Genomic DNA, 72,089 nt, shown 5'->3' with positions numbered 1-72,089 from the left:
TAACATAGTGATGAGTAATACGATGAAAACTAACTGCACAAAGGAAACCATGGAAGGCCTCAAGAAACTAAATATCTCCACAGATGAAATAACGAACAGAGAAACATACAGAGAAAAACTCAGGAAACAGAAATTCGAGGAAACATAAAAAGAGAAGAAACCAGGAAAAAAGCAGACAGAAGAGAGGACGAAGAAACACAGTGAATATATGAGAGGTTTTTCGGAAGAGAAAAGAAAGAGACAAAATGAAGTGCCATGAAAATTGATTGTGTTTTAATGCTCTCCTAAATGGGGAATTAACGATAATATACAGGGCTATTTCAAATGATTGAAGCGATTTCATAAATTCACTGTAGCTCCATTCATTGACATATGGTCACAACACACTACAGATACGTAGTTTTGTTCGGCTGAAGCCGCACTGCAGGTTTCTGCCGCCAGAGCGCTCGAAAGCGCAGTGAAATAAAATGGCGACAGGAGCCGAGAAAGTGTGTCGTGCTTGAAATGCACTCACATCAGTCAGTCATAACAGTGCAACGGCACTTCAGGACGAAGTTCAACAAAGATCCACCAACTGCTAAATACATTCGGCGATGGTATGCGCAGTTTAAAGCTTCTGGATGCCTCTGTAAGGGGAAATCAACGGGTCGGCCTGCAGTGAGCGAAGAAACGGTTGAACGCGTGCGGGCAAGTTCCACGCGTAGCCCGCGGAAGTCGACGAATAAAGCAAGCAGGGAGCTAAACGTACCACAGCCGACGGTTTGGAAAATCTTACGGAAAAGGCTAAAGCAGAAGCCTTACCGTTTACAATTGCTACAAGTCCTGACACCCGATGACAAAGTCAACCGCTTTGAGTTTTCGGCGCGGTTGCAACAGCTCATGGAAGAGGATGCGTTCAGTGCGAAACTTGTTTTCAGTGATGAAGCAACATTTTTTCTTAATGGTGAAGTGAACAGACACAATGTGCGAATCTGGGCGGTAGAGAATCCTCACGCATTCGTGCAGCAAATTCGCAATTCACCAAAAGTTAACGTTTTGTGCAATCTCACGGTTTAAAGTTTACGGCCACTTTTTCTTCTGCGAAAAAAACGTTACAGGACACGTGTATCTGGACATGCTGGAAAATTGGCTCATGCCACAACTGGAGACCGACAGCGCCGACTTCATCTTTCAACAGGATGGTGCTCCACCGCACTTCCATCATGATGTTCGGCATTTCTTAAACAGGAGATTGGAAAACCGATGGATCGGTCGTGGTGGAGATCATGATCAGCAATTCATGTCATGGACTTCACGCTTTCCCGACTTCCTATGCGATTTATTTCTGTGGGGTTATGTGAAAGATTCAGTGTTTAAACCTCCTCTACCAAGAAACGTGCCAGAACTGCGAGCTCGCATCGACGATGCTTTCGAACTCATTGATGGGGACATGCTGCGCCGAGTGTGGGAGGAACTTGATTATCGGTTTGATATCTGCTGAATCACTAAAGGGGCACATAACGAACATTTGTGAATGCCTAAAAAAACTTTTTGAGTTTTTGTATGTGTGTGCAAAGCATTGTCAAAATATCTCAAATAATAAAGTTATTGTAGAGCTGTGAAATCAAAAATGGCTCTGAGCACTATGGGACTTAACATCTGTGGTCATCAGTCCCCTAGAACTTAGAACTAATTAAACCTAACTAACCTAAGGACATCACACACACATCCATGCCCGAGGCAGGTTTCGAACCTGCGACCGTAGCAGTCGCGCGGCTCCGGACTGAGCGCCTAGAACCGCTAGACCACCGCGGCCGGCTGCTGTGAAATCGCTTCAATCATTTGTAATAACCCTGTACATATATACTTACCACAGTATGTCGCCAATTGCTTTATTATTCACTTTTGAACAATAAACGAACTAAATAGCAGCGCAATAGTAACGTTGCAACGGCTACTACACTGCTATAGGGCTTACGTACTATTTTTATTATTACTATTATTGTATTATTATTAGTAGCAGTCAGACACGAAGCATTGGCAGCCTGATGTCTTCCAATACCAGCCATTTCGGAAATAAAGGTTCGAACAATCAAGTGATTACAAATAGTACACTTGAGGTGACACACGCCCAGGTGGCGGTAGTAGAGCGTACTCAAGGTATAAAAGAGTAGTACATAGGCGATGCTGTCATTTGTTCTTAGGTGATCCATGTCAAAAGGTTTACGATGTAATTACGGCCGCACAACGAGAATTAACAGACTTTGAACGCAGGCTGGTAGTTCAAGCTAGACATATGGTTCATTTCATTTCGGAGACATAGCGAATTCAGTTTTCCGAAATCCACAATGTCAAGGGATCGCCGAGAATACCAGATTGCAATTACTTCTCACCACGAACAACGCAGTGGACGGCGGCCTTCGCCGAAGCGAGGTGGCGCAGTGGTTAACACTCTGGACTCGCATTCGGGAGGGCGACGCTTCAAATCCGCGTCCGCCCATCCAGATTTGGATTTCCCGTGATTTCCCTGAAACGCTCCAGGAAAATGCCAGGATGGCACGACCGATTTCCTTCCTCAACCCTGACGCAATCAGAGCTTGTGCTCCGTCTTTAATGACCTCGATGTCGAGAGGACGTTAAATCCAATCTTCCTATCTTCACTTAACGACCAAGAGCAGCGGCGTTTGCGTAGAGTTGTCAGTGCCTACAGACAAGCAGAACGACAGGACAAAAGCGCATAAATCAACGTAGGCCGTACGACGAACGTATCCGTTAGGACGACGGTGAGAAATTTGGCGTTAATTGGATATGGCAGCAGGTGAGCGATGCGAGTATCTTTGCTAACAGTACGACATCGCCTGCAGCCCCTCTCCTGGACCATAGATGACTGGAAAACCGCGGCCTGGTCAGATATTCGAAATTTCAATTGGTAAGAGCTGATGATAGGGTTCGAGTGCAGTGAAGATCCCACGAAGCCATGGCCCAGGTTGTGTGGTGGCTCTGTAGCGATGTGGGCTGTGTTTACATGGAATGAATTGGGTCAGTTGAAATATCTGCCTGCTGTCCTTGGAGCAGGTAACTACAATAAATTTGCTAACAGTACGTCTAATTAAGCTCCTTGATTTGGAAATTGTAGAAAAAAATGCGGAAGACATTCTGTGTAATAATATTACACTCTTTAGCGATTTGTGTGATTCGGAAAATTAGAGCTGTTTGTCGATATACACTCCTGGAAATGGAAAAAAGAACACATTGACACCGGTGTGTCAGACCCACCATACTTGCTCCGGACACTGCGAGAGGGCTGTACAAGCAATGATCACACGCACGGCACAGCGGACACACCAGGAACCGCGGTGTTGGCCGTCGAATGGCGCTAGCTGCGCAGCATTTGTGCACCGCCGCCGTCAGTGTCAGCCAGTTTGCCGTGGCATACGGAGCTCCATCGCAGTCTTTAACACTGGTAGCATGCCGCGACAGCGTGGACGTGAACCGTATGTGCAGTTGACGGACTTTGAGCGAGGGCGTATAGTGGGCATGCGGGAGGCCGGGTGGACGTACCGCCGAATTGCTCAACACGTGGGGCGTGAGGTCTCCTCAGTACATCGATGTTGTCGCCAGTGGTCGGCGGAAGGTGCACGTGCCCGTCGACCTGGGACCGGACCGCAGCGACGCACGGATGCACGCCAAGACCGTAGGATCCTACGCAGTGCCGTAGGGGACCGCACCGCCACTTCCCAGCAAATTAGGGACACTGTTGCTCCTGGGGTATCGGCGAGGACCATTCGCAACCGTCTCCATGAAGCTGGGCTACGGTCCCGCACACCGTTAGGCCGTCTTCCGCTCACGCCCCAACATCGTGCAGCCCGCCTCCAGTGGTGTCGCGACAGGCGTGAATGGAGGGACGAATGGAGACGTGTCGTCTTCAGCGATGAGAGTCGCTTCTGCCTTGGTGCCAATGATGGCCGTATGCGTGTTTGGCGCCGTGCAGGTGAGCGCCACAATCAGGACTGCATACGACCGAGGCACACAGGGCCAACACCCGGCATCATGGTGTGGGGAGCGATCTCCTACACTGGCCGTACACCACTGGTGATCGTCGAGGGGACACTGAATAGTGCACGGTACATCCAAACCGTCATCGAACCCATCGTTCTACCATTCCTAGACCGGCAAGGGAACTTGCTGTTCCAACAGGACAATGCACGTCCGCATGTATCCCGTGCCACCCAACGTGCTCTAGAAGGTGTAAGTCAACTACCCTCGCCAGCAAGATCTCCGGATCTGTCCCCCATTGAGCATGTTTGGGACTGGATGAAGCGTCGTCTCACGCGGTCTGCACGTCCAGCACGAACGCTGGTCCAACTGAGGCGCCAGGTGGAAATGGCATGGCAAGCCGTTCCACAGGACTACATCCAGCATCTCTACGATCGTCTCCATGGGAGAATAGCAGCCTGCATTGCTGCGAAAGGTGGATATACACTGTACTAGTGCCGACATTGTGCATGCTCTGTTGCCTGTGTCTATGTGCCTGTGGTTCTGTCAATGTGATCATGTGATGTATCTGACCCCAGGAATGTGTCAATAAAGTTTCCCCTTCCTGGGACAATGAATTCACGGTGTTCTTATTTCAATTTCCAGGAGTGTAATTCTCTCTCTTAAAAACCGATGAGATATAGTACTTGCTGCTCACTGGAACTTCATCTGAACTTTTCTCACGAAGTCACTCGGTGACATTTCTGCAACCTCGTTCAGCAAGGAACGTCAGCTGGTCTTAGAGGCTTCATTACTTTTACGTTCATAGACCGTCCGAACTCGTTTCGAGTGCTAATACGGTACGGTCGATGGAGAGTGAATCATAGTCGTTGCAATGCCGTAAAAAAGAAATTCGTTGAGAAAAGAGTTCAAAATGGAATATTACTGCTTATGCTGGTTCTAACTGCCTATCCATTCTTCATCGATACGCACGGTCTACGAATCACCACTGTATCTGGGGTACATATAGCTCGATCCACAAAATAAGAGTTCGTAATGGTATCATAATTATCATTATCTCTTCAAGCATTAGACTTACTCATTTGGTTTGGATTTTGCAATACTCGTCTGTTCCTTTGTCTTCTTTATTATAAGCAACCGAGATTAGGTCTCTAACAGCAGTAAGCGGATGCACTAGAGTCGGCAGATAGAAAACAGGAAACACTAGAACGACCATCCAGAAACAATGAGTTAACAGACATTATCTTAGCACGTAAGCAGAATTCAGACAACTACAGAAAACCAAGATACCGATGTGTAGTGTGACATATATAATATACTGACAACACGAAGCCGAAGGTGTGAAAGACATAATTAATATGCTACTAACGAAGTAAGGACAATCGTACACCCCACTTATGAGGCGAACACAATCAATTTACCTGCGAGAGAGGTCAGTGCTCTTGTCATTGCTACACTTGCCAAAAAGAAACTGAGACAGACATACTTGTATTTGAAAGTATGCACTGGACGCTTACTTGTAAATCGCGATTCACATCCATAATCAAACGTTGGAACAGTCGTTGTCTCACAAAATTACAATATTTTGTTTTTCCTCGGGTTCTGTTTATCGTTCTACATATATCCCCAAACATTGCTAATTTCTTTTCTATGTATCTGTCATACTCGTTACAGCCTAAATAGTTAAAATGTTTGACTTGTTTTACTGTTGATCTCTTAAGTCATCCAGTCACAAATGGTCCACATATTCTATTTCAATTTCATCCTCTATATTCTATGTGAAGGTTATTGGATTTATGTACGAGTACTTTAGCAACTTCATTGTTCTGTTTTATTTAGCATATACATTGTTTTATAACCGATCTTTTGCCTTCTCTTTAGGAGATATTTTACTTTCAAAGCCACTGACTTTGTCTTTTTTTCTGAAATAGTCAGATGGTATTCTTCACAAACCTTATCTTCATTGTCCGCCAGCAGTATGGCATCGCCAGCATGTAAAAGACAATTCAGGTGGGAATTACTCTTAGTCAGCATTTCCCTTTAATAATCTCCTTCCGTACCCGAACTGCTTCATCTAAGTAAATGTTGAAATGTACAGATGAAATGCTGCGCTCTTTTCTTCTTTCTTTTGGCTATAGGCTATGTTAGAGTACCAATTATATATAAAATTAGAGTTGTGTGTTTGTATAGACTTCATGAAAGGTTAATAGAGTACTGTGGATATCCTCTTCTCCACACAATTCTCCACAGTTTCTATCAACATTGTCCAATGCCTCAATAAAATCAATGAATGCTATATGGTTTTCACTATTATTACCTCTCTACTTTTCGTTTTTTTAATTTTATTATAAATACGGCATCTAACGTCGATCAGCCCCTCTGAAATCACATTTGTTCTTTGCCTAATAAATTTTCAACTATAATCTTTAACCTCTCGTTCACTATTCTTGCATAAACTTTTATGCAGTGTCAAGTAAGCTGATTGCCCTACAGTTTTCGTAGCTAACGCCGTCTCCTTTTTTTTTTTTTTTTTTTTTAATAGTGATATCTCTTTGGTTTCTGATGTTGCTTCTGGAATAGCTCCCTTTCTCCAGCACATATTAAATAAATGCAGTAATCTCTTTTGTAGCAGGAGGCCTCCAGTTCACCGTTTACACCATCCAAACAAGTACCTTTTCTGTTTTTTGTTGAGTTGAGCGCTTCTCTTAAGTCATCCAGTCATAAATGGTCTACATATTCTATTTCAATTTCATCCTCTATATTCTCTGCGAAGCACGTATCTTCAGACTAAAGGAGCTTGTAATGTTCAATCCATTTTTCTTATTGGATTTATTTATTTGAGCAACTTCTTATTTCTGTTTGAATTAGCATATACATTGATTTATAAGCGATCTTTTGCCTTCTGTGAGTATCGTCTTCTATTACACTTATAAACCTATCCCAAGATTCTTGCCAAGCTCTTTTCGCTGCTCGATTTCCTGCATGACTCGCTTGTTTGTACATCTGATGATTCTCCTGTGTCAGTTCGTTGATTATACTTGAGATAAGCGTCTTGGTTTTTCCTTGTAAGTTTATCTACTTCTTGTGTCTAAATTTTTAACCCTTTCTTCCTTCTTATCTTTTTTTATAAGGCTTCTTCAGCAGCTTTCTTAACTGCAGTGTCTATATTTTTCCATTCCTTCTCTATTTCTTCCACTTATTCTTTCTTCTCTAGTTCCTGATTATATCTCTTCTCGTACACATCTCATACGATTCGATTGTTTAGTACACATACTTTGTAATTTTCTTCTTTCGCCTTTCTATCTTCATTTCTATACATATCAGTTTGAGATATTACCTGTACACTTTTCCGTCTATTACTTTTCGATTAATGGTAATGTAGTCAATAAGAGACTTAAACACTCTGACTGACGTGTATATTTAAGGATATCTTTTGTGCGGAAGAATGTATTGCTCTATGTTTAGTTCGTATATGAAATAGACGAAAGGGAAGAAACGGGAAAAGACACATGGTTGATTAGTGACTTCCAGGCGCACAGTGCATTGTGAAAATAGTGAAAACCGAAAATTCGTGCTGTATAGGGATTCGAACCCGGGTTTACCGCTACTCACGAGAGGTTGCCTTAACCGCTTTGGCATCCGGAAACGGTCCCTGACAGACCGAATTTCAAACCTATCGACCACTGTAATTCAGCGCTTTCGTCCATTAACCCCGTACTAGCGAATTATTGATTCACGATGTTAGCGCGTCCGCACTGAAACAGATATCATGGAGCCGTCACGCTATCACAGATATATATGTATTGTTGTTGTTGTTGTGGTTTTCAGTCCTGAGACTGGTTTGATGCAGCTCTCCGTGCTACTCTATCCTGTGTAAGCTTTTTCATCTCACAGTACCTACTGCAACCTACATCCTTCTGAATCTGTTTAGTGTATTCATCTGTTGGTCTCCCTCTACCATTTTTACCCTCCACGTTGCCCTCCAATACTAAATTGGTGATCCCTTGATGCCTCAGAACATGTCCTACCAACCGATCCCTTCTTCTAGTCAAGTTTTGCCACAAACTTCTCTTCTCCCCACTCCTATTCAATGCCTGCTCATTAGTTATAAAATGGTTCAAATGGCTCTGAGCTCTATGGGGCTTAACATCTATGGTCATCAGTCCCCTAGAACTTAGAACTACCTAAACCTAACTAACCTAAGGACATCACACAACACCCAGTCATCACAAGGCAGAGAAAATCCCTGACCCCGCCGGGAATCGAACCCGGGAACCCGGGCGTGGAAAGCGAGAACGCTACCGCACGACCACGAGCTGCGGACATTAGATATATGATCTACCCATCTAATCTTCAGCATTCTTCTGTAGCACCACATTTCGAAAGTTTCTATTCTCTTCTTGTCCAAACTAGTTATCGTCCATTTTTCACTTCCATACATGGCTACACTCCATACAAATAGTTTAAGAAACGACTTCCTGACACTTAAATCAATACTCGATCTCAAAAAATTTCTCTTCTTCAGAAACGCTTTCCTTGCCATTGCCAGTCTACATTTTATATCCTCTCTACTTCGACCATCATCAGTTATTTTGCTCCCTAAATAGCAAAACTCCTTTACTACTTTAAGTGTCTCATTTCCTAATCTAATTCCCTCAGCATCACGCGACTTAATTCGACTACATTCCATTATCCTCGTTTTGCTTTTGTTGATGTTCATCTTATACCCTCCTTTCATGACGCTGTCCATTCCTTTCAACTGCTCTTCCAAGTCCTTTGCTGTCTGTAACAGAATTACAATGTTATCGGCGAACGTCAAAGTGTTTATTTCTTCTCCATGGATTTTAATACCTACTCCGAATTTTTCTTTTGTTTCCTTCACTGCTTGCTTAATATACAGATTGAATAACATCGGGGATAGGCTACAACCACTGCTTCCCTTTCATGCCCCTCGACTCTTATAACTGCCATCTGGTTTCTGTACAAATTGTAAACAGCCTCTCTCTCCCTGTATTTTACCCCTGCCACCTTCAGAATTTGAAAGAGAGTAATCCAGTCAACATTGTCAAAAGCTTTCTCTAAGCCTACAAATGCTAGGAACGTAGGTTTTCTTTCCTTAATATAGCTTCTAAGATATGTCATAGGGTCAGAATTGCCTCACGTGTTCCAACATTTCTGCGGAATCCAAACTGATCTTCCGCGAGGTCCGCTTCTACCAGTTTTTCCATTCGTCTGTAAAGAATTCGCGTTAATATTTTGCATCCGTGACATATTAAACTGATAGTTCGGTAATTTTCACATCTGTCAACACCTGCTTTCCTTGGGATTGGAATTATTATATTCTTCTTGAAGTCTGAGGATATTTCGCCTGTCTCATACATCTTGCTCACCAGATGGTAGAGTTTTGTCAGGACTGGCTCTCCCAAGGCCGTCAGTAGTTCTAATGGAATGTTGTCTACTCCCGGGGCCTTGTTTCGACTCAGGTATATATGTAGCGAACCAGAAAAATGTAGACACTTTTTGATAGTCAATAGTAACGGAACAAAATGACATACTAACATACCGTTACAATTCTTGCACCGGGTGGGGGGAGGGGGGGTGGGGGGAGATCATTTTACGTGTTCAGAGCCACCCCCATTGGCAGCCAAACAACGTACGTGCCGCTGAACTGTTTACCGAACTGCAGCAGTCAGCTGAGCCGGTGTGATAGCCGCACAGAATCTCTCAGTGGTTTCTCTTTGCTCGTTCAGTGTAGCTGATAAACTTCAATTTTCAAGGTCCCCCATACGTAGATGTCAAGATGTGTAAGGTCTGCAGACCATGGTGGGTACTCAACAACTCCTCTACCACCCATCCATAGTTCACATAGATTTTCACCCAGCTGGGTTCTGACATCACTGTGGTAGTGAGGTGGATCACCTATTCGTTGTAGGTAAAATCTTTCATTTGCGGACACCTCTCAGATGGATGTTTGAAGCATATGGAGATACATCTCAACAGTTACGGTACATTAATGTGCCAATCAAAACGCGCTATGACGGGCCACACCACCCATTAACGCCCGGCAGATTAACATTTTTGTGTACGTGAAGATGGGGATTGTCAGGATCCCAGTACACGTATTTGTGGCTGTTACAGAACCGTTCAGTTTGAATTGCGCCTCGCCAGAACAGACTACGCAATCCGTTAATCCTCACATGTCTTCAAACCACTCGCAGTATTCCATCCTTCTGTCCGGGTCATCCTCGTTCATACCGTGCAGCGAGGTGGGAATGTGCACTACCCACTCCACCGCCTTCAGAATTCGTCGTAGAGCTTCTTCGGCTTGCCCCTCTTTCACGTGCATCCAGCTTCACAGATATTTTAGGGGACCTAGTAAAATGTTGCAACATAGCAGCGCTAGAAGCTAGACTTGTTGATATTTTTTGCTCGGCCCGACTTTTCCTTATGCACACTCTGAGCAGATTATGCAGATTTAAATGAGTACGAACGTGATGTTATAGTCGGCGCAGGAGCGATAGGACACAGCAAAAAAATGGCTCTGAGCACTATGGGACTTAACTTCTGAGGTCATCAGTCCCTTAGAACTTTGAACTACATAAACCTAACTAACCTAAGGACATCACACACACCCATGCCCGAGGCAGGATTAGAACCTGCGATCGTAGCGGTCGCGCAGTTCCAGACTGTAGCGCCTAGAACCGCTCGGCCACTCTCTGAGCACTACCGTCGGCTTCCAATTTATCCAGAGTACAATAAGTTGTTGTACCTGTTGGTGGCTGAGTTCCGTACACATTACGCCAATGCCGTTGTACCTCTATCATGTTCCCGTACTTCCAGTATCACAAAAATACGGCTTTGCGCTGTTCAAACGATAATCTTACTCCATTCATTCCGGCACTGTCATGAGCTGGAAAACGGGTGCCAAGATCTCTTGAGAAAACAATGGACTACGATACCGCGCAAAATTGTTCCGCTATGTCATTTTCTTCCAAAGACATTATCAAAGAGTGCCTACATTGTTTCTGAACCCTTGTAACTAGATGTCAAGATGAGAGGAGATCATGACGTTGAAATGAATAATATTCAGCAGTGCTCCACGTTGACAGAAACATACACAACTGGCCATTAAAATTGCTACACCAAGAAGAAATGCAGATGATAAACGGGTAGTCATTGGACAATTATATTAGAACTGACATGTGATTACATTTTCACGAAATTTGGGTGCATAGAACCTGAGAAATCAGTACCCAGAACAACCACCTCTGGCCGTAATAACGGCCTTGATACGCCTGTGGATTGAGTCAAATAGAGATTGGATGGCGTGTACAGGTACAGCTGAGCATGCAACTTCAACACGATACCACAGTTCATCGAGAGTAGTGACTGGCGTATTGTGACGAGCCAGTTGCTCGGCCACCATTGACCAGACGTTTTCAATTGGTGAGACATCTGGAGAATGTGCTGGCCAGGGCAGCAGTGGAACATTTTATGCATCCAGAAAGGCCGGTACAGAACCTGCAACATGCGGATGTCGTGCATTATCCTGCTGAAATGTAGGGTTTCGCAGGGATCGATGAAGGGTAGAGCCACGGGTCGCAACACATCTGAAATGTAACGACCACTGTTCAAAGTGCCGTCAATGCGAACAAGAGGTGACCGAGACGTGTAACCAATGGCACCCCATACCATCATGCCGGGTGATACGCCAGTGTGGCGATGACGAATACACGCTTCCAATGTGCGTTCACAGTAATGTCGCCAAACACGGATGCGACCATCACGAAGCTGTAAACAGAACCTGGATTCATCTGAAAAAATGACGTTTTGCCATTCGTGCACCCAGGTTCGTTGTTGAGTACACCATCGCAGGCGCTACTGTCTGTGATGCAGCGTCAAGGGTAACCACAGCCGTGGTATCCGAGCTGATAATCCATGCTGCTGCAAGCGTCGTCGAACTGTTCGTGCAGATGGTTGTTGTCTTGCAAACGTTCCCATCTGTTGACTCAGGGATCGAGGTGTGACTGCAGGATCCGTTACAGCCATGCGGATAAGATGTCTGTCATCTCGACTGCTAGTGATACGAGGTCGTTGGGATCCAACATGGCGTTCCGTATTACCCTCCTGAACCCACCGATTCCATATTCTGCTAACAGTCATTTTATCTCGACCAACACGAGCAGCAATGTCACGATACGACAAACCACAATCGCGATAGGCTACAATCTAACCTTTATCAAAGTCGGAAACGTGATGGTACGCATTTCTCCACCTTACACTAGGCATACAACAACGTTTCACCAGGCAACGCCGGTCAACTGCTGTTTGTGTATGATAAATCTGTTGGAAACTTTCCTCCTGTCAGCACGTTGTAGGTGTCGCCACCGGCGCCAACCTTGTGTGAATGCTCTGAAAAGCTAATTATTTGCATATCACAGCATCTTCTTCCTGTCGGTTAAATTTCTCAATTTCACGTCTGTAGCACGTCATCTTTGTGGTGTAGCAATTTTAATGGCCAGTAGCGTAGATACCATAATTCCCCTTACCTGTCATCGCAGCAACCAATGCCAATCAATTGGCTTATTAACATGATAACGGCTGTAAAGCTGAACTGTGCTCGAGCCGAAGATGCTACTTTTTCAACATGATTAATTGTCCCAGTGAAGTAGGTCGTTTGGGTGAGAATCTTGCTAGAAAGCGCGTGGGCGAATCTATGCTGGCCTCGGCAGAGTTCGACAGGTTATCAGAAGTTTCTCGCACGAGACTCTCGTTGGCCTATACGACATGAAAAACGACCTCTTTAATATATTCCGCAGTTTGGAGTTTGCTGGTAAAGCTTACCTGACAAAAATATATTGTGGCGAAGAAATTAGGCGAAGTCATGCTTGTGGAACACCTGCAGCTAACACTGGATAACCCACTTACGTGATAAATTTTTCATTCCTGTCTCTTATGAAGTTTTGCAGGTGACCCATTTAGCATCCTGCACGGCGCCACTGAAATATTCACAGTTCACGTAGCACGCTACGAAAGTACAAGTTCTAAATTCCTTCGCCAGTGTTCCGTGAACACGAATGTGATTTGAAGAGTATTTTCTCTGCGGTTCGTTTCACGATTCGCACGTCTCACTTCTCAGGAACCAAAATTGACGTCATAAATCAGGCAGCTATGTATTCATCGCTACTAAGTCGCTGAGTGAATTTGGTCTGTTAATTGCGAAGACACCCGGTTGTTGTAGCTCGGAGAAAGTTTACATTACCCTGTAAGTTGAGCTTCATGAGACATAACATTTGTAATATCATCGTTGTTTTTTTTTTCCTCTGTCTTGTGACTCGTTCCTCCACGAGTTCCTTTCTACATCTACATCTACATGGATACTCTGCAGATCACCTTTAAGTGCCTGGCAGAGAGTTCATCGAACCACTTTCACAACTCTCTATTATTCCAACCTCGTACAGCGCGCGGAAAGGATGAATACCTATATCTTTCCGTACGAGCTCTGATTCCCTTATTTTATCGTGGTGATCGTTCCTCCATATGTAGTTCGGTGTCAACAAAATATTTTCTCATTCGGAGGAGAAAGTTGGTGGTTGGACTTTCGTGAGAAGATTCCGAAGGACGAAAAACGCCTTTCTTTTAATGATTTCCAGCCCAAATCCTGTATCATCTCTGTGACACTCTCTCCCATATTTCGCGATAGTAAAAACGTGCTGCCTTTCTTTGAACTTTTTCGATGTATTCCGTCAATCCTATCTGGTAAGGATCCCACACCGCGCAGCTAGTATTCTAAAAGAGGAGGGACAAGTGTAGTGTAGGCAATCTCCTCAGTAGGTCTGTTAAATTTTCTAAGTGTCCTGCCAATAAAACACAGTCTTCGGTTAGCCGTCCCCACAACATTTTCTATGTGTTCCTTTCCAGTTTAAGTTGTTCGTAATTGTAATACCTAGATATTTAGTTGAATTTACGGCTTTTAGATTAAACTGATTTATAATGTAACCGGAGTTTAACGAGTTCCTTTTAGCACACATGTGGATGACCTCACATTTTTCGTTATTTAGGGTCAACTACCACTTTTCGCACCATTCCGATATTTCTTCTAAATCGTTTTGCAGTTTGTTTTGATCTTCTGATGACTTTATTAGTCGATAAACGACAGCGTCATCGGCAAACAACCGAAGACGGCTGCTCAGATTGTCTCTTTCGCTAATCTTTTCATGTCATATGTCACTATGTAACGCACATCTTTCTCCGGGGGACAAATATTAATTATTATCAGTAGTAGTATATTAAGCTGCAAATTATCTTTTTAAACCTGTGTGGTCTCCCTGGTGTGCCTAGTCGGCCACAAGTCCCCGTCACGCCGTCCACTCTAACAACAGAGTACACATAGGGTTGAAGACCTGGGGAAAGGAAGGTATCATCACAATTTGAATTTTGAGTAATATAACTTTCTTACCTTTATTGGTCGTTGTTGCACGCTCGTGGTCCAGTGATGAATCTCGCCATCCGCTGTTTGTTAAATCAATTTGAGGTCCAGGGTGTGTATTCTGCTGCGTAAGAACTGACACATATTTAAACTTCCAACTTTTATTTTATAAATGCTGATCGCGACTATATTCAATAATTTTCAATGTAACAGCTTTTCCAATACATCATTTCGTTCCCTCTATCCTTGACCTTCTCAAAGCAAGCGTATTACAAGACGTCTTAACACCAACTGCCCGTTGTCTCTACACCCGCCAACCACCGGCTCCTGTCCACAGACCTTAGAAACTGTGCAGTATTGCCAACCTTGGTTGTATATCGATATTTTATACATCGCACGTATACATATATGAAAAACATAGTATGAAAAGTGAAAAGTGTTTAAGTTGGTTGTTTTCGGGACGGAGACCAGACAGCGAGGTCATCGGTCTCATCGGATTAGGGAAGGACGGGGAAGGAAGTCGGCCGTGCCCTTTCAAGGGAACCATCCCGGCATTTAGGGAAATCACTGAAAACCTAAATCAGGATGGCCGAACGCGGGACTGAACCGTCGTCCTCCCGAATGCGAGTCCAGTGTCTAACCACTGCGCCACCTCGCTCGGTAAAAGTGTTTAAGTATTTATAATATAGAGTCTGTGGCAATATACCTCATGATTGTCCTCATATTAACAGTTTTGTAACAAAATAATAATATGTTTATGTTTACGTAGTTAAAGTTCACTTGCTCCTTCAAGTTGATTGACGGCACCGCACACTTCGCCAGCCAGTGTTATCGGTAGTTTCAGTAGTCCGTTACATTATAACTTGCAACCTGCGTCCTCAGTTATTTGATGGATGTATTCCAATCATTATCTTTCTCTACAGTTTTTACTCTCTATAGCTCTCTCTAGTGGCACAGAGGCTGCTCCCTGATATCTTATCACATGTTCTATCTCCTGTCCCTTCGTCTTGTCAGTAGTTTCCTATGATTCTTTCTTCGCCGATACTGCAAAGAACCACCTCGTTTCTTCTCTTATCAGTACACTTATTTTTCAACATTTTGCTGTAGCAGTACATCTCAAATTCTTTGATTTTCTTCTGTTCCAGTTTTTTCACTGTCCATGTTTCACTATCATACAATGCAGTGATCCCAAAGTACATTTCCAAGTTAAAGCGTATGTCTGATACTAGTAGTCTTCTCTGGACCAGCAATTCCGTCTTTGCCAGTGCCAGTATGCTTTTTGTGTCCTCCGTTCTCTATTCGTCATGGGTTGTTTCGCTAGCTACGTAGTAGAATTCCTCAGCTGCACTGCTTCGTGACCCTCAATTCTGATGTTAAGATTCTCGCTGTTCTCATTTCTGCTTCATCGCATTACTTTCATCGTTCTTAGATTTTTCTCAATCCTTATTCTGTGTTCATTACACTGTTCGTTCCGTTCAACAGATATCCCATAATTCTTCATCATTTCCACTGAGGATAGCAATATCATCAGTGAATCTCATCACTTACATCCTATCACCCGTAATTTGAATCCTACTCTTGAATCTTTCTTTTATTTCCCTGATTGTTTTTCCGATGTGTAGACTGAAAATTAGGAGCGAAACACTATATACTTTGACTTGGCAAAGTTTTACAGAAGTTCGAAATATGGCGCGTAACTCAGTGCGAGATGCTTTTAGTAATTTCCACAACGAAATTCCGTCTCGAATTCTGGCAGAAAATCCAAAGAGATTCTGGTCATACATCAAGCACACCAGTGGCAAGACACAATCAATACCTTCACTGCGCGATAACAACGGTGAAGTCGCGGATGACAGTACCACTAAAGCAGAGTCATTAAACACGGTTTTCCGAAACTCCTTCACCAAAGAAGACGAAGTAAATATTCCTGCATTCCAATCAAGAACAACTGCCGAGATGAGGAACATAGAAGTAAATATCCTCGGTGTAACAAAGCAGCTTAAATCACTTAATAAAGGCAAGGCCTCCGGTCCAGATTGTATACCAGTCAGGTTACTCTCACAGTATGCTTACAAAATAGGTCCATATTTAGAAATTATATACAGCCACTCGTTCACAGAATGATACGTTCCTAAAGACTGGAAAATTGCTCAACTCACACCAGTACCCAAAAATGGAAGTAGGAGTAATCCGCTGAATTACAGGCCTATATCACTAACGTCGATTTGCAGTAGGGTTTTAGAACATATACTGTATTCGAACATTATGAAGTACCTCGAAGAGAACGATTTATTGACACATAGTCAGCACGGATTCAGAAAATATCGTTCTTGTGAAACACAACTTGCTCTTTATACTCATGAAGTAATAAGTGCTATCGACAGGGGATGTCAAATTGATTCCATATTTTTGGATTTCGAGAAGGCTTCCGACAGCGTTTCTCACAAGCATCTTCTAATCGAACTGCGTGCCTACGGAGTATCGCCTCAGTTGTGCGACTGGATTCGTGATTTCCTATCACAAAGGTCACAGTTCGTACTAATAGACGGAAAGTCATCGAGTAAAACAGAAGTAATATCTGGCGTTCCCCAAGGAAGTGTTATAGGTCCTCTATTGTACCTGATCTATATTCACGACATAGGAGACAATCTGAGTAGCCGTCTTAGATTGTTTGCAGATGATGCTGTCAATTACCGTCTTGTAAAGACATCAGATGATCAAAACGACTTGCAAAATGATTTAGATAACATATCTGTATGGTGCGAAAAGTAGCAATTGACCCTGAATAAAGGAAAGTGCGAAGTTATTCACATGAGTACTAAAAGAAATCACCTAAATTTCGATTACGCGATAAGTCACACAAATCTGAGGGCTGTAAATTCAACTAAATACTTAGGGATTACAATTACAAATAACCTAAATTGGAACGATCACATAGATAATATTGAGGGTAGAGCAAACCAAAGACTGCGATTCATTGGCAGAACACTTAGAAGGTGCAACAGGTCTACCAAAGAGACTGCTTACACTACGCTTGTCCGCCCTATTCTGGAGTACTGCTGTGCGGTGTGGGATCCGCATCAGGTGGGACTGACGGACGACATCGAAAAAGTACAAAGAAGAGCAGCTCGTTTTGTACTATCGCCAAATAGGGGAGATAGTGTCACAGACATGATACGTGAATTGGAGTCGCAATCACTAAAACAAAGGCGTTTTTCGTTGCGACGGGATCTTCTCATGAAATTTCAATCACCAGTTTTCTCCTCCGATTGAGAAAACATTCTGTTGGCACCCACCTACATAGTGAGAAATGATCATCACGATAAAGTAAGAGAAATCAGGGATCGCTCGGAAAAATTTAAGTGCACGTTTTTCCCGCGTGCCTTTCGAGAGTGGAACCGTAGTGAGACAGCATGAAGGTGGTTCATTGAAGCTTCTGCCAGGAACTTTATTGTTATTATCAGAGCAATCACGTAGATGTAGATGTACGCCCTTTTTAATCGGAGTACTTCGTTCTTGGTATTCCAGTCTTGCTGTTCCCTCTTGCACTTATTGCATACCTGGATTACCCGTCTTTACCTATAGCTCATCAATATTTTTCTCAGAATCTCGGTTATTTTGCACAATCTCAGACTGTCAAAAGCTTTTCTCAGGTCGACTTAGTTTTCCTTCAGTCGTGCTTCCATTACCAACCGCAACGTCAGAACTGCATCTGCTGCCTTTACCTTTCTTAAAGCAAAACTGATCGTCATCCTGCAGATCCTCAATTTCTTTGCCGTTCTTCCCTATATTATTCTTATCAGCAACTTCGGTGCATGGGCTGTTAAGCTGATTGTGCGATAAGCCTAACACTTTTCGGCTTTTGCAATCTTCTGAACTGTGGGGATGATGAATTTTATCCATAGTGGATGCTCTTGAACTCCGTGACTGTTCCTTTATAGGGCGTAGAAAGATTTCCGCAACCAGTCAAAATAAAAGGTTATTTATTTGTCACACGACCGGCTTCGGGCTTGCGCCCATCCTCAGGTGTTTATACATTCTGTTACATGTTTATATTGCTGGAGATCACTGTATAAATAGAAAAGAATTATTTGCTGGTGACTAAACAGGAACAAGTGAAACAACTGTAAATGGCAAGACGAAAATATATCTGTACTTACATAAAGATGAAACATCATTGTTATAGTTACGCCGTGGTGACAGTATTTCCACACTCTTATGATCATTTTCACGATAAAAGGTTATTTACTTGTGACACGACCGGTTTCAGACTTGCGCCCATTCTCAGGTGTTTATACATTCATGTACATGTTTATATTACCGGATATCACTGTATAAATAATGAGTGTGCAACTAAGTGGAAGCCGGCCGCGGTGGTCTCGCGGTTCTGGGCGCGCAGTCCGGAACCGTGCGACTGCTACGGTCGTAGGTTCGAATCCTGCCTCGGGCATGGATGTGTGTGATGTCCTTAGGTTACTTAGGTTTAAGTTGTTCTAAGTTCTAGGGGACTGATGACCACAGCAGTTGAGTCCCATAGTGGTCAGAGCCAACTAAGTGGAAAAACTATCACCACAGCGTAACTATAACAACGATGTTTCATCTTTATGTAAGTATAGATATATTTTCGTCTTGCCAGTTGTTTCACTTGTTTCTGTTTAGTCACCAGTAAATAATTCTTTTGTATTTATGCAGTGATCTCCAGCAATACAAACATGTACAAGAATGTATAAACACCTAAGGATGGGCGCAAGTCCTAAACCGGTCGTGTGACAAATACCGGTCATGTGACAAATAAATAACATTTTATTGTGACTGGTAGCTGAAATTTTTCTACATCCTGTGTGGATGATGTTTTTCGAAAGTATGGCAGTGTATCGCGAATCACATACATTCAACACACCAGCATGAATAGTCGTTTTGTTGTCACTTCGCCCAGCGATTTTAGAAAGTCTCATGGAATAATACCTACCACTTCTGCCTTATTTGATCTTTAGTTGCAAGCTCTTTTAAATTCTGATTTTAACTCTGGGTCTTCTATCTATTGCCTGTCGACCCCTGTATTTTCTTCTATCACGTAGTCAGACACCACCTTCCCTTCATAGAGACCTTCAGTGTACTCATTCCACCTATCCGCTGTCTCCCCTACTTTTAACAGCCAGATTCCCATTACGCTCCTAATGCTACCGTATTTGCTTTTAATTTCACCATCAGTTGTTTTGACTTTTCTATATGCTGATTCAGTCCTTCCCATATTTTTTTTTCGAATTCTTCATGTTTTTCGTGTAGCGATTTCGCCTTTCTTTTCCTGCACTGATCGCACTTTCTTCGTGTTACACCAGGAGTAGAAGATGCGGAACTGCTGAGCCAACACTCGACGCCGGACTAATGAGTTCGGTATGATATTGTTTTCAGTAACCGTCCTCTGCTGTGATATAGAACGATGATTGGGATTAATGCATTTGGTCTAGAAGTTCAATTCTCCCTTTCTTTATTTCGTCAGAAGACAACCTTGCACCAAAGTCTGTATAATATTCACTCACCGTAATACAAGTAGGAGAATGTTCAAATGGTTCAAATGGCTCTGACCACTATTGGACTTAACATCTGAGGTCATCAGTCCCCTAGAACTTAGAACTACTTGAACCTAACTAACCTAAGGACATCACATACATCCATGCCCGAGGCAGGATTCGAACCAGCGACCGTAGCAGTCGCGTGGTTCCGGACTGAAGCGCCTAGAACAGCTCGGCCACCGCGGCCGGCCTCGAGAATGTTGTGTAAGTTACTAGTCACGAGACGCTCGCCTCACCACTTACTATGAGTAATCCAACAACTGCAATGAGTCACCAGAATTGTTATTGTCACATAGGGGACGTCTGAAGAACGACAAATTTATGGTTACGGACGGATGTAGTTTGTCTCCGTTATACTGAATTTCTGTGTTGATGGTATATTGAGACAATAGCCACATAAATAGAGTTTTACACATGTAACTTAAACAAATGAAATTATCTGATCTTTGCTAGTGACCAACCTCTTATAGCTGACAGAAAGAAAAAAGAAACCCTTCAAAAATCTGTTTATAAATGAACAGTCTCGACCCAGACAACAAAATTTGTGGCTTTTAAAGGTCAAAATTGTAATAAACGGCCACAAAATAGAGAATGTGAATGAAATCGATTTCTTGGAAAGTACCGTTTCCTGTACAGACGAAAGCGACATTCTGGAAAAAAAACCGAAAGGTTCATTTACATTAACGGGACCGTAGACAGAAGCTTGATTAAATTGTGAGGAAAAAATAGTAACGTTCTACGAAATAGTGGCAATACCAACCTTACTTTATGGCAGTGAGACTTGGGCAGTGAGAGCTGGAAATTAACGAAGAATACAAGCTGCGGAAAAGAGGTTTACGACAAGAGCAGTGGGCGAGATACTGTACAAGGAATACATCAATCAGAAACGAACTGGGGCCTGGGACTTTGAAGAATCAACTGAGATATCAAGGAGAATCGAAATAAATAGAGAGGTCGTGTCACAAGAATATGGGAAAATTCTGTCTCCAAATACGGAATATCGGTTTATAGACTTCGGATCACAGACAATAGATGCATTGAACAACAGAGCGTAACAGCTAAATGCCTAACACTTGAAGATGGAAGAACGAGAACAGGAAATGGATCAAAATGTTTTCTCTTGAGGTCACGTTTGAGCGTTAATAATATCATAGTGTTCAACCACATTGGTGTTGTTCCATAACTGTACTCGATCTGAGGAGGGGGTCAATTGAGACGGAGCACAAGCTCGTGTTAGGGGAGGATGCAAGAGGAAATCGGCCGTGCCCTTTCGATGGAACCATCCCGGCATTTGCTTTAAGCGATTTAGGAAAATTGCGGAAAACCTAAATCAGGATGACTGAACGCGGGCTTCAACTGGATCCGGTGTGCTAACCAATGTACCATCTCGTTCAGTATACTCGCGTTGAGAACCAAAACAATGTTCGAGAGTACTTTAAATTTAAAAAAAAACCTTTCTTTCAGAAACTAAATTTATATTTTTATGACTATTTTTTTCGCAGATACGTCCTTACACCCTCTAGTCCAGATCTGTTCAGTGCGTCCCTGTGAGTAAAATATCCCAAAGAGAGTAACTTCAGAATAAGTTATGTGAATTCAGAAATATGGTTTGGAAGGAACTATAGCTGGAAATGTGAGTCTCCTTCTTAACAATGCTATAGTTGCAGACATAAAGAAGTATTCAGGCGTCAAATACAACTCCTAAGAGCTCCGTAAGCTGTTGGAAATATAAGGTGACATTTTCCGTAATTTACTCCAAAAAATAGGAGCGTTTCGAACAAAAATAGATCCATGAAAAGTCATCTGGCATCTCTGACAGAATTACAGCATAGTGGCAAATCTCAAAGTTTTTGCTTCTCCTCCGTGAACTTTACTTCTCTTTCCTAAATTTCTCCTTGATCTTTTTTTGACGTTTGCTCTTCGCACAGAGAGAAAAATATTGGTCAAAATAACTATTTAAGGAAATAAACTAACGGCACAAGTAAATGTAATCAAACAGCCGAAGTCGAACCACTTGCCTAAAACAATGGTGATCTCACTGCCATATTCTTATAAGAACGTTACATCCGGCTTGTCTGTTTTAAGGGCGGTAGAACGTCAAACGGGCCGACTTGGAGCAGGAGAGGCATCTCAGGACATTTTAATTTCCAGTGTCTATACTTTTACAAATAAATTCATAAAACTTTGTCAGCATCACCAGGAAGGATTCAGGATTCACACTCATTGAAGTGGAAGTTCGAAAACATAACAAAATAATTTTTTTTTACGTGCGAAATTTCATCATTTTTTCACTTACTAATGGCTGCATTTGTTGCTATAGGTACACTTTTCTTAATAAGTTAGAGAGATTCATTGATGAATTTTGTACAGCACACATACCATACTGACAGGTGTATAAAACTCTAGAATTTAATTTATGAAAAAAACGAATGAACTGTTATATTTTAAACTTCATGTTTAGAAAAAACACAAATTTTATAGTTAATTACCTCAATTTTTACCACAGTTTTTAATATATTTGGAAAATTCTAGAGTTTCGTACACCTTTAAGTATGGTTTGTATGCTGAGCAAAATTCATCGAAGAATCTCTCTTACTTATGAAGAAATGTGTACCTGCAGCAACAAATGCTGCCACTAGTAAGTGAAAAACAGATGAAATTTCACACGTAAAAAAATTACTTCGTTATGTTTTAGAACTCCCACTGCTATGAGTGTAAATTCTGAATCCTTCCTGGTCATGCTGACAAAGTTTTATGAATTTATTTGTAAAAGTATAGACAGTCGAAATTGAAATGTCCTGTGGTGCCTCTCCTGCTCCAAGTCGGCCCGTTTGACGTCCTACCCCCGTTAATGGAGAGAGAACACAATCTCTTGGTATTGATCCCTCCCTGTTATACGGAACAAATCATCGTCATCATTAAAGGCGCTCAGGTAACAGTACCCTACAGTATCCATTCTTCCATGAGATGGCCATTGTGCTACTGGTAATGGGTCCTCCGAATGAGATTACATTCACGGGCGAACAGAAGGAGAAGTACAGCGAGCTTTAAATTTCCCAAGGGTCCGTACCGATATCGCTCGGTTGCCTTAAATGAAGTGGCGAACAATGACAGTCAAAGAATAGTGAATTAGACTCCCCTTGGCTAAACAACCAGTAGTAAAAATGAATAGATTTGAGCTCAGAACCAGGTAGCCGCTATTAAAGAAAAATTTCTTCGAGACGAAAAGCTGCAGCAGCAGATAGTCTTTATATCTCCTCACCACAATAGAGTCCATTTATACTGTACCCTACAGAGAGGTCGAACCCTAGATTTGTCTGCGTCTTCTACACCGCCACGTGAATGAGACTGACGGAGAGTAGAAAAAAAATGAGCTTACAGTGGAAGAAAGTATTGCGGCCTTCAATGTTCAGTCCTCTGCTGTTCCTAATATATGAGAATGACTTGTACAGACTGTACAGAACGAATCAGGCCCTTTTGGAATTTGTATAACTGAACTGGTTTCCGTAATTTATGGAAATGTACGTTATACTTCGTTGGATGTTCAACAAAAGTCTGAATAACAGCTGGTGTGCCAACAGGAAGTAGCTGGCGGTTGTGGCCGAGCGGTTCTAGGCTCTTCAGTCTGGAACCGCGCGACCGCTGCGGTCGCAGATTCGAATCCTGCCTCGGGCATGGATGTTTGTGCTGTTCTTAGGTTAGTTACGTTTCAGTAGTTCTAAGTCTACGGGACTCATGACCTCAGATGCTAAGTCCCACAGTGCTCAGCGACATTTGATCATAATAATAAAATAAGGTTCATAACAATTTGTCAGGTAAAGGCAGCAGCACTATCTTATTGTCGCCACATGAACCGTAGGAAGACTTGGACAAATCTGCACTTGGTATACAGAATGTCACCGTCTTGAAATGAAGATAAGAGCTAAAAACTGCACATAAAAGAGAGAAGGAACCCCATAGTAGGGCAGGCCTTAACAGGTTCCACAATTTATGATTCTTAATTTTTGATCAGGTTGAGGTTAGAGTTGCTCTTTCGGTCTTGAGTGTAGCTCGTAATATGTATCCTTTGCTCCCTTCTCCCACCAACATAAGCTCATTGCAGAATTCGCCTGTGTAATTTTTTGTGACAGCATACCCCGACGTCGTCTTGTGTTACTTAGGCCGCAATAAAAACATTATTTTTTCAAGAAAAAATCCTATTAAGTATAGAAAAAAAATCAGGCAGTGATGTTTACAGACGACCAATACATATTTAAGGCCAATTTACACACTGAAACAGTAATTTAACTAAACATTTAAGAAAAATTTGAATGGTGGGCTCCATATAGCTCCCAAGTTGTGCAGCGACCGTAAACCATAAAATTACCAAATAATTAGCAACCATTCGAAAATCATGTTTTCTTTATTTACTTTTGTAAATCGATTTCAACTGCTTAACAGCCATCATCGATGCTACAAATACAAGAGTAACAATCAAAATAATTAATAACTGTGACCAAATGAATAAATGTACATAAAGCAATGCAAAACCAACTAAATGTATATAGAGGCATTACAACATTTAAAATGCACATACAAATTTACCTTTGAACATAATGTTCCCTGAGTAGGAACACTGCTTAAGACAGTAAATAAAGAAAACATGATTTTGCGACTGGTTGCTGCTTATTTGGTAATTTAAGAAAAAGTTATTCATTAGCCTAGTCACTTTCGAAATCACACTCAAAATTTTCGCCCGTGTAAAAGTTACATGTACTTAAGACGCGTAACATATTCATCAGTCCACTTCATAGATTCATTCACTGGATCCACCTTCCTTAGCGTTACTTTTAGCAGCACTTCTATCTGCGCTCCGCACTGAAGTTTCGTCCCTGTTCCAAATTTCGTGAGGTTGAAAATTATGTCGTCAGAGAATTGTTGTCAGTATTACTGAAAAAAGGTTCCACATTTGTGCGGTGGACGCTTGAAGCTTGTGCTAATGCTAATCGCCTCTAGTTTTCTCTTTTTTGAAAAATCTGTGATCCAGTGTCCTGCGGCACACCTATTGTCACTTACGAAGAAACATTGAAGATCGCAAAGTACCTTTTACCAGGGTAATCCCAAAAGCAAGGTCTCCTAATTTTTTATATGTACATAGACCTGTTTATTTCTACAATCAGTTGACAGCTTGAACATTTAGTTATTTTTCGACATATTCACAATTTCTGTCGATGCATTTTTGTAGATGATGTGGCAGTTTTTGTATGCCCATGTGATACCAGTTCGCCGCCATGCTGTTCAGAAAGTTATGAACCTCTTCTTTCAACTCGTCGTCGGAGCTGAATCGCTGGGACCACAATCAACGCTGACAGGTACTGTGAGACTCTGAAAAAACGCAAACGGGCAATTCAGAACCGGAGAAGAGGAATGTTGAGCGACATTCCTCTTCTCCGGTTCTGAATTGCCCGTTTGCGTTTTTTCAGAGTCTCACAGTACCTGTCAGCGTTGATTGTGGTCCCAGCGATTCAGCTCCGACGACGAGTTGAAAGAAGAGGTTCATAACTGTCTCGTAAAATTACACATAAGCTCGAAGGGGCTATCCTTGAACACATTTAAGGAGCTTGAAATATTTATTCACCGAAAAAATAATTCGTCAAAAGAACCATTAGAATTTCACGAAACAACCTTTTTCGATCTTTTTAAGGAAATGATATAAGGATGGATTGCTGCTTCTCAGTTTTCTCATTTAATAAGCTTATAAGGCAGTATTTTTTAAAAAATATTTCATTGAACTTATTAGATTTTGCGTATTTCGCTTTTACCAGCTGACTCTGTCACTTTTTTGTATTTTATTCCCTAAAACTATTACGAATACTGATACTGTATGTTACAGGGAAGGGGTTTTAAAAACGCCATTGTATTTATTTTTACGACTGACATATCCACATAGATCTTAATATAAATGTTAATTATCTAAAAAGCTTTTTGCCCTCATGCTGCACTTACTCACACATAATTACTGCAAATGTCGGCCAGTTAGCCCAGACTTTCACAATATGACAATGCTGTGATCATTTGATTCTTTGATGCTGATGTGATTAGAACTGATGGGAATATGATCTTTTTGTAATGATTCGATTATATGATTAGTAGGTTAAGATGTGTTGATAATATGATAATGCGATTAAAACATGATGACTGACGATGATGGCAATGAAAAAGATGATCTCTGTCTTTCAGATGAAACCGAGGCAGAATGCTTGAAGTTCACTGTAAGTTTCAGTATTTGATCTCTTCGATTGTCTGTAACCAACCACGATATTCAAAACACTCATCAATAATTCACTTATCTTAATTCGCAATCGGCAATTTTCAGCAATTACTTACCTCAGAACGTAGACAGGAATACATTCTTATAGCCTTTGAGGATTCATTTTGGTTGGCGAAAGACACACATCCCCTCTTTACCTTGGTGCTAGTATACTCGAAAGATAACTGCATCAGCTGCCTCTTTACCTGGAAACGTTACTTAGTTCCTTCGTAGAACGTTAAATACCACTTCCGTTATTGAAGCACTTGTTCACGTCCTACGACTATACCCGCAAAATTCAGGTGTAATCCAAGTACAAAGGAAATATTTCAAGGCGCCATAACGCATCGTGCAATTACATAATTGGCTACCTGGGAGGAAATGACGGTCTCATACATTTGAATTAAAACCAGTTCTCTATCGAGAGCAGAACTTCACGGTATTTTTATTGTCCCTATTAGACGTGAAAATTGGAAGCCCTCCAATTCGACTGAAAATACCTCCTAATTCTGGAGAAGCGGTTTCATAACGTAGACGTAGCAAAGTGCTCTCTAGTTGAAGGTGGTCCTTTAAATACGGAAAAGAGGTTTCCTGCTGAATGCAAACTGAATTGTCGCGAACGGTCAATGGCACCCTAAAGGCTTCTGGTAATTTGTAAGTCTACACATTTGAGCCCTGTGCTCCGCATGGTGGAGGATGCTCCGTATCACATTATTCGCTTCATGGGAATTCCCATTCCCTATGCAGTGAGAGGAATTAATGGCAGACTGTGTAACTTCGAACATATCCTAATATGTTTCACGTGGGTATAGGCCTTGCATTACGTATACAATGAAAGCAGTACTACCATGTCTCCACGCGAATATACCGTAGACGTCGGTACCCTTTATTGCACAGATATCTATTGGGATGGTTAATAATGACTTCTGCCAAACCTCTGACTATCTTGGCAGCGCTTGAATAACATTCCCACGCTATGGTTCCTCTTCATAGTGACGTAAACTAATAATTTATGTCTCGATTGATATATTTGATCAGTACTGAACTCCCTATAGTTGTATTATACAGTAGCAGTAATGTATATTTCGTCCAAGTCTTCCTACAGTTCACGTGGCAACAGTAACATAGTGCTGCTGCCTTTACCTGACAAATTATTATGAACATTATGCTCTAATTACGCTTCCTTTTGGGACACCCGCTGTTGTTATCGCTTTTGTTGCACATCCAACGAAGTACATAGTCACATTTCCATAAATTAAGCGATTACGCAACAATATTTGTGTCGTCCGTCGCTTACAAAAATTATTATGAACATTATGCTCCTATTACGCTTCCTGTTGGTATACCCGCTGCTATTTTCGCTTTTGTTCAACATCCAACGAAGTACATTGTCACATTTCCATAAATTAAGCGATTATGCAAAAAGATTTGTGTCGTCCGTCGCTTACAAAAATCTCTCCGTTCGTGAAAACAAATTCCCTTGTTGTCTAGCTTAGGTTATATGAACATTACCTTTCAAAACGGTCGTTTCACCGCATTTTGATATTGAATCTAAATTTCTCTCGTTGAAAGTTGACACAATTTCGGAATTAGCCATAGGAATAGGTCTCCCACCAAACACATTATTGTACTATTATCTTTAATCGTTAACGACGCTCAGTTCATGGTAGTAAAACATGGGGTACCGAATTTAACTGGTTTCAGCATTCGAAACATGGAATTCATGCGTGAATCCTAAAACAGAATTTCAGAAGGACTGTCTGGTACCTATGGGACCAGCCAGCTATTAGAAATGTAGTACTGTTATAATAAACATGTTTTATGAATAAAATTATTGAAATTACGTATTACCAAGAAAGGTTAGGGTCCAAGAATCTGTTGTTGGTAGCCGTGGTCGACTTTGCTATATAATCGATATTCGACTATGAAAGTGTATTAGACTTAGCATGATGATTTGTAGTACATATCTCTTCGATTCTGGGCACTTATTGGTTGATTAGAAACAGAAGCAATTAGACTTGTGACTTTATAACACCTTTCGCCATAGAGTTCCATGTTTATCTGTCACTAAAGAACTATTTAAGAGGAAAGGAACGTTCCTAAAAATACTATTCTAGATACACTACAGAGAGAAATTCAAACCGAGAGCGTATACGGACAACACGACGAAAGAATAGTAATGGTAACAAAAACACTCAGCACTCAATAACCATTCAGATTACCGCAAAAATTATAATATTAAAAAAATCAATAATGATGAGATGTTTCCAAAAGCTGCCCAGCCGTATGAACGTGATTTATTCGCAACAACCGGTTTCACGTCAGTGCAGATGCATTCTCGGGTTTATCTGTCACGAATATAAATCACTGCGTGAAATTTTTGAAATAGAAGAAATGCGGAAATATAGTGTTGACATTCAACAAAAAACAATGACGAGCACTCACAATGCTTATAGCGTGTTACCATAGCGTAGAAAGTTCCAGCTTTCGGGAACGTACTGTATCCATGTTAACAGTCAATCCACATTGGTTAGCTCTCATAATAACATGGAGTACACTCAAAAGAGACTTGTCAAAATGTACAAAGTATGACTACTGAATGAGACAGGCTTAGAAAAGAGCCGGAAAAAAAACAAATAATGAATGGGACACTACTGTGAACGGGGATAAAATGCCTAAAAATTAAATAATGGTTAATGAAACTGCTGTAAGTATACGGGGAATTTGCCGCGCTGGGTAACCGAGGGGTCTGGGGCGCCTTGTCATGGTCTGTGCGGCTCCCCCCGTCGGAAGTTCGAGTCCTCTCTTGGACATGGCTGTGTGTGTTGTTACTTTATGTTAGATTAAGAGATTAAGTAGTGCGTAGGCTTAGGGAGCGATTACCTCAGCAGTTTGGTTCCATAAGACCTTACCACAAATTTCCAAAATACGGGAAATTTCAACCCAAAGAATAATAATCTAGTATGGATCCAAATTGTAATTCTGTCAGAGACAGCAAAGGACTTGGAAGAGCAGTTGAACGGAATGGACAGTGTCTTGAAAGGAGGATATAAGATGAACATCAACAAAAGCAAAACAAGGATAATGGAATGTAGTCAAATTAAGTCGGGTGATGCTGAGGGAATTAGATTAGGAAATGAGGCACTTAAAGTAGTAAAGGAGTTTTGCTATTTGGGGAGCAAAATAACTGATGATGGTCGAAGTAGAGAGGATATAAAATGTAGGCTGGCAATGGCAAGGAAAGCGTTTCTGAAGAAGAGAAATTTGTTAACATCGAGTGTAGATTTAAGTGTCAGGAAGTCATTTCTGAAAGTATTCGTATGGAGTGTAGCCATGTATGGAAGTGAAACATGGACGATAAATAGTTTGGGCAAGAAGAGAATAGAAGCTTTCGAAATGTGGTGCTACAGAAGAATGCTGAAGATTAGATGGGTAGATCACATAACTAATGAGGAAGTATTGAATAGGATTGGGGAGAAGAGAAATTTGTGGCACAACTTGACCAGAAGAAGGGATCGGTTGGTAGGACATGTTCTGAGGCATCAAGGGATCACCAATTTAGTATTGGAGGGCAGCGTGGAGGGTAAAAATCGTAGAGGGAGACCAAGAGATGAATACACTAAGCAGATTCAGAAGGATGTAGGTTGCAGTAGGTACTGGGAGATGAAAAAGCTTGCACAGGATAGAGTGGCATGGAGAGCTGCATCAAACCAGTCTCAGGACTGAAGACCACAACAACAACAACATGGATCCAAAACTTCGATAATTGGAGAAACCTAAAAAAATAGCTTACCCTAGAACGCCGTTTAGCTTATATTGTATGATCCGGTAGCCACTAGCTGTGTAAAACCAGTCAAAATGAAACTTAAAATCCCCTATAATGCACGATTTTAATAAAGCACAATACAGCCTACAACGTTCAATCTATTCTTTTACTAAACGCTGATCCACACGGAAGCAGAATCTTCACGATTCATTTCAGTTTACTCTACCGACTAGACGGATGATGTTGGAGCGCCTTTTAGGAAGACAAGGTTACAAGGGAAGCGACCACAAACTTTCAAATATTTTTATTCACTTTTTTTATTCTTAGCGGTTTTATACGACACTTTCAGATGAGTTCTCATGATGGCGGTATGTTCCTTCGAAACGTGCCAATCTACGTGCTTACCCTTTGTGAAAGGTGGTTAAGCATACATTTTGACACACAACCTCATTACAAATAACTTAAACCGAACCAGAGCAACCAGCTTAAATAGAGGGAGAAGAAAGGAAACGGCCTTAAAATTTTTTGTCAAATCAGCAACGTGGTATCACATTTTGCATTTCATTTTATATATAATTTTGATGAATAAAAGAAAAATACTGTAAACAATGGCTGTAACCTCAAATATTCGTTGCTTATTATGTTCAATTAGTTATGTCCCTGTAGGAACAAACACATACAATCACGCAGAGTTTATAGGAGTGCTGAACAGAGCACACTCACCAAGTTGAGAACAAAACAGACTTGGCATGAAAATTGGTGTGTGGGTGTGTATAATTTTATGGGTAATTTTCTTGTTTTTCGATGTCTTAGGACTCGCATGTAACATTTTTATCATTTGCTTACGCACGCATAGCCCTGTCTGTGAGGCTGCGCTGCCTGGAGGCTGCTTGGGTTGTCTTTGCCCTGCGAAGGTGCACGGGTGTAAAGTGTTGATGGCTAGGAGAGGAGCAACATCTAACAGGATCTCCAGTGTTGATCTTACCTAACTGTAATTTGTAATGAAATATTTTATTATTGCTTGTAACACTTCAATGATGAAATTTTGTAACTGGAAAAGTTCAAGAATCTGTTTTATATGAATTTTTTAAATACAGTTTCTTGAGAAGAATTTTTGTCTAGAGAATAATTAACATTAGCTAGACCGCATTACCTGATGAATTTCCGTTTTCATGAGAGACAATTTTTATGAGAACCAAGTTGGTATTGCATGTATTTAAGAGACAGCATTGCACTACTGCGATTCTCTGTAGTTAGTAGCAGCTCAGACACTGAGTCACGCATTTTCTTCTTTTTCTGAGAGCAGTTGGACGGGTTTTTCGATTGTGCCACAGGCAAGCAAAGTACAGGAGACGCAAATTTTCAATTTCACAGCGTCAATAAACAGTGCTCAGTTTAAATATTCTCATTCAAATTCACAGTTAATTTTTTTTTAACAGACCGCATTAGTTCAGGCAGGGCATATTTAATTTACAATCTAGCAGTGAGATTTGCTTCTCATTCTCTCAGAGAGTTTAGTTTCATCTAATGATGGAATTATTTTGTCTGCAACAGTTTATATTGATAAAGAGGCTATATATTCAGAAAGAGACAATCCAGGAGTAAAGCAAACAGATGCACATTCGGATAATCCTCGTTATGGTGTTTTTACTTACTAAGACAACTTTCAGACAATGCAAGAGTTTCAGTACATATTCCAAAATAATTGACACTTTATCCTCACAAAATATGCAGGTGTGTGAAGCGCATACTGTAACAAACCATATAAATAGCATTATAACATGATTGTCCCTGTATGGCCCAGCAGTGATTATTATGTTCTTCACCTGTGATGTAACTAATTCCCATGAGACTATAACGAAAACTGAAATGGCTACAAAGCTGAAAACAGTATGCAGAAGAAAATCAAATAACAGTCACAAGGATAAAACATTACCATGTCACAATTTTAGATATTAATATCTTTTTCAACGTCTCCTTAAATGTAGACCTATCTAATGTTGTTATATTGTGTATATCTGTGGGGAAACCATTGTGGTTTATCTTAGGTTTGTGTACCAAATGTTTCTTATACACATTTTTTTATGTTCTTTCCTACAAAAATAATTCTTATCTCTAGTTTATTAATTGTTAATTTACCTGTTTAATGTTGCACTCAGTCGTCTTATTTTGTCACCTTGATTAGTTTAGCATCCCCTCCAGATATTGGAGCACATTCAGCTCCAGGAACTCCGATGTAACATGGCTGTGTACATGAAGTTTCATTGCACAGAACTGATGATTAGTTCATTGGCTAGAGAGTTTATATGATATATCCTTCCAACTGTACAGATTTTATGAGATCATTGTTTCAATTATTGTTACCATTGCAATTTCAGGAATGCAATCTGTATCAGGTAATCAGACTGCAGGAACAGTTTGTAAGGACATAATACATTTTGATAGGTATGTTGGAATGCATGTGGAGGCGAAGAGATAGGAAAATTTCCATTACTGTAGTAGTCGATACCAATGTTGATATGAACTCTCGACAGTGGTCTACATCTGACTTATGTGCCACATATATCAAATTATTTCATTCCACATGTACTGCAGTTAATAAACTATTTCCTTTGAGCTATAGTGAAGTACAACAAGTCTATTTCATATACTGTAATAAATGTTTTTCATCATACCATTCCTTTCAAAAAAAATTTCTATAACTTAATGTGATTTAAATGATCGACCATATACTGTTGCAACTGGTCTCTAGTTCCTAGATGTGATTAATTCCATCAACATTAATGTGCTAATTATAAGATTAGCGAGATTAAAAAGTATATGTTGCACATCAATTTGTAGCGTATACTGAACATCAGATGAGTACTGGTTCTGACCTCTTTTTATTATTGTTCTTCTATTAACCGAGAAGAAATACTTTCTTCGTTCCTCACCAGAGTAATTTTCGTAATTAACTGATAACATGCAACATACACATATGAATGTAAAGGACGTATATTCCATGAAATAACAACTGAGGATTGTCACATTCATTTTTCTGAAGCATCTTACTTTCTTCTGTACTGGCTGTGTTCAGATCTGTTTCAAGCAGCTCTAGAAAATAATTAGACATAATGGTTTTAATCAATGAATGTGTATTTGTTTTAACTTACTTCAGCACGTGGACCTATTATGACCTTTTATGACAAAGAGACTGTTACTGAACGATGACTGAACGTAGTGACGATACGTTCTCATTGTAAAGTGTAGTAAAAATTGTCCACAGGCCTGCTACAACTTGGAAATGTACATCTATGTTTCACAAATCGAAATACAATGTTCATTACGAATACATAAGGAATTTTCCAACGGTTGTAATCTGTGGTGTTCCTCAGAAGTGGAAAACATCACAAAGATTTGCTTAGGCATTTCCAAGTAATTATTCGAGGATAAAACGTTTCAGTTGACGACCATCGACATAAACGAATTTGATGATTAAGTTTATCGTGTTTTGCGATCCTCAAAATTTCCGAATAGATATAATGAGACACACAGTAAGATTCAGCTGCGCATGCTGATGGGTTTATGCAACACACAATTCCTCGAAGTACCATGCATAAAATTTTCATTTTCTGTCGCTTGCTACATGCAAACTATTAGTCCAAAAAAAAAATTAACATAAACGCTTTTAGGATTTAATGTAATTAAATTTTGTATTGGGATATGTTTTTGCTGGAGGCCCTAGTTTCCGAATGATTCAGGAAAACCGTGAAAAAGTGATGTGAAAACGTGTTTTTCTTGAATAACTCGAAAACCGTGACCTCCAGCTAAAACTTATAACGGTATAACAGTGCAAAATTTAACTACATTAGATTTTCCGCAAGAAGATCCAATTTTAATTATTTTCTGTAGAGCTAATAGTTTTCACATAGTAAGCAAAAGAATAGGTTTTGAGGTGTTGTGAATTGCATAAACCACATTGGTAAGAACAAATTAATCACCCTGTACAAAAATGACTGCATAATTATGTGTGTGATAACATACAAATAAGTGTTACTGCAAAAACTGTGAAAGAATAATAGTAACGAAAAAGTAAAAAATGGGAAAATCACCACACACACCAAATGATGTAAGCTAATTGTCACTTAATTATTCTGCTTCTCTCTTAGCATAGTTACGAAAAAGCAACTTGCCACACAATTTAACAGCCGTGAACACCTTTTTCGTGTAGTTCGTTTTCGTAAAAGGTTTATAATATTTCTTATGCATTGCATAATGTCAGAACGGTTCGTTAGTCGAACGTTCCACTGCAAGTCCTTATACTGATGACAGATTGCGTTTCATGACTTACTCTTTCTATAAAATCCATTTGCTTGAGATTTTCGTAAAATTTTGCATTTCTATAATTTTTGCCGATAGCGTCTAAAATTGGCGGGATTAATACCATATCTGACATACAGGGTTGCACACGAAATGTGTTACCATTTTGTTTTTCAATATAAACGTTATTGTCAATACAATCTGAAAGGAACATATACTATAATGAAGAGCCGTCCATGGAGATTTGTTCTAACTCAGCACGTGCTCAATATGTCCACCATTTCGTTTCCTAACTTCCTTCAAACGAAGACTGAAGTTAGTGATTACTCTACGACACATGTCTTCCGTAAATTCACTGCAAGCTTGAAGAATAAGTCTTCTGAGCTCCATTAAATCACGTGGACGTTTCGAGAAAATTTTTTCCTTTAGGTACCCCCAAAGAAAAAAGTCACATGGATTGAGCTCTGGACTATTGGGGGGCCAATTTTGTCCGTCATTGAAGCGACCTGGAAACCCGAGTGAAATGATCCGCATGTCGAAATGCTCGTGTAAAAACTCCAACATAGTGTTTACAGTATGTGGCTTTGCTTCATCTTGCACGAACCACAGCGTGTTGAAGGGCAAGGCAGTAGCAAGAAGCTGTGGAATGAAGCTATTGCGAAGCATGCTCAAATAATGCTCGCTGTTCACAGTTTCTTCAAAGAAAAATGGTCCAGTAATTCCGTGACTGGAAATTGCTGCCAACGCTGTAATCCTCGGAGCGTAATGTTGTCGTTCATGAAGCACTTGTGCGTTTTCAGTGGCCCAAAAGCGTACATTTTGTTTGTTAACCACACCGTCTAAATGAAAATGCGCCTCGTCTGAAAACCAAACGTTGTTGAGAGTTTCTTCCCTATCCTCCGCCCACTTAGCAAACAGTAGTCTCGGCTTCTTGTGTTCTTCAGTGAGTTTCTGTGCACAGGTCATCTTGTATGGGTACATATGGAGGTCACTTAATGCGTTGATCGGAGCGTCTGGATATTTCCAGTTGCACTGCTGCCTTTCTACACTATTTCCCGGGACTTCTCTGTACAGCAACTCGCACCGCTTCAATATTCTCCAGCGAACAAACAGGCATACGCCGAGGTCGCTTCGCTTCCAATACTGTTCCTTCCTGTAATAATTTATCGTACAACCTGTGGATGGTCTTCTTGCAAGGGACCGATCGTGTGTTAAACTGTTGTCGAAAACGCCTCTGAGTCACAAGAAGTCTTTTCGTTTCATGAAAAAGTAACACAATTGCCGATCGTTGCTGTGTCGTCAGTCTTCCATCGTCAGCCATTGCTGCTTACTAGTCTCCTAGCGGCAGTATCGTGAATTACACGTCATTTCGTAACTCCTTTGTTTTCCGAGCTCTGCTGGTACTGCTGTAGAGATCCCTGCGGGATATCTAATTTGCGTCGTAAATTGTGAAAGAAACAATTGGTAACACATTTCGTGCGCCACCCTGTATAACAAACAGCGAATGAAGCTGCTGATGTAAGTGCACCGATTAACGAGAGTAATGTAGCGAGCAGCGGAACCACACAGGTCAACGGAAGTGAATCCACACTACGGCAGTGTGACAGTATTTTACAGGAAAATCATGAGCCAAACTTGGCACAAAATTCTCTTGAAACACACGATTCAGAAGAAATACAAACGTAGCAGGTGACTTGTCATCACAATTACTGAGTGAAAAGTTTTTTTCTCTCAAGGGTCTTGGCGCAGAAGTAGAACCGCGAGTGGACTCTCGTATCAGCCTGATACACGGAAAACAAGTGACATTTAAAAGAAATCGCGTCCAAAATGATGAGTGACGCAGACTTATCTGAGCCATGTAGCGAAATTTACTACCCCAGTACACGCAAACAATGTTAATCTGACAAGACATTGAGGATAACGAGTTTGTTCAAAATTCTTCGTAGCTCAAGGAGATGGAGAATAAATTTTCTGGCCAATTAAAGCAAGTGGATAATAAATTTTCTTAATAGTTTGACAGATGGATAATACGAGGGCTATTCGGAAAGTAAGGAACGATAGGTCGCGAAATGGAAACAACAGTGAAAATCGAAGCTGTTTTATTTGCAACAGTTACCTACAACTTCCAATTACTTATCTCCATAGTCGCCGATCCTATTTAGACGTTTGTCGTAGCGTTGTACCTACTTTCCAATACCCTCGTTATAGACGGTGGTTTCCGCCAATTCTCTACGCTGGCCTGCAGCTCGTTGTCTGTGCCAAAATGTTGTCTGCATAGTCAGCGGTTCATGTGAGCAGAGATGAAACTCAGAGGGGGAAAATTACGGGCTGTATTGTGGGTAATCAAACATTTCCAATTGAAAACAGTGCAGGGCCATCTTCATTGTCCCTGGAGAATGTAGCTGATAACTGTCTTGAAGAAAAAAACGCAGGACAGCTATGTAATGTTGGCTGCATAGCTTCAGGCCAAATTTCTCACCAGGCGCTCGTAATTGGCGGGAGACACTATTGTTCTAGGTATCTTTATGTGCTCCCTGTGTGCTCACAACTATAAAGAACGACGTAATGCGATCCATGGGCATACTAGAGACACTGCTCAACACACCTGTGCAAAACTTCGTCGGATTTTCGCTCTGTTTTCCATTTCGCGACAGATCGATAGTTACTTTCCGAATAACCCTCGTACATTTTCTCAGCATTTCAACCAAATACCTTACGAATAGCAAAAGGTTACGAACAGGTTATATGACAGTGCAAAGAGATAAAATGCTTTAGAAATCGCTCATTATGAATTGGTAAGAAGTGTATCCGCTGTTCAGAGAGAGGTGTCTAAACAGCAGTTCATCCATAGGGAACTTGCTGACAAGGTACAAAAATTGTCGTAAGCAGTACGTTTCCCCAAGATTGACTAGAAAAGTGTCAAAGATGTTTTATAGACAGTTAATGATCGCACTGAGGTAGAAGCTACTCATAGCGATAAATATACTATTGCTGAAAACGTTGTACAACAAAACCGAACGTGTCTTAAAAGGGTTGAAAATTTGACTTGTGTCATAGAGCCTGAATTATTACAAGAGTGGACAATGATATTTCAGCTACAATACAACAGATAGATTCCGAATCATACAAAACCAGTCTACCCAAATCAGTTGCAACTGATCTCACGAATGTATGCTGACGTTTGCCCCATACGCAGGAAAGTCCTTACTTACCTACATCGGTACACTATCCTACAGCGGGAGATAATGGCACGTCTAATCATTTAACAGTTCCATCAACAAATCATGTACATTACGAAGTATCCCAGTATTTGTCAATAAGGAAGGAGTGCCACACAGCGATTGGTCGCAACTCCATTAGTTTGGTCAGTATTACAATCACATGGGGAAGGGCCCTGGCTTATATCGGCACTACTAGACGAGAGTTTACAGATATAGCCAAGCGAAGCTACACATACACACAATTTCAGCAATCCTTCTTGGACAAATTCTGGACAATCCTTCTTGGACAAATTCTGGACTAATTCTGTCCAAGGACACCTTCGGAGGGAGGTACTTAACCGCAAAACCGTTTACCAGTAAGCAAGGAGACTTAGCAGGTACTTCGATCGTTACATCAACAGAACAAGGTATAGGAGTGAACCAGTCCTCCGAATTCGTAATGGGAAGTTGGCACCAAACATTCACGAAAAACTGGTTGCTGTATCAGAAAGAGGTTTCGAGAATTTCCTTTCTGTACTGGACGATCATGAGGGACGACAAGGTAGCTACACAGATGTGTACTCAAACTCAGGAGGTAATGGGTACCAAAACAACAGCAGTAACAACTCTGATTCTCAAAACAGCACTTAATGAAACAAGATTTTTTTTTTTTTTTTTCGTCACTCTACTGACTGGTTTGATGCGGCCCGCCACGAATTCCTTTCCTGTACTAACCTCTTCATCTCACAGTAGCACTTGCAACCTGCGTCCTCAATTATTTGCTTGACCTATTCCAATCTCTGTCTTCCTCTACAGTTTTTGCCCTCTACAGCTCCCTCTAGTACCATGGAAGTCATTCCCTCATGTCTTAGCAGATGTCCTATCATCCTGTCCCTTCTCCTTATCAGTGTTTTCCAAATATTCCTTTCCTCTCCGATTCTGCGCAGAACCTCCTCATTCCTTAGCTTTTCAGTCCACCTAATTTTCAACATTCGTCTATAGCACCACATCTCAAATGCTTCGATTCTCTTCTGTTCCGGTTTTCCCACAGTCCATGTTTCACTACCATACAATGCTGTATTCCAGACTTACATCCTCAGAAATTTCTTCCTCAAATTAAGGCCGGTATTTTATATTAGTAGACTTCTCTTGGCCAGAAATGCCTTTTTTTTGCCATAGCGAGTCTGCTTTTGATGTCCTCCTTGCTCCGCCCGTCATTGGTTATTTTACTGCCTAGGTAGCAGAATTCCTTAACTTCATTGACTTCGTGACCATCAATGCTGATGTTAAGTTTCTCGCTGTTCTTATTTCTACTACTTCTCATTACCTTCGTGTTTCTCCGATTTACTCTCAAACCATACTGTGTACTCATTAGACTGTTCATTCCGTTCAGCAGATCATTTAATTCTTCTTCACTTTCACTCAGGATAGCAATGTCATCAGCGAATCGTATCGTTGATATCCTTTCACCTTGTATTTTAATCCCACTCCTGAACCTTTCTTTTATTTCCATCATTGCTTACTCGATGTACAGATAGAAGAGTAGGGGCGAAAGGCTACGGCCTTGTCTTACACCCTTCTTAATACGAGCACTTTGTTCTTGATCGTCCACTCTTATTATTCCCTCTTGGTTGTTGTACATATTTTATACGACCCGTCTCTCCCTATAGCTTACCCCTACTTTTTTCAGAATCTCGAACAGCTTGCACCATTTTATATTGTCGAACACTTTTTCCAGGTCAACAAATCCTATGAAAGTGTCTTCATTTTTCTTTAGCCTTGCTTCCATTATTAGCCGTAACGTCAGAATTGCCTCTCTCGTCCCTTTACTTTTCCTAAAGCCAAACTGATCGTCACCTAGCGCATTCTCAAATTTCTTTTCCATTCTTCTGTATATGATTCTTGTAAGCAGCTTCGATGCATGAGCTGTTAACTAATTGTGCGATAATTCTCGCAATTGTCAGCTCTTGCCGTCTTCGGAATTGTGTGGATGATGCTTTTCCGAAAGTCAGATGTTATGTCGCTAGACTCACATATTCTACACACCAACGTGAATAGTCGTTTTGTTGCCACTTCCCCAAATAATTTTAGAAATTCTGATGGAATGTTATCTATCCCTTCTGCCTTATTTGACCGTAAGTCCTCCAAAGCTCTTTCAATTTCCGATTCTAATACTGGATCCCCTACCTCTTCTAAATCGACTCCTGTTTCTTCTTCTATCACATCAGACAAATCTTCACCCTCATAGAGGCTTTCAATGTATTCTTTCCACCTATCTGCTCTCTTCTCTGCATTTAACAGTGGAATTCCCGTTGCACTCTTAATGTTACCACCGTTGCTTTTAATGTCACCAAAGGTTGTTTTGACTTTCCTGTATGCTGAGTCTGTTCTTCCGACAATCATATCTTTTTCGATGTCTTCACATTTTTCCTGCAGCCATTTCGTCTTAGCTTCCCTGCACTTCCTATTTACTTCCTTCCTCAGCGACTTGTATTTCTGTATTCCTGATTTTCCCGGAACATGTTTGTACTTCCTACTTTCATCAATCAACTGAAGTATTTCCTCTGTTACCCATGGCTTCTTCGCAGCTACCTTCTTTGTACCTATGTTTTCCTTCCCAACTTCTGTCATGGCCCTTTTTAGAGATGTCCATTCCTCTTCAACTGTACTGCCTACTGCGCTATTCCTTATTGCTGTATCTATGGCGTTAGAGAACTTCAAACGTGTCTCGTCATTCCTTAGTACTTTCGTATCCCACTTCTTTGCGTATTGATTCCTCCTGACTAATGTCTTGAACTTCAGCCTACTCTTCATCACTCCTATATTGTGCTCTGAGTCTATATCTGCTCCTGGGTACGCCTTACAATCCAGTATCTGATTTCGGAATCTCTGTCTGACCATGATGTAATCTAATTGAAATCTTCCAGTAGCTCCCGGCCTTTTCCAAGTATACCTCCTCCTCTTGTGATTCTTGCACAGGGTATTCGCTATTACTGGCTGAAACTTGTTACAGAACTCAATTAGTCTTTCTCCACTTTCATTCCTTGTCCCAAGCCCATATTCTCCTGTAATATTTTCTTCTACTCCTTCCCCTACAACTGCATTCCAGTCGCCCATGACTATTAGATTTTCGTCCCCCTTTACATACTGCATTACCCTTTCAATATCCTCATACATTTTCTCTATCTGTTCATCTTCAGCTTGCGACGTCGGCATGTATACCTGAACTTTCGTTGTCGGTGATTGTCTGCTGTCGATTCTGATTAAAACAACCCGGTCACTGAACTGTTCACAGTAACACACCCTCTGCCCTACCTTCCTATTCATAACGAATCCTACACCTGTTGTACCATTTTCTGCTGCTGTTGATATTACCCGATAATCATCTGACCAGAAATCCTTGACTTCCTTCCACTTCACTTCAATGACCCCTACTATATCTAGATTGAGCCTTTGCATTTCCCTTTTCAGATTTTCTAGTTTCCCTGCCGCGTTCAAGCTTCTGACATTCCACCCCCCGACTCGTAGAACGTTATCCTTTCGTTGATTATTCAATCTTTTTCTCATGGTAACCTCCCCCTTGGCAGTTCCCTCCCGGAGATCCGAATGGGGGACTATTCCGGATTCTTTTGCCAATGGAGAGGTCATCATGACACTTCTTCAATTACAGGCCACATGTCCTGTGGATGCACGTTACGTGCCTTTAATGCAGTGGTTTCCATTGCCTTCTGCATCCTCATGTCGTTGATCATTGCCGATTCTTCCGCCTTTAGGGGCAATTTCCCACTCCTAGGACAAGAGAGTGCCCTGAACCTCTATCCGCTCCTCCGCCCTCTTTGACAAGGCAGTTGGCAGAATGAGGCTGACTTCTTATGCCGGAAGTCTTCGGCCGCCAATGCTGATTATTTATCAAAATTTAGGCAGTGGCGGGGATCGAACGCGGGACCGAAGATGTTTTTGATTATGAATCAAACACGCTACCCCTTTTTTTTTCATCATTTTGTTCGATTTTGTTCGTTGCGTTTGGTCTGGGCGGACGTCACAAGACATCCATTCAAGTTCATCGTTGATTCTTTGACTCAGTTTTTTTATTACAGAGAGCACGCAACCCTCTGACCGAACACGCTGAGCTACCGTGCCGGCTACCCCTAGACCACGGGTAATTATCACGTAAATAACAATAGCTGGCTATGAAACATGACAATTCAAATGGTTCAAATGGCTCTGAGCACTATGGGACTTAACATCTGAGGTCATCAGTCCCCTAGAACTTAGAACTACTTAAACCTAACTAACCTAAGGACATCACACACATCCACGCCCGAGGCAGGATTCGAACCTACGACCGTAGTGGTCTCGTGGTTCCAGACTGTAGCGCCTAGAACCGCTCGGCCACCCTGGCTGGCATGGCAATTCATAACAATAAAAATGACTGCTTTAATAACTGGCAAATGCATCAGGCAATATGGGGGTAAACAACAGTACGTATGATCGTTGTGGACCAGTAAGCACTGAACAAACACGAGGTAGAGATACGCGACAGGGTAAACAAAATTTTCGCAGCAACACTGACACTAACTGTCGGAAAAGGAAATACACTGTCAACGTAGTAGAGGTAACGGCAAATAGCATTGCTACTCTGCTGCCAGCAGAAAACGTCACTCGATCTTATTATACCCTCCAGCGATGGTCGAAGGAACAGTGGGGAGAGGATGAACACGTAAGTTCTATGATATTTACGGAAAGTGTGACAAATACACCCATGTTTAGGCATTCTGTATCGGTACCGTGTACAAACTCTAGGGATTGATCTTTGAGCGGATACGGAACAAAAAAGGTCTAATGAACTTACGTCCGGAAACGCATGGTTTCCATCATGTTTCAATCATATATTGTTACAGAGACTGCGGTCTAATACGCGAAGTACCGTGAAGCCACAGTTACAGTATGTGTTGAAAATGGTTTCAATGTGTCTCAGTGCATGCGTGTACGCGTCATAGCACGTTCTGTCCTACAAGTAGTTCACATCGGCCAGGCTGCAACCGAACAGTGCCATAGCAGCATGAATACGCTGCTCCAATGTCCCCACATCTGGAGTGGGCCCTACATACCCGATACTTTTCAGATGGCCCTATAACCAGAGATAGCACGGGTTGAGATCTGGTGAACGAATAGGCCATGCAACTTTTTCGATCCGTCGACCAGGGAAGACACTATCGAGATGTGTCCGAACATTAACGGCGAATCGCGCTGGAACGCCATCATGTAGTAGCCACATAAACTGAAACTTCTTTATTTGAATGTGTGAATCTATACTTAAATTGCTGAATGACTGAGAAGATGAAACTGCTGAGTAGAACTGAACGTACTAGCCTACTTCCTCTTTACTTTTTCTTATCGTGTCAACACTGACCCACAATATTCTAGCGCAACGCAATCTGACTGCTCCAAAAAGCTACAACCTGACTTCACACTATTAATTCAGAAAAATGGCCCTGACTAAAAAGAAATCTCAACAATAACCTACACATTTCATTAAGCACTTACCTACCTCACAAAAATCTTCGTTACGCGAACTACTCCAATACATCGAGCGTCAATACTGCCAGTTAAATAAAAGATTCTAACTACTAAAGCCGCTAACTACTAATAGGCAAAGGAGGGATTTTGATGCAAACCAAATAATGTATTTTTTTACCTTAATAATGTGACATCCAGTTCAAAGACGAATATAAATCGTCATTGACATCCAGTACAAAGATATATGTTGTTGTTGTTGTGGTCTTCAGTCCTGAGACTGGTTTGATGCAGCTCTCCATGCTACTCTATCCTGTGCAAGCTTCTTCATCTCCCAGTACCTACTGCAATCTACATCCTTCTGAATCTGCTTAGTGTATTCATCTCTTGGTCTCCCCCTACGATTTTTACCCTCCATGCTGCCCTCCAATACTAAATTGGTGATCCCTTGATGCCTCAGAACATGTCCTACCAACCGATCCCTTCTTCTGATCAAGTTGTGCCACAAACTTCTCTTCTCCCCAATCCTATTCAATACTTCCTCATTAGTTATTTGATCAACCCATCTAATCTTCAGCATTCTTCTGTAGCACCACATTTCGAAAGCTTCTATTCTCTTCTTGTCCAAACTATTTACCGTCCATGTTTCACTTCCATACATGGCTACACTCCATACAAATACTTTCAGAAATGACTTCCTGACACTTAAATCTATACTCGATGTTAACAAATTTCTCTTCTTCAGAAACGCTTTCCTTGCCATTGCCAGTCTACATTTGATATCCTCTCTACTTCGACCATCATCAGTTATTTTTTCCCCAAATAGCAAAACTCCTTTACTACTTTAAGTGTCTCATTTCCTAATCTAATACCCTCAACATCGCCCGACTTAATTCGACTACATTCCATTATCCTCGTTTTGCTTTTGTTGATGTTCATCTTATATCCTCCCTTCAAGACACCATCCATTCCGTTCAACTGCTCTTCCAAGTCCTTTGCTGTCTCTGACAGAATTACAATGTCATCGGCGAACCTCAACATTTTTATTTCTTCTCCATGGATTTTAATACCTACTCCGAATTTTTCTTTTGTTTCCTTTACTGCTTGCTCAATATACAGATTGAACAACATCGGGGAGAGGCTACAACCCTGTCTTACTCCCTTCCCAACCACTGCTTCCCGTTCATGTCCCTCGACTCTTATAACTGCCATCTGGTTTCTGTACAAATTGTAAATAGCCTTTCGCTCCCTGTATCTTACCCCTGCCACCTTTAGAATTTGAAAGAGAGTATTCCAGCCAACATTGTCAAAAGCTTTCTCTAAGTCTACAAATGCTAGAAACGTAGGTTTGCCTTTCCTTAATCTTTCTTCTAAGATAAGTCGTAAGGTCAGTATTGCCTCACGTGTTCCTGTATTTCTACGGAATCCAAAATGATCTTCCCCAAGGTCGGCTTCTACTAGTTTTTCCATTCGTCTGTAAAGAATTCGAGTTGGTACTTTGCAGCTGTGACTTATTAAACTGATAGTTCGGTAATTTTCACATCTGTCAACACCTGCTTTCTTTGGGATTGGAATTATTATATTCTTCTTGAAGTCTGAAGGTATTTCGCCTGTTTCATACATCTTGCTCACCAGATGGTAGAGTTTTGTCAGGACTGGCTCTCCCAAGGCCGTCAGTAGTTCCAATGGAATGTTGCCTACTCCGGGGGCCTTGTTTCGACTCAGGTCTTTCAGTGCTCTGTCAAACTCTTCACGCAGTATCGTATCTCCCATTTCATCTTCATCTACATCCTCTTCGATTTCCATAATATTGTCCTCAAGTGCATCGCCCTTGTATAGACCCTCTATATACTCCTTCCACCTTTCTGCTTTCCCTTCTTTGCCTGGAACTGGGTTTCCATCTGAGCTCTTGATGTTCATACAAGTGGTTCTCTTATCTCCAAAGGTCTATTTAATTTTCCTGTAGGCAGTATCTATCTTACCCCTAGTGAGATAAGCCTCTACATTCCTACATTTGTCCTCTAGCCATCGCTGCTTAGCCATTTTGCACTTCCTGTTGATCTCATTTTTGAGACGCTTGTACTCCTTTTTGCCTGCTTCATTTACTGCATTTTTATATTTTCTCCTTTCATCAATTAAATTCAATATTCCTTCTGTTACCCAAGGATTTCTACTAGCCCTCATCTTTTTACCTACTTGATCCTTTGCTGCCTTAACTACTTCATCCCTCAAAGCTACCCATTCTTCTTCTACTGCATTTCTTTCCTCCATTCCTGTCAATTGTTCCCTTATGCTCTCCCTGAAACTCTGTACAACCTCTGGTTCTTTCAGTTTATCCAGGTCCCATCTCCTTAAATTCCCACCTTTTTGCAGTTTCTTCAGTTTTAATCTACAGGTCATAACCAATAGATTGTGGTCAGAGTCCACATCTACCCCTGGAAATGTCTTACAATTTAAAACCTGGTTCCTAAATCTCTGTCTTACCATTATATAATCTATCTGATACCTTTTAGTATCTCCAGGGTTCTTCCATGTATACAACCTTCTATCATGATTCTTAAACCAAGTGTTAGCTATGATTAAGTTGTGCTCTGTGCAAAATTCTACCAGGTGGCTTCCTCTTTCATTTCTTAGCTCCAAGATATAAAGTCATGAATAATTTTCAATCTTCCAGATCGTTAGTCTACGCTAACACGACAGACCTCTACCCTCCATCAACACTAACTTCTCACATCTAAGAACCATCACTGCTGGCTGTTCCCCTCAAACTGCCCAACAGTACTTCCATCACTGCTGGAGACTAACTTCCAACTGCCCAACACTACTGGCGATTAACTTCCAACAACGAGTGCAACCAGCCACAGAGTCTCTTACAAAGAAAGCGCAGTCAGAGATACAATGCAAAGCGGTACACAGCGCTGCCAACATAAAAGCAGCCCACTTACATACCCTTCGAATCATCAGTGACACTTCTTCCAGCAGGAGAGGCAAAGCCATCTGCAATAAACGCCAATAGTTCCGGCCCGTTAGACGACATGGAAGGAAGACTGATCACAAAATACGGTCGCTAATTACCCCGGCCCACACATTCCGATGTTGATGATTCGCTGTTACCGTACCATGGGGGTTCTGCATACTATGGCACAGATGACTGTTACAAAAGTTGAAGATATCACTGCGCGTAAAGGTGGCCTTACCTGTGTATAGACTGGATGACACATATCCCGCAATCGTGGTTGCCTGGTGGAGAAATCAGTGACAAAACTGCTCACGATATGGAGAATCTGTCACTAGTAAGCCCTGCACACGCTGCAAGTGATAGGGGTAGTAACAAATGTCATGAAGAATGTTCCACCATGGCTTACCATGTACTGGCGGGCCAACTGCCAAGCACACAGTGTTAATCACATTTTACTCCAAGTCTGGTGTCCGAACATTTCATGAACGCCCTTCCTTCATGATTTCCTGATTACTGAAACGACCCTGTCTCAGACAAACGGCGAAACACTGTAGCAAACATTGAATGGTGTGGTAGTTGTCGGCGGGGAGAGGTCTCCTGATACAACCTTGCTGCCCGCCGCCCGTTGCCATTTGTCTTTCTCTAAGTAAACACCGTATCGGCAAGCTCTCGATTCGAATACAGAACCATTGTGTACAACGCTGTATCACATCCACAACAAGGTGAGTCAGAAAGAGAAGTGAATCGGATACAACATTACCAATTACGATGGAACGCGAGGGCGCTAGGGCATGACGTATGAGGTATAGTACCACCCTCTTGGAGGGAACTATGCTTACTGTAACTGCGGCTACTGTAAAGCGTATTAGACTGCAGTCACTGTAACAAAGTAGGATACAATAAATGGTTTCTAGCACGGAAACCATGCATTTCCGGACATAAGTTCATTAGACATTTTTTGTTCTGTATCCTCTCATTGATCAATACCCGGAGTTTTTATACTATGGAAAAAAATCATCCCATTTAATAGCATTAATTTCTGACATACAGTGAGGTAGTTAAGAGAAATTTATTTTTTGAGAATATATACTACAGTAGCCTATGATGGTGAAATCCACCAGTAAACACATATACTGTAAATAAACTATACTTAGGGTACAAGTTTTACTATGAAATGAGTCTCGGTCCGGCACACAGTTTTAATATGCCAGGTAGTTTCAAATCAGCACACACTCCGCTGCAGAGTGAAAATCTAACTCTGAATACTACGAAGTGTTTGTAATTATGCTGTGGGTAAAATATATACACTCATACTTACAAGCTACAAACATTACTGTTTACACGTTATGCTGTTTATATGTTATCTACATAAACCAAAAATCTAGAAAATTAAGAACAAATGTAATATGCTCCAGACCAGAGAAACGGGATGACATACATGATTAGAAAATTATTTAATGTCGTACTATTTTATTTATGAACCATCTTCAACACTAATTTCTGTGAGAATGTTCAAGAAGGTAAGATCACCAGCAATAAATGTACCCAATCGTAAACAAGAAATCCTGTAAGCGTGGTCAAAACGCGGAAACTACCAAGTTGACTCATGAGTGTACATTTGGCGCAGCTTATTTTTAACCTCAATGAGTGGGTGCTGTGCGAATCGTGAGGATATCATCTGGTAGGCACTGGAGAATAGTGAGTACCAATGCTGCATTAAAGAAACTATATTATTTTACGAATGTGTTGATCCTACCTCACTGGTGGTCTAGATCTTTAGCTAATTTATGTAATACTAATTTTCCATTAGGAATGATGCAGGTGTACATCTTGTTATGTTAGGAAGGATAATTTAGTGAATGCAGTGGTAGGAGCTGAGAAAGGACCCCTACTGTTCTGATGTAGAAGTGAGTGTGCAAATGTGTGAATGAGTTCGAGGGCAGAAATCATATGGAATGAAGGTGCCTACTCAAGTGCTGATTACTATCAATATGGAGGGTGATGTTACCCCATTCTGACCACAGTGTCAAGTTTGAATTATACACTGTGATGTCCAGATACGTCTAGTGATCCGAGAAGTTATGACTGGACATCAGGCTGCAAACCACTCATTAGTTCACTTAGAGGTGTAACTATTTGCATCCCTATATAAAAATGCTAACAGTATACGAACATTAATGTACATTATACAGTCTTTACAGGAAGCATAATTTCACAGAGAGGATAAAAACTATATTTTATGGTGTAGAATAGAGATCAACCAGAACCTTGTGTCATAATTCAATATCGAGTGTGCTACCGGTGATGTGAGGTTTAGATGACGACCAGTGGACGTATTATGCTAATATAGTATTTATTTTCATCCTTACACCCACACATGAGAGGAATGCAAATAATTTTTCCATGCACAAAAGTGAATGAAGTTTGTGTGACCCAAATTTTTGTAATTAGGGAGACAAATTTTAGTATATTATTTCATATACACTGTATGAAACTTGACTGAGTCAAATATTCTTCGTGAAACAATCTAATCTGAATTTAAACTTTGCATATTGCTGAATTATGCTTCAACTAGGTTAATTAATGATGTATAAAGTAGTCGTTAAGACAAACACAACCTACGGTGAAGGTAACATAGCATTTGTGATATTAGAAAATTATTTTAGTTCAGTCACACATGAAATGAAAAGTGATGTGACATGGGATGACATAAACAGACTAAGTCAGGTGTGACACCACTTTTAAGCAGACATTAATATACGAATGAACTCAATTTTGATAAGGAGTTTTGTATGTAAATGTGAGTATATCCCTGAATAGAAGGTAAGTTATAAATAATTTAGAATGGTCTCTCTGACAGAATACAGATGTGTATATTAAAAACGTATCTAGAGTACAAAAAAGTGCACACGAATCTGAAACAGTTCTGTGTGAAGATATGTGAGAAGTCATACTTTTTCTGTATATTTTACGTTTATGCATACACTTATTGTAGCATCAGTCGTGTTTTATTTTACTTGTAGAATGAACACCATGTAAATCCTTTTACTTGAGTTGCTACAAGTGGAGCCTGGCCTGTAAGTGAATTAAGATTCCATCTTCTGAAGGCTGCTGGATTAAGTTACAGGTTAGTCAAGTGACGGACTTGGTTCAGCAGGCGATGTTCTGTGCGACGTAAATGGAAGCATGAATCGCGATTTCTCCCTGCAGACACATTGAAAGGAATTTCGATATCTTAACCCCCTTAGTGACTTTTCTTGTCTGGTGCGTATTAGTGAGTAACATATTAACAAGTTAAAAATGAGTAGAGCCGAAGCTTATATCACCAAGAAAAACTATATGGATAAATAAATAATCAAAATATGTAGGATGGTATAGCATGATTAAATAAAAAGTACACTTACTAATTAACTTTATTGAAATGTAGAATTGTGTATAGGGAACTAGTGTTATAGGAAGTGTATAATGACCTTACGAACGTGAGTAAAATTATCGTAGATTGACATAGACATGACGAAGTGTTTCTGATCTCGTACCAAATTATAGATTTCAGAATGTAAAGAGTGTATGGTGTAGGGACTCAATTGAAACAAAATGCGATACAGTGCAGTGACTCAACTTCGGAAACCTAAGCTTTGCCTGCTGCGTAACAGAGTGTGTGGTGAAAGAGATGGGTGGCAAGTGGTTATCGCCGTTATCTCTGGAAGACATTTTTTCTACGTACCAGCGCTCACTCACACACCTTTTATAATCGGCAACTCGGTCCCATGTGACACCAAAGCCGAACAGTAGTTTCAGCTTTAACCACAACATTGTAGCATTGCACTAATACCATAAGCGAAGTTTGGCTCACTATCATTGACTGATAAAGTAAGATACATGGAATGCATTCACAGCTGCGAATACAAACACTCATTAGCTCTATAAAAGAATGACGACAACGAAAATTTGTCCTGAACGAGGGCTCGAACCCGGATTTCCCACGTTACGTGAGCTGTCACCTTCATCGCTTCGGCTACCCGCGCAAGACTCACGGCCAGACACAAACTTCCACATGTCGTCATTCCTGCCTCACAATCTATTCATGTACACACATTATGTAATTACCATAGAAGGGAGGAGATTTTTTAATTGAAAGTCGCTGCCCAGTATTGGCAAATAAATGCAACATTGTAACGCCTGTGTTGTTAAGAAGAAATATGCAACTTTCCTTCGGGAATGCTTGTATTTCATCATTCTTCTTAACAACACATGCACTGCAATGTCGTACATGAAGTAAGAATGAAAACCGCGACTTCCTGTAAAAATTAAATGCAGACCTCATCATGAAAACTGCTTGCAGACCACTCCATAAAATGAAGATAAGAAAGTAATAGAGACAATGTCTGTTGTACTGTATGCAAAGTTGCTTAAAATAGAAATTACGATGCATACTTAACTTCCTTTGCTTTCCAAAGTTTGGATTTTCTATGTTATTCTTTCTGTCTTTTCTAATGCATATGAAGTTAAATATTTTCATTCCGTGTTGTCCTCTCTAGAAAACCGGTAAATAACTGAAATTCATGTCCTTGTATCCTACACGACTGGTCCACAAATAAAGTAAATGTACGCCTTAAACCATCGAAGAATGTCAATCCCATCTGTAAAAACCTACTGTACTGCATCAGTGGTTCAGTAACTTCTAACGTGAAGTAAGCTTACCCTCTCACACATCGCTGTCAAATTTTTCTTAGTGTCTTTATAAGTTTCAAGAGCTACGAGAGCTGTAAGATTTACAAAATAAAAACTTTCTGCCTATCTTCCTTTTCTCTTGTTGTTGGCTGCAGTTCTCTCGTCGAGGGGTACATTCTTGAGGCTGATATTTTGATTTTGTAGGTTCATGTTGACCTGAATAATGCTTGAAGATTTGTCTGTTTTACTCTTGAATTTTGTTTTTTGTCGCATTTGTCAATATCACACCTACTTTACAATTTCCACTTCAGAACTCAAATTCACATTGTTTTTGACATGTTTCGAATTACTTCTGCTTCCATCAGAGGCATGCCCACTACTACTTACTTTCTGCAGTACTCACAATATTCCAAAGCGCTTACGAAGGAAAAGAGTTTATAACCTTTCTCGAAAGAAGAAGAATCATCACCAAGATATAACATTATTTTATAAATGAATCCAGAAATAAATTTAATAATTAGTGTTAGATCGTGTAATTAATAATATGACTTTTAAGTATGCCAGATATTTCGTAATTTCAGATATTTCTAAAAGAAGAGTAATTTTAACAGTTAGTGCATATCGATTTAGCCTGAAATACAATACATCGTACATAAAATCAAATGAAATTCCTTTAGTGAAACAGCTTAGATAATTTTAACCTATAAAGGTTCGGAAAAATTTCGATGGTATCGCCTATTTCTATAAGGAAAGGCGATGCCAGAAGAAGTCGTCCCATTACAGAGAATATATAATTCTTTAACGATATGTAATAGAACTGTAGAACGTCATATAACCACTGTCATGTACTACATCATTACGCTGGCCAGATATACAAGCACTAATATTTATATTTTTTCTAACTTTATACCGAAGATTTAATATTCCCGTACTGTAAACTAAATGCTGTCATTTTAATGTCTGTTGTAGTCATTTATCTCACTATTCTTTTCTTCAGCAGCCAGTGGGGGCAATTATAGTTTAACCTATACATCACGTGAGTGTTGATTCCCAAATTTTTTTGTTATTGTTCTTATACTGACTAGTAAGAAACATTTTTTACCGTTGCTCACCAGAGCAGTTTTCTCGATTAATTGTCAACATGCAACATACAGCTCTGAATGTAAAGAAGGTATATTCCTTGAGGAAACTACTGAAAACTGTGACATTCATTTTTTTCTTCTGAATCGATAGCATTCAGACGTGCTGCAAGAAGCTATAGAAAGTATTGAAATATAGTGTTTTAATCGATGAACAGGTATTCGTTTTAACTTATTTCACCACACGGACAAATTATAACTTCCGGAGACGAAGTCTAACGTCAGGGAGAAAAGAACTAACGACGACCGCAGGTGACCACAATAAGTTGTGGAGGTAAGGAATAATAAAAGTTGTCCACAGGCTTGCTCTGTCTTGGAAATGTGCGTCTATACTTCTTAAAAATAAATACAATATCTACTAAGACCAGCTGTATTAATATCTGTTACGACTGTAGTGTTCTTCGGAAGTGGAAATCATCACAAAATTTTACTTCTGTCTTTCCAATTAACTATTCCCGAATGAAGCACTCTAAATTCTGAGAGTCTGTCCTCAGGTTTGTGACTTGTAAAGATACAATAACAATCAGTCTGTGAGTAACTTACTGATTGAAGTATACTATGCAGATCTACAAAAGATTTTGGTCATTTGCCTAACTCGTCTGTAATAGTTATGTGGTGAACAGCTGATATGATATTAACAAGTGATGAAAAAGGCGAAGAAAGATGTTTCATTTACCACGTAACAAACCCGACGTTAGACCATGAGTAGGAGTCAAAGGAGAAAGACAAGTAAAATATGTTTTGCTTTTAATTATTTTCTCTTAAGAACAGTTAAGTATCGCAAGCATGGTGAATACTTACAGCGAAAATCTACTTCTTCATGTTTAACGTATCTGTACATTGACTGGGATGGAATATTACAATGTGAAATAGCGTTAGTTTCACAAAATCACAACTGATTGTTTCTTTCAATCCTTTTCTTGATGTTGTAACTTGAATGACTTCAGTTCAAGCAAGACGTCAAGATAATTGCTCACCATCTCGTTACCTCGCGATTAAGAGCTAGTAAAATGGTAGTGCAGATTTCAGAATAGAATAAGACGCTTCTGTAAAATGCGCCATTGGATTGACGAGTTATATCCGCTATTCATGCCATTACTGCCTGAGCTGCGGATTACCGAACGTTTACAACTTTGGAATGCCATTGTATTTTATTACCTTTTCCGTGGGCAACGAACTGCTGTCTGGTAATAGAGGGGATTTTGAAACAGCCCAGCCTGGCATTTTAGAATTGCGTTCGCTGCAGCTGCACAATTTTACGATGCGCAGAATGCGGATGGAATTCAGCCACTATGGATATCCGCTACACCCTCATCCCTCCTCACGCACTGCGAGGAGAGAACGGCTGGCGCTGAACCTACCTATATAATCTCCAGTTTTCCTCACTTCAAAGCCGTGGTAATTTCTTGAGACTTACGATAGGAACTAATAAATTCTCCACATTATTCTGCGAAAGCGCGTCATAATTTTAACAACGAGACCTCTGCGTGATGCACACAGCTTCTCTTGAAGGCGCTATCAATAAGTGTGACCAGTATCTCATGGAAAATTGTGTTTACTAAGCGGAAACATGATCAAGACGTTTTCTCCTTGAACCTTAGAATCTTTTGTACTTCACAAAACGAGAGAGATGTAGTACCTTATGACTACAGCATCAACTAGTCACAGTAGAAATCGGTGTACTTGTACAAATGCTTGGCTGTAACAGTTCGCTCAGATATAAATTGAAACAATCATACAGGCTCAGCAGTAGACAAAAAAGGTGGCTAAATTTGATTCTAATAAACATTTTTGGAACAGCGATCATAAATTTTTTTAAATTTTTCTTTTTAAAATTCAGTCTTCATCGTACTACGTATGTTACAAGAACATACGTGACCGGTTTCGGTCATATCACATGACCATCATCAGACCCATAGCATCCTTCGAAGATGGTAGGTGGAGCACTCTTTTCAGCGGCTGTGATGTCGTCATTATTGACATCACAGCAGTGCCCCACCTACCATCTTCGAAGGATGCCACGGGTCTGATGATGGTCATGTGATATGACCGAAACCGGTCACATATGTTCTTGTAGCATACGTGGTACGAACAAGACTGAATTTTAAAAAGAAAAATTTTATAAATTCGTTTCATTGGTAGAGTGCTAGGGATATGCAATCAGCCTACAACACAAATTGTTTACAGAACACTCGTGCAACCCATCTTTTTGAGTATTGCACGAGCGCCTGGACGCTAGGGACCAGAAACGGAAAGAGTAAGAGTCTAATGTTGAGGGATGCATACTTCACAAATCAAGGCGCCGCTGTTACACAGTGCTAATGTGCTTCCTCCGCCCCACAGTTGTTTCGCGACAATGACGAGTCTGAGAACTGTGGCGCTGCAATCTCTTCATAGTCGTCGACACTTTCCCTCTTACTGAAGTGTTCAGGAATGGAAGGGTCGTCATGTCTTACTGTTGATGTCGAGTCCACAAAGTACTGACAAGGAAAAATTACCTGTAGTGATAATCAGATGGTCTTTAACTAATCTGTGTTTTATGAGACTGTGGAGGGTGAAAAACGAAGCTTATTTGACGCAAAGTACACAATTAGCAAATGTTTTCTCTAGAGGAGTAGTAGTATGTAGAATACGTTTGACGCTATAGTCCACGCTCCAGACGAAAAACATACAATTTTTGTGTCCAGTGGAAACAAAATGGTTGTATTCTTGTTTATTCCTCGTTCACCATGAGAAAACATGCACTCATCAGACAGAACATTACGATCAAGTACCTAATAGCTGGTATGTCCACCTCGGCACGGATAACTGTCTGCAGGGACGCGTCTTGGCATGACAACAATGAGGACTCGGTAGTTCGCTGGAGGGAGTTAGCACCACATCTGCTCGCACAAGTCACCAAATTCCCGTAAATTGCCCGGAGATGGGCAGTTAGCTTTGACGCAACAATCAATCACATCCCAGATGTGTTCGAACGGGTTCAGGTCTGGCGATTTGAAAGATGAGTACATCAACTGGAACTCGACACTGTTTTCCTCGAATCATTCCATCACAATCCAGTCCTTCTCACATGGCGCATTATCTTGTTGAAAGATGCCACTGTCGTAGGGAAACACGATCGTCATGAAGGGGTGAACGTGGCCCGCAACCAGGCACGATGCTCCTTGGCCGCCATGGTGTCATACATGAGCTCCACTAGACTCATTGACGCCCACGTGAATTTTCAACAGAGCGCATTAGAGACAGGGGTGAAGGAGCTTTTCCCCTTGAAGACGACGGATGCCGTCCCTGCAACGGCATGATGGAAAAGTTATATTGTGCCAACGTTCAGCGACGATGTCAACTGGCCAGTTTGGTCATAGTTGCCAATTCGTGGTATTAACATTGGCACTTGCATGGGTTGTCGGCTGCGGAGGCCCATTGTTAGGGAGTGTTCAGCCCACTGCTTGCTCAGACATCCTTGTACTCTGTCCAGCATTAAAGTCTAGTGTTAATACCGCAACAGTTCGTCGCCTGTCCTGTTTTACCAGTCTGTCCAGCCTACGACGTCCGACATCTGTGATGAGGGGTGACCGCCCAAACCACGACCTCTGGACGTGGTTTCACCTTGGTTTCGCCACGTTTTAAACACTCTCACCACAGCACTCCTCGAACACCCAACAAGCCATGCAGTTTCCGAAATGCTCGTGCCGAGCCTCCAGGTTACACAATCTGGCCTCAATGAAATTCGGATAAATCGCACGCCTTCCCCACTCTACACATGGAGTGCACGGTCACTGATACCACATGCACCGTGCGTGTATCTGTCTGGCTAGCATTGATTTCTCTCCAGGTGATGCTGCTATCACCTGGACTGGTTTACATCGATAGTAGGTCGGTGGTCATAATTTTATGGCTGATCAATTACGTGTTGCGTCAAAAGAAAACTGATCATAGAGCAACGACACATTCACAAAAAAAGCGAGCTACTTGTGTATTCATTTGATCATGTCAGCTGGCATAGATGACATACCAGCGAGTTTATTTTAATAATTAATCACTATTTAGATATTCCACTTAATCCTCGTGTCAAGTTTTCTGATACTGTCGTTACAAGACCGATAACACCGCGGAAAAACTATTTGTCAATGTAATTGTTAGACATCTCTGAACAGATTTATTAAAATAAATTCACATCAGTCTTGGAAAAAGGTTTAGTATGTAAATTAATGTGTAAAGGGAACAATATTCACTGCTAACCCATCAGTCGTTATATTGGCATGACACGTGCTTCTGACAGTCAGACAGGCAGGATGTGTTGTGATACTTGTACTAGCACTTGAGAATGGCTGCAAAGCCGGAGTCACGCAAAAGCATCAATTTGCCAAATATTTGCACTCCAGCCAGCTTACTCTCCATACCCCACCAAACCAACAACACACACACTTCGATCAAATTCCTTAGCTCGTCGCTTACAACCAAATTGATATCGGCAATCCAAGTAGTTAGTGGCATGCCGTGCCGCCAAGATTAAAGCCGCCACGGATCAGAATGGTTGTGTGAGCACTATGCATCCAGGTTATTGATCGTAGGCGCAGAAGGGCACCACGAATGTTCACAATTTTATTTGACCCTTGAGGGAGCGTCACGAACATGCTGATAATACTGAAGTGAGAAAGTCTTGTAGATACGCACAAACTATCATTCAGGTACTTTACAATGGGTTAAAGCCATATTTACCGCATTTAGGTATTTGTTTTCAGTGATTACCGGTTTGGGTCAAAATTTTGCCATCTTTACACCATGTACCCTGATGGTAGGCGATGGCAGTGAACGGAGCAGGTGTTGTGGCTCCACAAACTTCACCTGTTCTCCACGAGAACTCTTCTCAAAAATCTCTTGTCTGTTAAAGCTAGTAAGTTTCAAGAACCAAAGTTAAGTGATGAATCTAGGAATGTACTGAGGCAACGTAGGAATTTCTCCTGTAGGGATCACGCAGACAAGATGAGTCTAGACGATGCGTGCGCGGAGGCACTGAAGGGGGATAACACTCTTTGAAAGCTTGAATAATAGGTGATATTTTATTTAAAATGAAAAATAATTGCGTCTTTTTTCCTTACACATTTTCCTTTAAGAAAACATTTTCGTGTCCGCCACAGACGTTCCATGTAACCACGGCACTGGGTGGAAGGATCGCTTCCAGCCGGAACAATGGTCATGGGCGAGAGTTCACAAAGGTCTCGTACCGTACCTGTGACAAGATGATATTTTCAATATTTTTCTATAATCGTACATAGGACAGTTCAAAAATTCTGAGAGCCTACAAAATTCTGCCGTATTGTAACAAATGTCATTTTCTTCTCCAGAAACACAGAGACAAAAGATTTTTGAAGATATCGCAAAAAAACTGATACAGATTTAAGTTTACAATTCCTGCATCAAAGCCTGGTGAAAATCGCATATAACACTCTGAAATTAAGTTTCCCGCCACTTTTCAAAACACGGTTTCGAGAAAAACGCTTTCAAAATTGTGACGTACTCATTTCATAGTTAAGTTTAACATACCTCTAATCAGCGACCCCTTGGACTATACAGTAATCATTCTAGATGAAAAGGAGAGTCTCCTCCATCTTCTCCCTGCCAATGGCGATCCTGCGGGCCTCTTTGGCAGCTGCTCTCATCCACCGCTTTGCTCACTCGATATGTTTCTCGTCCGCTTTTTTTTGCAGATATTTGTAACACGCTGGTCCGATCTCAAGCACATGTATAATTTCCGTAATGCCCGTTAGGCCGCCGTTGAAATTACTTAATTCCAGTCCGACTGCGATTTCGACAAGTTTTTGCCAGCTGCGAATGGTTTTCAGAGACTTTTTTTTCACAAATTAGCACCAACATCGTCATTTTATATATATATATATATATATATATATATATATATATATATATATATATATTAGCATATGGACGAGTCGTGTTGTCAGCAGCACTACTGTTCAAAACAAAACAATGTCGCAGGTTGTGAAAGATAGTGCAGGTGACTTGTCATATAGAACAAGGCTAATAGAACGGTATCACAAAATTGCAGATAAACATACTTCACGTCGGTTTGCCGCAGACTTCTTGAACATATCTGAGTCTGAAGACAGTAAATTTCCTTGAGACAGAAAGGCTTCTCTCCACAAATCGGGATGGATGTACGTCCTAACCTCAACTTGCCCATTTGTCGCACTATATCCTGTGAAACGTATCTAAAGCAAAACGGGGCAGATTTTGTACTCCTATATTTGGGAAATCGTTTGACACAGCGGCACTGTGCATATTGTTAACAAATGTCCGAGCATAGGGGCTGGGTTCCCATACAGTTTTTAATTAGTACAACCCAGTACGTTGTCTTGAATAGCGATTGTTCATCAAAGACAAACGTATCATCAGGAGTGCCCCTGGGAAGTGTGATAGGACTCCTCTTGTTCTGTACGCACAAAAAGATCTGATGGGTAGGGCGAGCAGCTATCTGCGATCGTTTGGTTCAAATGGTTCAAATGTCTCTGAGCACTATGAGACTTAACTTCTGAGGTCATCAGTCCCCTAGAACGTAGAACTACTTAAACCTAACTAACATAAGGACATCACATACGTCCATGCCCGGGGCAGGAATCGAACCTGCGACAGTAGCGGGCGCGCGGTTTCAGACTGTAGCGCCTAGAACCGCTCGGCCACCCCGGCCGGTGCGACGGTTTGCTGATGACGCTGTGGTTTAAAGGCAGATGTCTTTGAGCGACTGTGGAAGAAACGCGTCGACTTGGATAGGATTTGTACTTGGTGTGGTGTATGACAGTTTGTTGTAAATGTAGGCAAATGTAAGCTAAAGCCGATGAATAGGGAAAACAATACTGTAATGTGTGAATATAGAGGTGTGCTGTCTGAAACAGTCACATCAATTAAATACCTATTCATAACGTTGCAGAGTGATATGAAATGTAACGAGCCAGTGGTCTACTTCGATTCACCGAGAGAATTCTAAGAAAGTGTAGCTCATCTATGAAGGAGACCTCGAATGTAACACTGGTGTAACCCATTATTCAATGCTCCTCCAGTGTTTGGGATCCGCACCAGGTCGGATTAAAAGAAAACATTGAGGCAATTCAGAGGCGTGCTTCCAGATTTGTTACCGGTTGGATCGATCAGCATTCTAGTATTGCACTATTCTGTGTGTCCGAAATGCGTTGTTTTTACGGACCGCTATATTGGAAATAGCTTAGAGAAGCGGCATTTTGACGATTTTACTGTCACCTGCGTACACCTCGCGTAAGGACCGCGAAGACAGGATAAATCAGGGCTCGTATAGAAGCATGAGAGGGAATGACTAGAGTGGTATATAAGGTACCCTCCAATATTCGCCGTATGATGGCTCGCGAACTATGTATGGGCATGTAGACGTAGATGTAGATGTAGATGAATGTGTACTGTCAGAATGGAAGCTGTAAGGATGCGGTTTCTTCAATTATGCCTGGACAGTTCAGTCTGGGGACCGCGAAAGGCAAGAGTCTCAGTTTAGACTCCCATACTGATGAGCAGTTTTAACCTGTCAGGATGTTTCAAAACGATGACCACTGCATTGTAAAGTGAAACATTCATTCTTGATCATAAGATAAAATTGCATGGACATAATTATTAGTTGACTAACCTAATACCTTCTGTCTTATAAAAATATGTAACTGCAGACCAGATGTGGCTTAAATTCAAAGAATTAGTATCAGAGACAGTTGGGAGCTTTATGCCAGGGTTGTCAGAATGTGAGTTCGGATCGGTCGCGAAATAGAAACCCCTGGGAAAATGCGGTAAAGCTTTGTACAGATGTGTTGGGCAGTGTCTCTAGTACGCCCGTCGATCGTGTCGCATCGCCTTTTCAGTTTTGAATAAACAGTGAGAACGTAAAGATGCGTAGGGAATTAGCGTCTCCCGCCAAGTATGAGGGCCTGGTTAGAGATTTCCCTTGTGTCATGCAGCTGTTATCAGTCGTTATTGAAAGTGTGTAGTTATTGCTAAGAGTGTGCTAAAAGGTATTTTCAAGTTCTTGATTCCAATTCACCCAACAGTTCCTCTTTCAAAAGTACGTTGTTATTGTACGTTGACAACGATAAGCCCATTTTGTTTTTTAAAGATTTCTCTTGTCTTCGGTGATATCCGTTGTAGAAAATGCCTTGTTATGGCTAGGGTCAATACAAGTAACTCTTTCAGTCGAGACTGCATAACATTCAAGTTCCCTTCAAAGAACGCTGATGCAATAGCTCGACGCTGTATATATACAACCTCTCGTTCCACGAAATATACTTACGTAAAGACTGGAAAGATGCACAGGTTACACAAACACTCAAGAACGGTAATAGAAGTAATCCTATGAACTACATACCCGTACCAGTAATGATGCAAAATTGTACTAAAATTCTGGAACATGTACTGTTATCGAACATTATAAATTACCTCAAAGAAAACGGCCAGCACAGATTCAGAAAATGCCGTTCTTGCGGAACACAACCAGTTCGTTATTCGCACAAGGTAAAGGCTGATATGACAGGGAATCTCAAATAGATTCCATTCTTTTAGATTTCCAGAAGGCTTTTGACACCGTTCTTCACACGAGGCTTGCAGTCAAATTGCGTGCCTACGGAATATCATCTCAGTTGTGTGAGTAGATTCGTGATTTCTTGTTACAGTGACCACAGTTCGTAGTAATCGAAGGAAATACATCGAGTAAAATAGAAATGAATTCTGGCGTTCCTATTGGAAGTATTACAAGGCCCTCTGCTGTTCCTAATATATGTGTAAAAAAATTGGGAGACTACCTGAGCAGCTCTCGCAAACCGTTTGCATATGTCTCTGTCATTTACCACCTAGTAAAGTCTTAAGAGGATCAAAACGAATTGCTATATTACTTAGATACGATTCTGTATGGTGCGAAAAGTGGCCATTGACTCTAAACGCCGGCCGGTGTGGCCGAGCGGTTCTAGGCGCTTCAGTCTGGAACCGCGCAACCACTACGGTCGCAGGTTCGAATCCTGCCTTGGGCATGGATGTGTGTGATGTCCTTAGGTTAGTTACGTTGAAGTAGTTATAAGTCTAGGAGACTGATGATATCAGATGTTAAGTCCCATAGTGCTCAGAGCCATTTGACTCTAAATAAGGAAAATTACGTGTTCGTTCACATGAGTTATAAGAAGTCCGTTAAATTTCGGTTGCACAGCAGGTCTCGCAAATCTAATGGCTGTCAATTCAACTAAATACCTTCGAATAATTCCAGTCCCAAAGAAAGCAGGTGTTGACCATGTGAAAATTATCGAACTATCAGTTTAATAAGCTACGGCTGCAAAATACTAACACGAATTCTTTATAGACTAATGGAGAAACTGGTAGAAGCCGACTTCGGGGAAGATCAGTTTGGGTTCCGTAGAAATGTTGGAACACGTGAGGCAATACTGAACCTATGACTTATCTTAGAAAATAGATTAAGGAAAGGCAAACCTACGTTTCTCGCATTTGTAGACTTAGAGGAAGCTTATGACAATGTTGACTGGAATACCCTCTTTCAGATTCTGAAGGTGGCATGGGTAAAATACAGGGAGTGAAAGGCTATTTACAATTTGTATAGAAACCAGATGGCAGTTATAACAGTCGAGGGGCATGAAAGGGAAGCAGTGGTTGGGAAGGGAGTGAGACAGGGTTGTAACCTATCCCCGATGTTATTCAATCTGTATATTGAGCAAGCAGTAAAGGAAACAAAAAAAGAATCGGAGTAGGAATTAAAATCCATGCAGCAGAAATAAAAACTCTGAGGTTCGCCGATGACATTGTAAATCTGTCAAAGACAGCAAAGGACCTGGAAGAGCAGCTGCACGGAATGGACAGTGTCTTAAAAGGAGAATATAAGAAGAACATCAACAAAAGCAAAACGAGGATAATGGACTGTAATCGAATTAAATCGGGTGATACTGCCGCAGTTAGATTAGGAAATGAGACAGTTAAAGTAGTAAATGAGTTTTGCTATTTGGGGAGCAAAATAACTGATGATGGTCGAAGTAGAGAGGATATAAAATGTAGGCTGGCAAAGGCAAGGAAAGCGTTTCCGAAGAAGAGAAACTTGTTAAAATCGAGTAAAGATTTAAGTGTCAGGAAGTCGTTTCTGAAAGTATTTGTATGGAGTGTAGCCGTGTATGGAACTGAAACGTGGATGATTAATAGTTTAGACAAGAAGAGAACAGAAGCTTTCGAAATGTGGTGCTACAGAAGAATGCTGAAGATTAGATGGGTAGATCACATAAGTAATGAGGAGGTATTGAATAGAATTGGAGAGAAATTTGTGGCCATCTTGACTAGAAGAAGGGACCGGTTGGTAGGGCATATTCTGAGTTATCAAGGGATCACCAATATAGTATTTGAGGCCAGCGTGGAGGGTAAAAATCGTAGATGGAGACCAAAATAATACACTAAACAGATTCAGAAGGATGTAGGCTGCAGTAAGTACTGGTAGATGAAGAAGCTTGCACAGGATAGGGTAGCATGGAGAGCTGCATCAAACCAGTCTCTGGACTGAAGACCACAACAACAAACTTGGAATTACAATTACGAACAACTTAAGCTGCAACGATCACATATAGCATGTTGTGGAGAAGGCACACTGAAGACTGGTAATATTGGAAGAAAGAAGATGTACTAGATCTACTAAAGAGACTGTCTAGACTACGCAAGACCGTCCGCTGCTGGTGTTGTGCTACGCGGTGTTGGATCCTTACCAGATAGTACTAACTGATAACATCGAAAAAGTAAAGAATGACAACTCTTCTTCTACTACCACGAAACAGGGGCGAGAGAGTTTCGCATAAGATCAGTGAGTTAGGGTGGTAATCATTGCAACAAAGGAGTTTCTTATTGCGGCGAAATCTTTTCGAGAAATTTTCATCACCAGCTTTGTTCTCTCAATGCGTCCACCTGCTTAGCTGGATGGTAACGTGCTCGCCTGCCATGCAAGACGGCCCGGGTTCGATTCCGGGCCGGGTTGGAGATTATCTCTGCTCGGGGACTGGGTGTTGTGCTGTCCTCGTCATCGTTTCATCCTCATCATCGACGTGCAAGTCGCCCAATGTGTCATTGACTGACATAAGATTTGTACTTGGTGATCGAACTTCCCCGGATGGGGCCTCCCGGTCAACAACGCCATACGCTCATTTCGTTTCATTTCTCTGTCCGCACCCGGTAGCTGAGTGGTCAGCTCGATAGAATGGTCTCCTCCTGTCGGCATATACGCCGGTCTCACTGTCAGCCCCAGTAATGATCTCGGATGTTCCGGACCAGTTACATTATATAAGATACTTCTTTCTTTAACTCAGTTATCTACGCCTCACCTTACCAAGACAGCTTTTATGCAAGACAAAGGCCGTATACAATGTCCTCCAATCAGGTCGTCCACCCAACCCGATTGAACAAAAGTTCCCCCAGGTTGACTGGCGTCATGTATGGCACGCGTTGTTCGCCTGTTACCTTGACACGAATGTTCAATCTGTCTGGTACCTAACTGTCAATAGTAAGCAAATCAACCAATCTCGCCTTCATCGTATCCACCTCGCCCAATCGCCTCTATGTTCCACGTGTGGAGTGCCAGACAATGACGAACATCGGTTTGTTTGCGGACCGGCGGCGGAGGTATGGCGGCAATTGATTCGTCGTATTGTGGCTTTTCTAACGCGGGAAATTCCAATTCGGATTACTCCCCTTTCAGTATTATTTCCGGAACGTGACTATTTTCCTCGGACAAAGACCAGTGCTGCGAATTGGATTCGCGGACATGCCATTCACTACCTATTTGGACAAACTGTAGACTCTGTACTCGATTTTGGGACGTACCTCAATGACCGTCATTATGTAGTTGTCCGTCACCCAAAATACAGACAATTTTTCTCGAACTTCCTTGGGAGTGCTTTCCACGACCCGCCTCGCAGCTGGAATGTGTTAAGCCAGGAGAGAGGAAGGCTTCCTGTTTCAACCAATGAACGTTTCTGAACAATTGAACGGAACACATCAATTACGAGAAGACGTGACTCAACATATTACCAGCGGGGCGCAGAAGGCCTCTGATAAATTACACAACAAAAAATAAATAAAAAAGTACAAATAAAAATAAAATTCAGAAAACGGAAGATTTTGTTTTGTTTGTAAGGATAGCCCTAACCTTGAATTCCCGTATTTCCCCCGGTATATAGGCAGCTCTCTGGGGTAGGTTTAGTCAGGAGCCAACGCCTGAAGTGGACCAGATGAAAAGTGGCGGTGGCACATAGTTTCTTTTTTTAGTTCCATTTTCCTAAGGGGCTTTAAAATAAGAGAGAAAAAGAAAAAAGAAAAAAAAACAAAAAAGGAGGGTTAGCTAAAAAAAGATAGAATGTCAATCCTAAGGACCCGGGTTCGATTCCCGGCTGGGTCAGAAATTTTCTCCGTTCAGGAACTGGGTGTCGCCGAAGTGGCATCAAATTGAAAAACTTGCACCAGGCGAACGGTCTACCCGACGGGAGGCCCTAGTCACACGACATTTACATTTACATTTCATTTCTCTGAACGCGAAAATATTTTATAGACATCAAACTACGTTTGAAGCGAATATCATAATAAAATAGGAGGAATCAGATTTCGTACGAAAAGATTTAAGCGTTCATTTTTCCCAGGAGCTGTGGGGGAGTTGAATGCTAGAGAAATAGTGTGAAGATGTTTGAATGAGCCTTCTGCCATGCACTTACGTGTGAGTAAGAGTCCTGTACATGTACGCGTAGACACGACAGTTCTTACACAAATGCAAACACCCGTCCCGTCAGTCGTCGCACAGTTTCGCAAACAGCTGCTCCAGCGCAGAGCCCCATTCTCTAAGAGTGCAGGTAAGATATAAATTGCCTGTCATTGGGGGACTGTGACCCGTATTGTTTGCCTGAGGATGGGATCGCGCACCTGAAATTCCCAGTGATTTGTGTCGACGAGGAATTTCTCTCGCTAGCAGCAGACACTGCTCAGCTGCAGTTATCCTGGCGCCAGTGACAGCTTATAATACCACCGGATGGCCGCTGCGTGCTATTGCTGGCGCCAGTAAATCACAAGAAGGCACAGAGGCATCCTCGATGCTCGTCGTTTGTATCCCGTGTGTCTGAAATACGCTCTCTTCACTAAGCGAAGTGCAACTGTGCACAGCTGCAAACGAAATATTCTCCGTGATAACTACGAGGGATTCCCAGAAAGTAACGCACCGCGCTTTTTTTCTCTCAGCCGAAGACACTGCTACGAATGCGAAACGTTACGTATGTTTGAAGTCTCCTGATTGAGGGCGCAAAGTTTCCGTCACTTCCGATAGATTAGCTGCAGGACTGTTTCAAAAAGACGTCTATACGTGATGTACGTTGCAAGCAATGTGCCGTTCTCACTGCAGAGAATGAAACTGTGGGGAATATTCACAAATGCTTGTGCAAAGTCTATGGAGCATCTGCTTCGACAAAAGTAGAGTCAGTCGCTGGGAACGGAGGGTGAGGCCATAAGAAGGCGGTTCGGACTTCCAGCTGTTTGGGCACTTGAAGCATGTCATTCGTGGAAGACATTTTCAGGCCGATGAGGAGGTAATTCACACAGTGAAGTATTGGCTCCTCCGCCAGGACAAGGATTGGTACCGACAAAGCATACACGCCATAGTTTCGCGCTGGAAGAAGGCTATAGAACGGGATGGAGATTACGTAGAAAAGTAAGGTATGCACACTCATGCTCATAAATTAAGGATAATGCTGATACATGGTGAAGCAACGCTCTGATGGGCGGTTTGTGGGTTTCAATCACCTCGGGGTATGACCATGCGGTGCATTTGACCTGCGGTTGTCAAAAAATGTTCAAACGTGTGTGAAATCTTATGGGACTTAACTGCTAATGTCATCAGTCCCTAAGCTTACACACTACTTAACCAAAATTATTCTAAGGAGGACTCGAACCTCCGCCTGCGGTTGTCGCACGGTGGCGCTGGCAGCAGTCCACATACGCAGAGGTGTGTTGGTGCGTGTCAGAGTACGGTGCAGCGATTAAGTGTGCAGACGTTTTCAGACGTGCTAATGGTAACTGTGAGTTGAAAATGGCTCAAAGAACACATATTGATGACGTTATGAGGGGTAGAATACTAGGGCGAGTGGAGGCTGGTCTAACACAGCAGGTCGTAGCACGGGTCCTCCGTGTGCCACAAAGTGTGATCTCAAGATTATGGAAACGATTCCAGCAGACAGGAAACGTGTACAGGCGCTACAGTACGGGACGTCCACAGTGTACAAGAAGACCGGTACCTCACCATCAGTGCCACGGATTACTGCAGGTGGCCTTGCTCGGGACCTTACCTCAACCACTGGAACAGTTGTCTTCAGGCATACAGTCTACAGACGAGTGAACAGACAAGGTTTATTCGCCCGGAGACATGCAAGGTACATTCTACTGACTGCTGGTCACAGGAGAGCCTGTAAAACTTGGTGTCAAAATCACAGTACATGGTCATTGGAACAGTGGTCCCAGGTTATGTTCAAGGACGAGTCCAGGCATAGTCTGAACAGTGATTCTCGCCGGGTTTTCATCTGGCGTGAACCAGGAACCAGAAACCAGCCCCTTAATGTCCTTGAAATATGGAGGTCGTGGATTGATGGTGTGGGATGGGATTATGATTGGTGCACGTGCGCCACTGCATGTCTTTGACAAACAATTGTAACAGATGAGGTGTATCGGGACGTCATTTTGCACCAGTATGTCCGCCTTTTCTGGTGTGCAGTGGGTCCCACCTACCTTCTTTCCTCGTGATGGACGATAACGCACGTCCGCACCGAGCTGCCATCGTGGAGACGAATGGAGTGGCCTGCCTGTTCTCCAGATCAAAATCCCATCGAGCACGTCTGGAATGCTCTCGGTCCTCGTATCGTTGCACGTCTTCAAACCCAAAGGACACTTCAGGAGCTCCGACAGGCACTGGTGCAAGAATGGGAGGCTATACCCGAGCAGCTGCTCTACCAGAGTATGCCAACCCGTTGTGCGGCCTGTGTACGTGTGCATGATGATCATATCCCATATTGATGTCGGGGTACATGCGCAGGAAACAGTGGGGTTTCGTAGCACATGTGTTTCGGGACGGTTTTCTCAACTTATCACCAATACCGTGGACTTAGAAATCTGTGTAGTGTGTATTCCCTATGAGTTTACGCTATTAGCGCCAGTTTTGTGTAGTGTCACGTTGTGTGGCACTACATTCTGCAATTATCCTTAATTTATGAGCGTGAGTGTAGACAAAACACCGTTTTTTCGTGTGTGTAATTCTCATTATGTTCGATAAAGAATTGTTGAAGAAAAAAATCTGGTGCATTACTTTCGGGGCAACCCTCGTACATCAGCACTTGCTTTTAAATGATTACTCTGTATTCACAATAAAGTCGTTGGAAGAGGATTCTTACAACCCTTTCTTATTATTTATCGACTATTCCAGGCTCGAATAGCACATGCGAAAATGACGCCTAAGGGTACGTTTATGCTGCTTCCTCGCAACTAGCATCCCGCTGGGACTCTTGGTGCGTTCACGCTGTACCTTCGGTGTTGGCACATAGCTATTCTCTTGCAGTCTGCTGCGGCCTGCTGCGGAGCTCCACATTCAATAATGTACGATAAACGGTGTGCTCCGAAACAACTGTGCGTGCACCACCACTGTGCCCGTCCGACAGAGACGTCAGAGACCGCCACCTATTCCGCTTTACAGGTTACAAGAGACTCCGAACCCCATGTTCTGTGAAGAGTCTTGGACGTCCAACCATTTAGCACCTAGTGCTTGTTTCGCTGTTGGTCTACCTCTATCCGTAGTTGGTCAGGACAGAAGCACGTGATGATTCGACCAGCTTCGCCGTTTTCGAGACAATCGTTCAGAGGCTTTCCGTAATAATTGTCCTTTGACAAAGTCGCTAATCTCAGTGGATTTCCCCATTTGCAGCCAGTACCTTCGCTGGGGTGATCCCCCATCCGTCTCTGCTGCGCTTGCATACTTTTCATAATGCGTCATGTGCCCGCAACGCTGTGAGGCGGCATCCAACCTCGCGGTGGGCGGTTGTCATAAACGCAGAAATACCGCAACTCCACGTGGCATGAAGCCGACTAATTTTTTTAAAGTCAGTACCGCCATTAGACTGTTTTTTATTTGCAGTGTTACATTTACACGATCATGATTTCAGCTTTAAAATGCCTTTATCACGTGTTTTAATGTTGTACAGTGCCTAAGATGGCATACTGTTGTATTTAAAATACACTATTAGATACATTGTCTAATGGCGGTACTGACTTTAAAGAAATATATTATGACTGTGCCGCACATTATGAAAAAATTATTAAACTGAAGTAGTGCTGGAGGGAACTGACGTCATGAATCCTGCAAGGCTGTCCAAAAATCGGTAAGAGTACGGAGGCGTGGAAATGTCTCCTGGACAAGGCAACCCATATATGCTCAATAATGTTCATGTCTGGGGAATCTGGTGGCCAGCTGAAGTGTTTAAACTCAGAAAAATGTTCTTGGAGCCACTCTTTAGCAATTCTGACATGTGGTGTGTCGCATTGTCTTGCTGGAAATGTCAGTCGGAATGCACAATGGATGCAGGTGACCAGACAGGATGCTTACGTACGTGTCACCTGTCAGAATCGTATCTAGACGCATCAGGGGTCGCGTATCATTCCAGCTGCACACCCCCACACAATTACAGAGCTTCCATCAGTTTGAACAGCCCCTGCTGACATGCAGGCTGCATGGATTCATGAGGTTGTCTCCATACCCGTACACGTCCAAACGCTCGATACAATTTGAAACGATACTCGTCCGACGAAGTGACATGTTTCCTGTGATCAACAGTCCAATGTCGGTGTTGACTGGCTCAGGCGAGGCATAAGGCTTTGTGTCGTGCAGTCACCAAGGCTACTCGAGTGAGCCTTCGGCTCCGAAGGTCCATATCAAAGATGTTTCGTTGAATGGTTCACGAGCTGATACTTGTTGATGGGCCGGCACTGAAATCTGCAGCAATCTGGGCAAGGGTTGCACTTCGGATGTCGTTGGTCCCGTTCTTGCAGGATCGTTTTTCGGCTGCAGCGTTGTAGATCTGATGTTTTACCAGATTCCTAATATTCAAGGTACACTCGTGAAATGGTCGTACGCGAAAATGCCCAGTTCATCGCTACCTCGGAGAAGCTGTGTCCTATCGCTAATACGCGGACTATAACATCACGTTCGAACTCATTTAAATCTGCATAATCTGCCATTGCAGCAGCGGTAACCGATCGAACAACTGCGGCAGACACTTGTCTTATGTAGGCCATATTCTGCATGTTTACATGCCTCTGTAATTGAACACGCATGCCTATACCATTTTCTTTGGCGCTTCAGTGTGGTTCAAGGCACGACATGGGAAACAGTTACTCGAAAAGCCTGTAAACAGCCATTCCCGTCGTGGCCAAGAAATAAATTTGTTTGCCAGTGTACGTGATGTGCTTCGATGTGCGCATTGAACTGTGCTAGGTTCTCTGTCCAGTCTTCCTTCGTCTCCACAAAGTCGGGAAGTGACGGCAACTTACGTAGGCGGTCTTGAGGCGCTGGCATTGGGTCATTCATCTTCTTTGAAGCCATCTCAGCCGTCATGAAGTGATTCATCACTTCAAGCAGTTGAGCCGTTTGTTGACTCTGAAACCCAATAAACTGAGTTACATCAACGGCAGGCTGCGCAGCAGGTACTTGCGGCGTGGTAGCCGTAATCAGTTTAGCAGTTCAGAAATATATACAGTTATAAGCTGAAATAGCACAGAGAGAATGAAAGGGGGCGGGAGGGGTGCAAATGCAGCAACTTCGGAACCTAGAACATACAGAGCATAAGGAAGGCAAACATCGGCGACATAAAAGACAAGCAAACAAAAAAATTCTAAACGCATAAAACCACAAAACAGAAAGAAGTTAACTAGAAGATGGCAACACGCAGGTGTTATGTATCGTCACCATGTACACTACTGGCCATTAAAATTGCTACACCACGAAGATGATGTGCTACAGACGCGAAATTTTACCGACAGGAAGAAGATGCTGTGATACGCAAATGATTAGCTTTTCAGAGCATTCACACAAGGTTGGTGACACCTACAACGTGCTGGCATGAGGATAGTTTCCAACCGATTTCTCGTACACAAACAGCAGTTGACCGGCGTTGCTTGGTGAAACGTTGTTGTGATGCCTCGTGTAAGGAGGAGAAATGCGTACCATCACGTTTCCGACTTTGATAAAGGTCGGATTGTAGCCTATCGCGATTTCAGTTTATCGCATCGTGAAATTGTTGCTCGCGTTGGTCGAGATCCAATGACTGTTAGCAGAATATGGAATCGCTTGGTTCAAGAGGGTAATACGGTATGCCGTGCTGGATCCCAGCGGCCTCGTATCCCTAGCAGTCGAGGTGACAGACATCTTATCCGCACGGCTATAACGGATCGTGCGTCCACGTCACGATTCCTGAGTCAACAGATGGGGACATCTGCAAGACAACAACCATCTGCACAAACAGTTCGACGACGTTTGCAGCAGCATGGACTATCAGCTCGGAGACGATGGCTGCGGTTGCCCTTGACGCTGCATCACAGACAGGAACGCCTGGGGTGGTGTACTCAACGACAAACCTGGGTGCACGAATGGCAAAACGTCATTTTTTCGGATGAATCCAGGTTCTGTTTACAGCGTCATGATGGTCGTATCCGTGTTTGACGACATCGCGGTGAACGCACATTCTAGGCGTGTATTCGTCATCGCCATACTGGCGTATCACGCGGCGTGATGGTATGGGGTGCCATTGGTTACACGTCTCGGTCACCTCTCGTTCGCATTGACGCACTTTGAACAGTGGACGTTACATTTAAGATGTGTTACGACCCGTGGCTCTACACTTCATTCGGTCTCTGCGAATCCCTACATTTCAGCAGGATAATGCACGACCGCATGTTGCAGGTCCTGTGCGGGACTTTCTGGTTACAGAAAATGTTCGACTGCTGCCCTGGCCAGCACATTCTCCAGATCTCTCACCAACTGAAAACGTCTGGTCAATGGTGGCCGAGCAACTGGCTCATCACAATACGCCAGTCACTACTCTTGATGAACTGTGGTATCGTGTTGAAGTTGCAAGTGCAGCTGTACCTGTACACGCCATCCGAACTCTGTTTGACTCAATGCCGAGGCGTATCAAGGCCGTTATTACGGCCAGGGGTGGTTGTTCTGGGTACTGATTTCTCAGAATCTATGCACCCAAATTGCGTGAAAATGTAATCACATTTAAGTTCTAGTATAATATATTTGTCCAATGAATACCCGTTTATCATCTGCATTTCTTCTTGGTGTAGCAATTTTAATGGCCAGTAGTGTATGCTGTGTACGACGGTTAGAAGAGGTCGGCTAGAGAGAGCTGCGGCAACCGTCGTCGTAGGAAAGATGGACAGGAGCAGGAACGATTAGTGAACAAGTTTAAGCGGTAAACAGAAGATTTACTTTTTGTATTTGTATTTCTCCAAGCATATGAAGACTAATTACAAATAATGCAGTAAGAAATAAAGTCCAGCTCTCAGTGCCAAAAACGATGAGGAGTAAACACTAATGATGGCGTCAGAGCCTCGACTAGGATGCTCCTGTGGGTTGGTATCGACACATGATACCACATAGACATTTGTACAAAAATCATCAACAATTTTCTGACAAACAGGCCGTTTATTGTTTCAGTTAATGGCAAACGATCAGCAGGAAAAACAGCACAAGAGTGTGTGCTCTCACTAACACTGTCTAACATCTACATCAGGCAGCTATTGGGCAGTGAGGTGAATGATATCAGAAGCCCATTAGATATCCGTAACATTTATAATGTTGGCGAATACTAGTACTTACACTGTCTTTGCTAAGCTTCACATTTTCTGCTCTAATTCCCAGAGACAGCCCCCAGTTCGCGCGCAAGCATCCGTCGCACTTGCCTCATTGCTAAATGGAACCCAAAATGTAGCAGCGTATTACCGTAACGTTTTGCTGCACATTAGGGAAAATGGCAACAGAGACTTATGAAATGTTATTGCAAGTGCAGGGTGTTGAAGAAGTGTGTTAGTGGTTGAAACGATTAGGGACAGGAAAGACGCCGTCGGGGACGAGCCTCGTTCGGGTAAACATGCGCAATCCTGGATATCATCAAACGAGAGCGACGGACGCTTGCGCATG

Source organism: Schistocerca americana, chromosome 9, assembly GCF_021461395.2.
Source record: "Schistocerca americana isolate TAMUIC-IGC-003095 chromosome 9, iqSchAmer2.1, whole genome shotgun sequence".
NCBI lineage: Eukaryota > Metazoa > Arthropoda > Insecta > Orthoptera > Acrididae > Schistocerca > Schistocerca americana.
The sequence above is the reverse complement of the archived record's forward strand: the minus strand, read 5'-3'. Positions refer to the sequence as shown.